Source organism: Ovis canadensis, chromosome 14, assembly GCF_042477335.2.
Source record: "Ovis canadensis isolate MfBH-ARS-UI-01 breed Bighorn chromosome 14, ARS-UI_OviCan_v2, whole genome shotgun sequence".
Lineage (NCBI taxonomy): Eukaryota > Metazoa > Chordata > Mammalia > Artiodactyla > Bovidae > Ovis > Ovis canadensis.
This window is the reverse complement of record NC_091258.1, coordinates 71083951-71156039: the sequence shown is the minus strand read 5'-3', so window position 1 is coordinate 71156039 and position 72089 is coordinate 71083951. Positions and strand designations below refer to the sequence as shown.

General features: G+C 42.4%; 2 protein-coding genes and 2 pseudogenes across 2 annotated transcripts in view; all 4 read right to left on the bottom strand.

The window, feature by feature from the left end:
- LOC138419600 (zinc finger protein 420-like) overlaps positions 1-1561 on the bottom strand; it is a 6254-nt gene extending 4693 nt beyond the window's left edge. Inside the window, exons 1-2 of the mRNA XM_070289312.1 lie at positions 1528-1561; positions 419-514 (exon numbers count right to left, since the gene is read on the bottom strand). Coding sequence (XP_070145413.1) covers positions 419-514; positions 1528-1561 — 130 coding nt within the window. The remainder of the gene's footprint in view (positions 1-418; positions 515-1527) is intronic.
- A 15786-nt stretch (positions 1562-17347) lies between these two features.
- On the bottom strand, positions 17348-47288 carry LOC138419599 (zinc finger protein 420-like; annotated as a pseudogene).
- Positions 21772-36287, bottom strand: LOC138418513 (chromo domain-containing protein cec-1-like; annotated as a pseudogene).
- A 6613-nt stretch (positions 47289-53901) lies between the features above and the next one.
- On the bottom strand, positions 53902-60073 carry LOC138419598 (zinc finger protein 420-like). Its single transcript, XM_070289311.1, has 3 exons — positions 60040-60073; positions 58931-59026; positions 53902-55421 (listed from the first exon to the last, which is right to left on the bottom strand). Exons 1-3 carry the CDS (start codon positions 60071-60073, stop codon positions 53902-53904), a joined length of 1650 nt encoding a protein of 549 aa, XP_070145412.1.
- Positions 60074-72089: the final 12016 nt, after the last annotated feature.

Below are 72089 nucleotides of genomic sequence, written 5' to 3'. Positions count from 1 at the left end.
AGTATTCCTAGAACTTTGGCAGTATGTCCTCAATTCCGCTCACACACTGTCATCTAGAGGTAGAAGCTTTAATAGGAGCGTCTTAGAGTTATTCAGAAATGTTCAGTTTTCTGAGGGGCCCCCTGCCCCCCACGAAATGGAATAGTAATCGATTCATGCAGGTTTTCACAGGCCAAGAGAAGGGTTTCAGTTCTCACTGTGATTGAAAAAAGTAATCACTGGAGATGAATTCAGGAATGATTTAAAGGGACAGAATGGGGCAGGTGATATCCGCCTATGACAGCAACAGAAAGAAACCCAGACTTCTCTAAAACCATTTCCACTGAAGCAGATCTTCCCAAACCACATGAAAAAGATGAATTCTTCACTAATCCTTGGACCTGTCGTGGAGTGGTCGGCTCCATCCATTGACCCCTACCTGTGTATACGGCTGGTGTCTCCAGTCTCCTTACATCCCAGGGATTCTTCATTTGCTCCAGAAAGGTGACCAGGTTTGGCTTAGAGACCACAAGACCTGATATCAGGAAAAGGAATATTCGTTTTACAAGAGATTCATCAGTTTCCAATCTAATATGTATTCAAGTGAGAAGAAAAGGCACATGTGCTAAGTCGTGCCAGTCACGTCTGACTCTTTGCCACCCTATAGACTGTAGCCGCCAGGGTCCTCTGTCCATGGGAGTGTCCAGGCAAAAGTACTGAGTGGGTTGCCATGTCCTCCTCCAGGAGTTCTTCCCAACCCAGGGATCAAACCCATTTCTTTTATGTCTCCTGAATTGGCAGGCAGGTTCTTTACCACTAGTGCCACCTGGGAAGCCCAGAGAAGGCATGGTAGAATGTTAATAGAGCCTAGAACTAAAGTACTTGGGGACATAATTTCCTAAGCTGTATTAACATTCCCTGGTAGCTCAGCTAGTAAAGAAGCCACCTGCACTGTGGGAGACCTGTGCTTGATGCCTGGGTTAGGAAGATCCTCTGGAAAGGGAACGGCTACCCACTCCAGTATTCTGCCCTGGAGAATTCCATGGACTATTCCATAGGCTCGCAAAGAGTCAGACATGACTGTTACCTTGCTCTTTACATTATTTCATTATTAACATTCTAGAGAAGGCATGGTTGAATGTTAATATAGCCTAGAAAGTTATATCCCCCAATACTTTATCGAAGCACTTTTCTAACTAACAAATACATAAAGAAAAGATCTTGAGATTCTAGTCAAGTACTACTAAGGCCAAAGTCAGTAAGTGGGAGAAATCTGATTTATAAAGGAGAGTGGCACCCTTTTATACCACAGAACCTACAGAATTAGCACTAACCTAGAAGAAGGAGGCAGATTCCATCAAGGAAAAGTGAGAATCATAATGAATCATCATGAAGTCTTCTTTCTCAACTCATAAATATCCATTTTCCCATAGAAAGCAGGGATCTGAAACTATTATAAGGAGCAGAAGATTCTAGGAGACATTCTTGAAATGCAGGAACCAAAACCCAGTGGGTAGAGAAGGGATTCTGGAAGGCAGTTATCCTCACCCAAGGAGGCCAGGTTCCTGTAGTTCTCTAACATCACGTCCCTGTACAATTCTCGCTGCCCGAGGTCCAGGCATTCCCACTCCTCTTCAGTGAAGTCTATGGCCACATCCTGGAATGTCAGCCGTCCCTGAAATGCAAAGTAAAGGTGCCATGTGCCCATGGGAAGACTTCCTAATGTGACCCAAGAGGAAACCAGCAAGAGAAATGGTTTTGATTTAGGAGAATGTCTGGTGTTACACAAGAATATAATTTTTACACAGTAATATTTTCTACCACATTTTTAACCCCAAGAAAAGAGGATGAGATACGATCCATGAACCACTACAGAAATTATTCTGATTTGAAAGAGAAATCATATGATCAGATCAACATTGGCATAGTTATTTCTGAGTGTTGTACTCAGTTGACAGACAATAAACTGTCTATCAAAAGAAACAGGAAATATTTTTACAAAGCACTTCCTGATCCAAATGTTCGGGAGTGGGCTCAGTGTGCCACATTTTTCACAAGCTTATTTGAACGAGTAACGTGGAAAATTCTGCTCCATGAGTGACAATGTGTGAACAGCAACGAGGTAGAATAGTAAGGAAAGAATTCACATTTAACTTTGAACTTTAAGTGCTTTACAGATTTTACAGGTCTGATAGGATAGTAATCTCGGCAGCAAGAATCATTTTAACAATCTGGTATATACTACTTTCTGACAGTTTTCAGAGACTTGAATGTATAACAGGAATACTTTAAAGTCAATAATGTTGCTGTATCATCTTTTGGCAAATGTTTTAACGAACATTCTTTAAATGACAACTTAAGGGACGGGGGAGCCTGGTGGGTTGCCGTCTATGGGGTCGCACAGAGTCGGACACAACTGGAGCGACTTAGCAGCAGCAGCAACTTTTACTTCAGTTTGTGACTCTAGACTTTAATCAAACACAGACAAATGCACAGAGCTAACTCTCATGAAAGTTTATAGAAATTTCTGTATTTGTAAATAATGCTAAAAAGAAGAAAAGTGTTAGTCACTCAGTCCTGTCCTACTCTTACCAACCCCAGGGACTGTAGCTTGCCACGCTTCTCTGCCCATGGGATCTCAAGGCACGAATACTGGAGTGGGTAGCTATTCCCTGCTTCACGGAATCTTCAAAAAAGAAAAACAAAAAATCAATCAAATGATGTTAACATGTTCATGCATACAGACATACACTAAAATGGGACTGTGTACTTATTAAGAGACAAATTCTCATGTCAATAAAATCAGGATAATTTTTAACTGACTGAAAATGTACATAAATATTTGAGGATGATATTGTTAGGTAGGTAGAATAGGGAAAAGGAGTCCAAAATGGCGGTGGCTAAAAGTCAAGGAAGGTCAAAGAGGGTCCAAGGACCAGGAATGGGATGCCACTGCCTTCTCCTGAAAAAACAGCACTCCGGGCTAAACCCAATTTGCATAGGGCAGGCCCAGGTCGAGGGAAAAACATATAAAAGCAGGAGCCAAAGTGCTTTCTCTCTTTCTCTCCCGCGTTCGTGCCCTCTTCCTCTCTTTCTCCCTCCCTCCTGCACTCCTCCAATCTCTTCTCTACAAGTCCTTGGGTTGGCATGCCCTCACGCTTCAAGGATGGATTCTCGTGCTATCTTCTAAATAAAATAGAGCTGTAACACTGATTTGCCTAAGCTAAAACACGGTTTGTCCAAGACCCAAGAGCTGTGATGCGCCAAGGGCTTTAATGTCTGTCACTCCAAATCTTTGTTGTGACGAGACAAAGTACCGAGGTACATACACTCATGTGACAATATTATTTTAATTTTTAAAAATAGACTAGGCTGCAGACATACACAGTGATTAAAAAAATAGACAGCTTTGGTTCTGAATTGTTTAATTACCTCAAAAAACTACCATTTGCATGGAACTATATTTTAAAAATTAGCACAGCTGAACATAGATAAGCATATGATAACATATGATTCTTGTAAACATTTTGGAAAATACCGAAATGTGATGAGACTCTATCTATCTGTGATATGAGAGTGGAGTGTACTGGAAATGATCAGACCTGGGCTTGAGTGATGAAAATCCCCACTCCCAAATCCCAGCATCTCTAGTAAACACACAGGAGTGTTGTCAACTACAAATCGGCACTTTCCAAAAGCATTGCCAGCGACTGAACAAGACCTTTTAGAACTAACACCCAAAAAAGATGTCCTCTTCATTATAGGGGACTGGAATGCAAAAGTAGGAAGTCAAGAAACACCTGCAGTAGCAGGCAAATTTGGCCTTGCAATGCGGAATGAAGCAGGGCAAAGACTAATAGAGTTTTGCCAAGAAAATGCACTGGTCATAGCAAACACCCTCTTCCAACAACACAAGAGAAGACTCTACACATGGACATCACCAGATGGTCAACACCAAAATCAGATTGATTATATTCTTTGCAGCCAAAGATGGAGAAGCTCTATACAGTCAATAAAAATGAGACCAGGAGCTGACTGTGGCTCAGATCATGAACTCCTTATTACCAAATTCAGACTGAAACTGAAGAAAGCAGGGAAAATGACTAGACCATTCAGGTATGACCTAAATCAAATCCCTTATGATTTTACAGTGGAAGTGAGAAATAGACTTAAGGGCCTAGTTCTGATAGAGTGCCTCATGATCTATGGAATGAGGTTCATGATATTGTACAAGAGACAAGGATCAAGACCATCCCCATGGAAAAGGAATGCAAAAAAGCGAAATGGCTGTCTCGGGAGCCTTACAAATAGCTGTGAAAGAAGGGAAGAGAAAAGCAAAGGAGAAAAGGAAAGATATAAGCATCTGAATGCAGAGTTCCAAAGAATAGCAAGAAGAGATTAAGAAAGCCTCCTTCAGAGATCATTGCAAAGAAATAGAGGAAAACAACAGAATGGGAAAGACTAGAGATCTCTTCAAGAAAATCAGAGATACCAAGGGAACATTTCATGCAAACATGGGCTTGATAAAGGACAGAAATGGTATGGACCTACAGAAGCAGAAAATATTAAGAAGAGGTGGCAAGAATCCACAGAAGAACTGTACAAAAAAGATCTTCACGACCTGGATAATCAAGATTGTGTGATCACTCATCTAGAGCCAGACATCCTGGAATGTGAAGTCAAGTGGGCCTTAGAAAGCATCCCTATGAACAAAACTAGTGGAGGTGATGGAATTCCAGTTGAGCTGTTTCAAATGAAAGATGATGCTGTGAAAGTGCTGCACTCAATATGCCAGCAAATTTGGCCACAGGACTGGAAAAGGTCCGTTTTCATTCATATCCCAAAGAAAGGCAATGCCAAAGAATGGTCAAACTACCGCACAATTGCACTCATCTCACATGCTAGTTAAGTAATGCTCAAAATTCTCCAAGCCAGGCTTCAGCAATACTCGAACCGTGAACTTCCTGATGTTCAAGCTGGTTTTGGAAAAGGCAAAGGAACCAGAGATCAAATTGTCAACATCCGATGGATCATGGAAGAAGCTAGAGAGTTCCAGAAAAAAACACCTATTTCTGCTTTATTGACTATGCCAAAGCCTTTGACTGTGTGGATCAAAATAAACCTTGGAAAATTCTGAAAGAGATGGGAATACCAGACCACCTGACCTGCCTCTTAAGGAAATCGGTATGCACGTCAGGAAGCAACACTTAGAACTGGACTTGGAACATCAGACTGGTTCCAAATAGGAAAAGGAGTGCGTCAAGACTGTATATGTCACCCTGCTTATTTAACCTCTATGCAGAGAACATCATGAGAAACGCTGGACTGAAGAAACACAAGCTGGAGTCAAGATTGCCAGGAGAAATATCAATAACGTCAGATATGCAGATGACACCACCCTTATGGCAGAAAGTGAAGAGGAACTAAAAAGCCTCTTGATGAAAGTGAAAGAGGAGAGCGAAAATGTTGGCTTAAAGCTCAACATTCAGAAAACAAAGATCATGGCATCCGGTCCCATCACTTCATGAGAAATAGATGGGGAAACAGGAGAAATAGTCTCAGACTGTATTCTTTGGGGCTCTAAAATCACTGCAGATGGTGACTGCAGCCATGAAATTAAAAGACTCTTACTCCTTGGAAGAAACGTTATGACCAACCTAGATAGCATATTTAAAAGCAGAGACATTACTTTTCTGACTGAGGTTCGTCTAGTCAAGGCTATGGATTTTCCTGTGGTCATGTATGGATGTGAGAGTTGGACTGCGAAGAAGGCTGAGTGCTGAAGAATTGATGCTTTTGAACTGCGGTGTTGGAGAAGACTCTTGAGAGTCCCTTGGACTGCAAGGAGATCCAACCAGTCCATTCTGAAGGAGATCAGCCCTGGGATTTCTTTGGAAGGAATGATGCTAAAGCTGAAACTCCAGTGCTTTGGCCACCTCATGTGAAGAGTTGACTTATTGGAAAAGACTCTGACGCTGGGAGGGATTGGGGGCAGGAGGAGAAGTGGACGACAGAGGATGAGATGCCTGGATGGCATCACTGACTCGATGGACGTGAGTCTAAGTGAACTCCGGGAGTTGTTGATGGATAGGGAGGCCTGGCAGGCTGTGATTCAAGCGGTTGCAAAAAGTCAGAGACGGCTGAGTTGACTGAACTGAACTGAGCAACAACAAGGGCGTTTGCCATCTGCCTCTGGGAAGAATGAACCCTATGGTGCTGCAACTGACTTCAGTCCCCTAGTCGTAGTTTAGGGTGGATTGGGGCACTCTGCTCCAGGGAATCTGGTGGAACAGGTCTTTGGAGAGTCAGATATTTTCAGGAACTGCTTTCATGATCCCAATCCTTGCATCTCTTCATAACTAGAAAAGCACTAAACCACTAAATGACGATTCAGTTCCTCACGACTGGCCGGAAAACTTTTGTAAAGTAAGTGCTTGATTGCACTGAACTCCCCCTTCACTAAAGTCACATACTGACCTTCCCCCACTGGCTCTTTGGAGCAGTTTCTCAGAGTTCTCTGAGATGCTGTCTCCTGGGCTGCTGTCCTCATTTTGCCCCAAATAAAACTTAATGCACATCTCTCAAAGTGTGCATCTGTTTTAGCTGACAGTGTTTATTTCTCAAAGCAGAGTAACTAAGAAGATACGGCATTTCCTCATTAACTGTGATAGGCATATCCATCATTTTTCTTTCCAAGACCCTTGTTCAAGACAAAAAATTAAAAAATGAATTTCATAGCGTGGAAATCTCCCAGAAGCACCTGAACCAGTGAACATCAGAGGTCACGGGGTAAGAGTACATGTAAAAACGCATATCACTGCCAGGCTTCTTGGCAATATTAGGAAAAGCATGATCTCAATCTACCATGAAAAATGTCAGCTTTCTGCAAGTTCCACCTCCTGTATACGTCCCATGATCTGTAGCTTATAGTCCACTTAATTAGTATATTTTCCTTATCAGTATAGAGGATTGTCTCTGCTACTTTAACTTCTGAAAAATTCTGGAATGCTGAGTTCATTCTATTAACAAGGGCACTTTCTTACTCCTGTTCCAGAGAGCTGAATTGCATCCACATGTAAATTCATCACGGCATTTCCCCGACTTCCCTAAGATCCTAACACCGAACCACATCCCAATGGGAATCTCAGATACCAGTGCCTCCCCGTATTGATCTCTCACAAAGGGAATGTATTCAACATTGAAAGTCACTATTTCATGTTGAGAATTCATCATGCTCTATAGAAAGCCGGGATACACACAATGGAGAAAATACTCTAGAATATGAGCAAGACGAAACCTGAAGAGCTGGTTTTCACTATTTAAAATTTAAAAAAAAAAAAAAGGGGGGGGGGGTGAATGAGAAGGTGATTGCAAGCACTCCAGGCAGAAAACTTAGAAGCAGAGAACTAAAGGTTTGCAGATTCTCAGTCCTGGCATGTCAGGAGGAAAAGCAGACACAGCCCCACACCCGGGACAGGACAATTACCTGAGAAGCTGCCATTTCCTCCTCTTCTTCCTCCTGCTCTGCGTCTTCTGTGGGGATATGACTTCTCAAACTCACATCTGCATGTTGAGAAAATACCTTCAAAAGCATCCATACAGCCGTTTAACCTGCAACTGCTGCAGTGAAAAAGAAGAAAACGTTTTCTTGTTTCTCTCACCCTTTTCGGAGCTCTTTGCTGACTTTCTCTGTTCCTGATCTGTACTGGGTAATCAAGACTAACCTGATATGCTAATCACATCCTGCTGCTCCACTCTATTGGCAGATCTTCCCAGCTAGTTCCTCTCCTTCCTTACAGAGAGCAGGCCTCAGAACAATTCACCAGAGACAATGGACCCTACTTCTGGGCTACCTGAACCAGCCTACCAGGGTTTTGAAAAAATGCAAGAGGAAGACCTGCATTCAGGAGCCCTGAGGGAAACCTCACATTTGGCACATCTGAGACCTCAGGAAGGGAGGATTTAGGGCGGGCACTTCTAGAAGCAAAGGTGAACCTGATTCCCTGGCGAGGGGCTCTTTCTAGGATGGGTGTGGTGGTCCTCACCTGTGCCTGCGCCCTTGGGGAAGGGGAGGGGAGAGGTGAGTGGTGGGAATCACCTGGGGGTCTTGGGTTCCTGCCAGACTTTCTTGCAGACTTCTTCCCAAAGATCTCCCATGTCCTTAGTTGTTTTCACCCCTCTCTGCAGCCTGGGGACACACGTTTTCACAAAATGATTTGCATTGTGACCACCTCTCTGCAGCTGTGGCACCTCCAACTTCAGAGACCAGGAGCCTGGAGGTGTTTCCAACACAGCTTTCTTTGGAAATAAACCAGAGGCAACAGGAGGCCTGGCGAGCTGCAGTCTATGGGGTCACAAAGAGTAGGACAGGACTGAGCAGCTAAACTGAACTGAACTGAGCAGGACACGCTAGGTTAACAAGTGTGTGTGGGCAGAGACAAATGCCTTTGGAAATGATGCCCTAAATGCTATCTGATGACCAACCAAGGAAATCATGATCGGTGTTGTCGTTTAAGTTACATTAACATGAATTAACACGTGAGAGCCTTGTTCTACTTGCTGTGTGTGTGTTTTTCTAGGTTTTATGAATCAACTGCTACAGTTTGTTGTCTGTGCCATTTAGAGAGCTCTATTTTCTCACATCTTTAAAGTATAATGACTAAGGAAAAATTAAAGATAGAAGCATGTCCATCTTTCTAATATTATATATTCTAAAAAATATTCAGTGTGCATGCACCAGTACCAACTTTGTAGAAGATTTCGTTTCACAGCAGAGTTGAGAACAAGGTACAACGTTTCCCATACCCATATGACTCTTGTTTGCACACGTGGACAATCTCCCTACTTACCTTTCCCCACCAGAGCGAGCATTTGTTACCACTGATGAAGCTACAAGGACAGTAAATAAACTCTTTAGTTTACCCTTGTTTCTCTTTTCGGGATGTGCAATCCATACCTCTGGATAAATGTATAATAACATGTGTCCATCACAACAGTTTAACACAAATTATTTCACGGTCCTGAAAGTTTTCTAGATTTAGGATATTCATAATGCTTCCTTTGAAACCCATGGCAACCACAGACCTTTTAAATCTCTGTTATATTTCCTACTAGATTCCCAGGTGACTGAGTGGGAAGAACTTTCTACCTGCCGATGCAGGACATCCAGGTGATGCAGGTTCCATCCTTGGGTCAGGAAGATCCCCTGGAGGAAGAAATGGAAACCCACTCTAGTATCCTTTCCTGGGAAATCTATGGACAGAGGAGCCTGGTGGGCTACAGCCCCTGGGCTCACAAAGATGCAGACACCACTGAGCACATATGAACATTTACCTACACCAAAGTGTCATATTGTAAAATTGCTACTTTCTGTAGCATTTTTGAATGGGCTTCTTTCACTTCATAAAATACATGCCACGATTGTCCGTGTATTTTATGCCTTGAAACCTCAACATCCAAAAGCTTAAGAACCACCGTTGTGCCTATATTCCTGCTCAGTAAATAAGTTCATCAACACCATTTTTTTAGATTCCATGTATATCTGTTACGACAATATTTGTCCAAATATAGAGAACAGATGTGTGGACACGGCAGGAGAAGAGGGGGACAAACTGAAGAGCCTTCCTGACACACATACACTACCATGGCTGAAATGCTGGAGAAGACTCTTGCGAGGCCCTTGGACTGCACGGAAATCCAGCCAGTCCATCCTAAGGGAGATCAGTCCTGGGTGTTCATTGGAAGGACTGATGCTGAAGCTGAAACTCCAGTACTTTGGCCACCTCATGTGAAAAGCTGACTCATTTGAAAAGCCCCTGATGCTGGGAATGATTGAAGTGGGGAGGAGAAGGGGACGACCGAGGATGAGATGGTTGGATGGCATCACCGACTCAGTGGACATGAGTTTGAGGAAACTCTGCGAGTTGGTGATGGACAGGGAGGCCTGGCGTGCTGCAGTCCATGGGGTCACAAACACTTGGACATGACTGAGCAAGTGAAATGAACTGAACTGATGGTTAAAACAGGTAGCTAGTGGGAATCTGCTGGATAGCACGGGGAGCTCAGCTTGGTGTTCTTGCTGACCAGAGGGGTGAAATGGAGATCACGGGAGGGAGGTTCAAGAGGGAGCAGATTCATGTATACTTATGGCTGATTGATGATGTCATACAGCAGAAACTAACACAACATTGTAAAGCAATTATATTCCAATACAAAATACACATGCATCTCAAAAGGAAAAAAAGCTAAACAGACGGGTCACCCAGCGGTGGAGTATCCATCTGACAGTTCGGGGGACGTGAGCTTGATCCCTGGTCCAGGAGTACTCCACATGCATTGGGGCAGCTAAGCCTGTGCGCCACAACTGCTGAGCCTGGGTGGGGCAACTTGCTCTTTTAGATGGGCAAGAGGCAAATGAAAGATGCTCACCAGCGCTAAACAATAAGAAATGCAAAACAAAGCTACAATGATGCGTCATCTCATGCCAGTCAGAATAACAATTAGCAAAGAGCCCACTATTAATATTGTAAACACTGACGAGGCTTGGAGATCAGGGAACCTCCTGCATGGCTGGAGAGAATGTGAACTGGGGCAGTCACAGGGGGAGCACAGTGTGGAAGTTCCTTAACAAGTGTAACCTCTTAACATTTAAGGAAATGAATTCCATGAAAAATAGACAAAACAGATTAATTGACAAATTGACAAGTTTTGCAGTATTTAGTCAATCATCTGCAAGTCTAAAATGACCCGTTTTGATCTAGCCTTTCTAAATTCTCTAAGTTAAATGTGTACAAATACACATACACTCACATATTCCTTCTTGGTTTTCTCACTGCTAACGTGTATACCTTCAGATATTTATATATTGTATCCAATGTGTGTTATATAAATTATATGATGTATATATCTTCAGATATTTATATATTGCATTCAAAGTATGCCAAGGCCATGAGAAAAGAGTTCCTTTAAGCCTAGACAAGAAATTTGTGCTAAGAATTATACAGGGCAAGATTTTATAAATCTTGGTTCAGAACTTTCCCATCATGGCTTTTAATTATGCTTTTTGTGACTTTGTTAAATTGACATTTGCTTAAATGAGCCCCTGAAAAGTTTTACCTAACAGAAGAACAATGGACAATTGAGGCAGGTGAGTTTATGACTCTAGGTCCTGAGAGAATTCACGGGAAGCCTTGAGGGCCCCTGAGGAAGGTCAAGGCTAGAACCAGGCAGAGAAAGCTCCAGTACTTGAGGTCCAGGCCTTTCTAACGGGCCCTGGGTGAAGGGCTGTGGGCTCCCCAGGCTGAGTGTGGATCAGTCCATTCAAACCAGAGGAGCAGGATTCTGGTGAGCTCTGAGGGTGTCACTGAAGGGAGGCCTGTGAAGTAAACCCTGGGGTTTGGCAAGACTGCTAGTCTCAAGGAAGGGGGTCATCTAGTGGAGGTGCTCACAGGACTGGCTGGTGTGAGTTGAAGGACCTGCAGGCTGCCTGTTGCCTAGACAGACGCTGAGGCAGCAACAGCACAGAGCTGTCAGGGAAGCTCTCAACAGTACTCTGTATGATCCTTCTTATTTGAACCATCACAATGTCCGAGTAATTTCAAAATGAGAGAGGAGATACAACATAGAAACGGTAGGAAATATATGAATTTATGAGAGTTTAACACCAGTAAGGACTAATTTCTACTGATGCCACCCCCTGTGCTACAAATAGTTTCTTATAACGTTATCTTTCCTGCAACCTTAAACAGGTGGGAGACGTTAATGCTGGTGGTGCGTTCACCCTTCCTTCATTCCACATCAACTGTAACACTAAAAAATCATCCACTTTTATTAATGAATGTACATTAATTTTACACAGAGGGAATAAAACTTTTTACAACTGTTGTTTGATCCTTGATTAAAATACAGATTACAAGCTTCTAAAAACTTTGCTGTTTCTCTGATGTAATGATCTGTGAATGTGATTCATGTGGTTTACAAAATGGAGGTTAATGTAGTAAATATGGATGGACATTAATTATATTAATATGACTTTTCCAGAAAGAGTTTTCTATACTTACATCAGGTAGAAGAGAAGGTGTCCTTACTTCAAGCCTGTCAGGTAATATGCATGATTTCTCGATGTTGATGTTATAAAAAGACTTTGGATTTTAATGAACAATCCTTGGTTTATGCTTAAAAAGCAATTGACATAATTATTGAAATCTGAGAGCAAACTTCCGTCTTACTTTGAATTATTTCCTGCACACTTACATCATGCTGACAACACAGATGTTTGACATCAGTGACAAATACCTCCATCTAGAGGTTTAGTGTGCATATAACTTACTGTGTTCTTAATCTTATAAATTGGAGAATAAATATAAATGATTCCCACCTAGTATAGAAGGGCTTCTCTTACAATTCAGGTAACAACCATCAAAAATAGAGGTTCGTATATACAGTGGAAACAAATCATAGCATTGTAACTTGAGAGTCGAATGACATTCATTTGGTAGCGGTACGAATGAAATGCTTTCTAGTATGAATTCTCTGGCATTGATTTACTTTTGATGTTTGATTAAACACTTGTCTACATTTTTGTATTTCATTCGTGTATCTTTCCAAAGTAAACACTCGTTGCTTCAAAATTGTATATTTAGGACCAACCTTTTTTTATCACTGACTCATTTCTAGGGTTTCTCTGCAGTATGTATTCTCTGACGGGGAGTGAGGTGATGGCTGTGGTGAAATCCTTTGCCACATTCCTTACATGTCTAACATTTCTCTGCAGTATGAATTCTCTGATGTCAAGAAAGATCTGAACTCTGGGGAAAGGCTTTGCCACAGTCTGTACATTTATCAAGTATCTCCCCAGTATGGATTCGTTGATGTCGAGTAAGATGTGAACAATGGATAAAGGCTTTGCCACATTTGTTACATTTGTATGGCTTCTCCCCAGGATGAGTTCGCTGATGTACAGTAAGACTCAGATGCCAGTTAAAGGCTTTGCCACATTCTGTACCTTTACAAGGTCTCTCCCCAGTATGGACTTGCTGATGTTCAGTTAAAGTTGAACTCTGCTTAAAAGCCTTGCCACATGCTGTACATTTATATTTTGGCCATCTGATGCAAAAAGCTGACTCATTCGAAAAGACCCTGGTGTTGGGAAAGATTAAAGGCAGGAGGGGAAGGGGACGACAGAAGATGATATGGTTGGATGGCATCACTGACTCAATGGACGTGAGTTTGGGTAAACTCCAGGAGTTGGTGATGGACAGGGAGACCTGGTGTGCTGTGGTTCACGGGGTCACAAAGAGTTGGACACGACTGAGCAACTGAACTGAACTGATTCATGTCAATAAAATCAAGATTATTTTTAATGGGTTAAAATATATACATCTACTTGTGAATGATATTCTTTGTATATTTTAAATACACGAGGGTACAAACATATACAATGGTATAAGATAAATTAGAGCTCCTGGTTCTGCAACTTTAATTTCTTGACAATCTGTATCATTTTGTTGAGCTGTATCTTAGAAATTCAACACAGGTGAAAACAGACTAGCACCAATATGATTATTGCAAATATTTTGAAAAAAAAATGTGAATAAGAAGACTATGTGTGATATGAGCATGGAGTGTACTGGAAACATCACACGTGGGCTTGAGTGATGAAAACGCCCACTCCCAAAACCCAGTGTCTATCATCAACACAGTGAGGGTTCATTTTCCAAAGCAAAGAGAAACCAAAAAGACGCGGAATTTCTCCATTAACTGTGAGGGTTTTCACACGTTCCCCATTCCATTTTTCCACAGCCTTGTTTAAAGACAGAGGGAAAAAAAATGAACTTCCTAGCCTGATAACCTCAGAGAAATCACCAGAGCCAGTGGACATCACCTGTCATGGTGTAAATGGATCACACGGAAGATGCACTATCAGAGCCTGGGCACTTAGGAGAAGCCACTGGCGCCCCATTCCAGTACTCTTGCCTGGAAAATCCAATGGACAGAGGAGCCTGGTGGCCTGCAGTCCATGGGGCCGCCAAGAGTCGGACACAACTGAGCGACTTCACTTTCACTTTTCACTTTCACGCATTGGAGAAGGAAATGGCAACCCACTCCAGTGTTCTTGCCTGGAGAATCCCAGGGACGGAGAAGCCTGGTGGGCTGCCGTCTATGGGGTCGCACAGAGTCGGACACGACTGAAGCGACTTAGCAGCAGCAGTAGCAGCAGCTAGGAAATGATAACTTGAACCTAACAAAAAGATATCAGTTTTATGCAAAATTCATTTTATATATACTTCCTCTGTTTTGTATCCTAACAGTGCGTTTAACTAGTAAGCCTTAGCATCACAGAGGACAGTGTCTCCTAGTTTTCTTTTTATTTCTGCACATTTCCTGAAAAATTCTGGATCACTGAGTTGATTCAATATATAAGGGCATTTTCTAACTCCTAAAGAGCTGAGTTGTGTCCACGTGTGAACTCATCATGGCATTTCCCCTACTTCCCGAAGATCCCAACACTGAACCACATCCCAGCGGGAATCTCGGATACCAGTGCGTCTCCGTGTTGATCTCTCACAAAGGGAATATGTTCACCAGCTGAAAGTCACTCATTCAGGTTGGGAATTCGTCATGTTCTATAGAAAGCCAGGATACAGACAATGGAGAACAGGATCTGGGACACAAGGGAGAGGTGGTCTAAAGAGCCAGTCTTCACTATGATAAGAAGAAAAGGGAAAAAAGAGTTGATAACAAACACCTCAGGCAGAAAAATTAGAAGCAGAGAACTAAAGGTTTGCCGATTCTCAGTCTAGGCATTTCAGGAGGAAAACCAGACACAGCCCCAGGCCCGGAACAGAACATGGACCTGAGAAGCTGCCATTTCCTCCTCTTCTTCCTCCTGCTCTGTCTTCTCTGGGGATGTTATGTAGCAAACACACCTCTGCATCTTGAGAAAATACCTTCAAAGGCATCCACAGAGCTCTTTATCCTGCAACTACTTCACCTACAGACAGAAGGACCTTGAAAAGCTGAAAAGGCCAACCTCTCCTGTCCTGTCTCAGGAGAGATTCGGGAACACTCACCTCCTACCTGGAGACCAGCCTTTGAACTTATTTCTTGATTGTTCTCTCCCCATAGGGAGCTCCTAACCCTCTGCTCACACAGATGATGTGAGCTGACTGCCTTCCCTGGTCCAAATCCAGCTAGACCAAACCTGTAGCCTCTCCTCAGACTGAAGCTGGTCCTCAGCTCTCACAGATGGACCAGGAGCCACGTCCTTAACTTGGGCCTTGCTTTAGAGTTCCCTGGAGCACTTCCTACACACCACACTGATGCCTCCACAGGACCAAGAGAGAACTCTGTGGGGCGTGCACCAGGGAGGTCCTTTCCTAACACTGGTCACGTGACCCTGATTTGAAACAGATGGAAATCACTTGGCCATTGGTTCAGATTCTTTCTTAACCATTTCAGTGAATATGAACCCCTCGAGGTCAGGTCCCCACTCTAAGAAGTTATGAATCTGCAGGTCTGAGATGGGGTCATTAAATACGTCTTTAGCAAGTTCTCTGTTCTGATGCTTCTTCCCCAAGACCCACACTCAGGAGCCCTGAGCTTGAGCCTTCTCACTCAGCACAGCTGAGACATCTCAGAGGGGAGGGTTTAGGGTGGGAATTACTGAGGGAGGTCAGGCTAGAACCAGGCAGAGAAAGGTCCAGTACTTGGGGTTCAGGCCTTTCTAAGGGACCCTGGGTGAAGTGCTGTGGGCTCCCCAGGCTGAGCGTGGATGGGTCCATTCAAACCAGAGGAGCAGGAATCTGGTGCGCTCTGAGGGTGTCATTGAAGGGGGGCCTGTGCAGTAGACCCAGGGGTTCGGCAAGACTGCTGATCTCAAGGAAGGGGGTCGTCTAGTGGAGGTGCTCACAGGATTGGCTGGTGTGAGTTCAAGGACCTGCAGGCTGCCTGCTCCCCAGACAGATGCTGAGGCAGCAACAGCACGGAGCAGTCAGGGAAGCTCTCAACAATACTCTGTCTGATCCTTCTTATTAGAACCATCACAATGTCCCTGCAGGTACAGAGAGGGGGGAAAAGTACAATGGATAAATGATGGGAAATACATGATCAAAATATATGAGGCTAAAGGGCAGTAACAGATGTCATCTCACTGTGCTACCTAATAGTTCACTGGTATGTATTCTTCCCTGCAAGCTTAAGTAAGGCTGGAGAGGTTAATGTCGGTGGTAGGTAAACACTTCATTCATTACACAGCAACTGTAACACCAGAAACCATCCAGTTTTATTGATTAACATGTATGAATATCACACATAGTCAGAATGAAACCTTTTACAATCCACTGTGTGACCCTTGATTAGAATACAGATTACAAGCATAGACAACGATATTCATTTTTCTGATACAATGGTCTCAGAGTTGCACTTTCTATGGTTACAAAAGGAAGGCTAATCATTTAATAAACAAGGCATAGATTAATTACATGATTTTTCTGGGAAGGGTTTCCCATACTTTTCCAGGGTATCAGAGAAGTCTTTATTTCAAACATGTCAATTAATATTCATGACTTCTGTTGCTATTATAAAAATACATCAAAATTTCAGTGAACTGTCATTGTATTATCCTTAAAAAGCCAGTGACATTGAAAATTTAGAACAAACCTCTGTCTGACTTTAATATGTGGCATTAGTCCCTGAACACTTACATCATGGTGACCTACAGGGTTGTTTGACACCAATGACAAACACCTCCATTAGATGTTCAGTGTACACGTAATATTACTACGTACTTAACGTCCTTAATGAAGAATAAATACCAATGGTTCCTACCTCAGATAGAAGGGATTCTCTTATCACTGAGTCAGCAACCATCAAAAACTTGAGTTCACATACACAGTAGAAAAAACCAAAACATGTAGTATTTTGAGATTGACTTACTTTCATTTGGTTTTCAAATAATCTCAAATATGTCAAAACAAGCAAGAATACATTGCTAATAATTGTACCACTCCACACACAACCCTTCATCCTGGGATCCATTCTAACATATCAATTTTCTCTGTGTTTTAACTGTGGATTGCTATCTACAGTAATTCTCCTCCAGAGGAAATTCAGGAAAGTGGAACTGATGAAATGCTTCCTAGTATGCCTTCTCTGATATTTATTTAGAGTTGATTTTTATTACAACTTTCCTACTTTGTTTGGTACATCATCACATATCTTTCCTGCAGAAATGCTCTCATGTTATCTAAAGTGTACATTTAGGACTAACCTCTTTCATCACTTATTACATTTCTAGAGTTTCTCTCCAATACATGCTCTCTGATGTCTAGTGAGGTGAGAGCTCTGATGAAAGCCTTTGCCACTTTCCTTACATATAAGTTTTTGTTTTCTCTGAAGGATGAGTTCTCTGATGTTGACAAAGACTTGAGCTCTGGGCAAAGGATTTGCCACATTCTTTGCATCAGAATGGTTTCCAGTACAAATTCGCCAATGTTGAATAAAGCTAGGAATTTGGTTAAAGGCTTTGCCACAACCCTTAGATTTATAAGGTTTCTCTACAGTATGAATTATCTGATGCCTATTAAGAGTTGAACTATGATTAAAGCTTTGCCACCCTCTGTGCATTTATAAGGCTTCTCCTCAGTATGAATTCTGTTATGTTGAATAAATTTTGAGCAATGCATAAAGGCTTTGCCATGTTCTGTACATTTAAGTCTTCTCTGCATTACCAACGTGAATTTTCAAATGTCTAGCAAGAATGGATATCAGATTAGTTTTTCCACATTACATATATTTATAAGGCTTCTCTCCAGTATGAATTTGCTGATGCTGAGTGAGATATGAGTACTGGTTAAAGGCTTTGCTCCATTCTGTACATATGAAAGGTTGCCTTCCTATATGAATTTTCTTATGTCTATTTAGATGTAATGGTTTAGCAAGACTTTACCACATTTATTACACTTGTTATGCTTCTGTGGATTTTGAATACTCTGCTGTTGAATAAGCTTTAAAGATTAATTTCTCTTATATAGAGAAAGATGTGATCATTGATAAAAGATATTCATACATTTATTACTTTTAAAATCATTGTCTGAAGACTGAGGTCCCTGATGTTTCATAAGACTTGAGTCTCGGTCAACATTATGCCCAGGTCATTGCATGAAAATCTTCTCCCTTCCCTATAGATATTCTTGTGATTGTTGGAGGTAGCGTTCTTGCTTAAAGCTTTCCCCATTTTATTACACGTGAAAAATTCTTTCACATTGAGTATACTGTGATATGTCTTCAACCATGATGGTTGGATTAGTCCCTTTCAAAATAAGCAACATTACAGACTTTGGAACAAAGAGAAAAGAGCTGTTGGTTGAAGAATATTGAACTCTGGCTAAAAGATCCCTCAAATGGATTATACTGGGAGTTGTTAACCTAAATTTTAAATACCTAGTTTTCAGACACATTTTATTGTGTGTTACCTGCATTCAGAAAAGTTTGAATGAATATTTGCAGTATAGATTAGGTGACTTTCCAGATTTTCCATATTTCCTTTCAGAGAACATGTATGTTTCAAAAAAGCATGGATCTTTGCTTACATATATACACTTCTCAGCAGATATTAATGACTGAAATGGGCATATTTCACAGTTTGGTTCATGTCCTCCTTTTCTTTTGGCATTAATATTTATATTATGAAAAGCTGTCCTCATTTGGTTATGTCCATCATAACATCCTCTCAGTATTTCCTATGCCCTTTCATTAAATGTGAATTTCCAATGTGAAATCTTTCATATATTGTTAACTTTTCTTGGGGAATAAATCTTCTAAGCCTGGCTTTTGGGGCATCAAACCCTGCATGTCATGAAAAGACACAGCTGAAAGCAAATAACAAGTTATTCCACCACTTACTATTCTCAGGGAATCTACTTTACAACTTACATAAAATTGATACTCGCTTAGCTAGGTTAGGGATAAAACAGACACAGGAGTCAAGACGGCAGAGGATTAGGAAGACGTGGAGTTCATCTCGCTCCACAGACGCATCGAGAATACATCTGTCATGGAACAATATTCACAGAGCCCCTGCTGAACACGAGCAGAGGACCTTGACACCAAAAAGGACAAAAAAGATTCCCTCATAGCCAGGTAGGACCAAAGAAACAAGAAGGAAACTGGTGAGGAGAGGAAGTGAGATGGGACCTGCAACCCTTGGGGGAGCTCAGTGGGACAGAAGGGAGCCTCATTCTCTTATGGGAAGAGGAGGCAGTACCAGCTAGAGGCAGGCAGGACAGAGTGAGACCTCTACAGATGGCGCTAACCACAGCCCTGCTCCACAAGTCTCAGAGGGGTGTCCACCACTGCACACAAAGGCTGGGTGCTTGGATGAGGGGTTTGGAGAGCAGATCCAGGCAGAGGACTGGGGTTGGCTGCGAGGAGACATCCTGAGGGGGCAGGAGGGAGGGAGGAGCTCTGCAAACGGGAATGCTTGTGGAGGAAGCCTGAACCACCAGAGAAGCAGAGCAGCGTTGTTGAGTGATGCCCCAAGGGCAGGGCTGCCATCCCATCCTCTGTCCGCGTGTTCCAGCCTTTGCCTCACTAGGCACTAGCAAGGGCTCCCAGCATGGTCAGTCCAGTTCAGTCGCTCAGTTGTGTCCGACTCTCTGCGACCCCATGGACTGCAGGGCGATCTCATGACTCCAGCTGCTGCCTCCTCCTCAGCAATCTTAAATTTACAAAGCAAACATTTTCACCAATGCAAGGTGCCTACAAATTCTGTAATGCAGTTCTTCACACACAAGTGTTTTTATTTTGGCGTGTTCTAGTAGATGTTTTGAATCTGAAACCTTAAATGATCTTGATATATAATTAATCAGAAACCGAGAACATAGGGGACACAGTCCTGGTAAGCTTCATAACAAACAAGACAAACTTAACAAAGTAACAGTTCTTACGAAAACAAACAAGAATTGAGATCTTATAATATGGTGGAATTTTTTTAAGTCTCAATTCTTGTTTAACACAGGGAACTCTACTCATTGCTCTGTGGTGACCTAAATGGTATGGAAACCTAAAATAGAGTGGATAAATATTATATATGTGCATGCTGCTAAGTCGCTTCAGTCACATCTGACTCTTTCCAACTCTATGGACTGTAGCCCGCCAGGCTGCTCTGCCCATGGGATTCTCCAGGCAAAAATACTGTAGTGGATGGCCATGCCCTCCTCCAGGGATTACACACACACACACACACACACACACATATACACACACATATAACTGATATACTCTGCAGTACAGCATAACCTGACATCAACATTGTAAAGCAACTATACTCAAATTATTTTTTAATTAAAAAAATTCTTTATATAATCTAAAAAGTTTAATAGTGAGAATTAACCACAAACATTTAGGTGGTAAATGTTCTAATTTCCTAAGTGAACAATTTAAACATTCCATGAGTTGAATAAATATAAAAGTATTTTAGGTTTGTGGAAATGGGGCAGATACACTTAACATTATTGACATTAGTTCATACAAAGTAAAACCAAACTTTGAAGATATCTTCAGGTTTGTATTTCTCACTGGAGAGAGGTCCCTTATGCAGTGAAGAAGTCAGCCGAGTGTGAAATTTATCAAGTCATATGTGTAGTTTGCAGGAGATTGGAAATTATAAAGTAGAAAACAAATACTATCTGTCCCCAGTATTCCTAGAAATTTGGCAGTTTGTCCATGACTCCACTCACACACTTCTGTCTAGAGACAGAACCAGAGCATTTAAAAGGGCAAATATATGAGGAAAATATGAAAAGGGTTATATTTCACTTTCTTGGGCTCCAAAATCTATGCAGAAATTGACTGCAGCCAGGTATTGGAAGGACTGATGCTGAGGCTGAAACTCTAATACTTTGACCATCTCATGTGAAGAGTTGGCTCATTGGAAAAGACCCTGATGCTGGGAGGGATTGGAGGCAGGAGGAGAAGGGGACGACAGTGGATGAAATGGTTGAAGGCATCACCAGCTCAATGGACATGGGTTTGGGTGGACTCTGGAAGTTGGTGATAGACAGGGAGGCCTGGCGTGCTGTAGTTCATGGGGTTGGAAAGAGTTGGACAAGACTGAGCGACTGAACTGAACTGAAACACCAACCTTTTGTCTGGTGATGCAGAGTAACATAGCACTTTTCTATCTGTCTTAACTATGGCTTACTATCTACACTAATTCTCCTCCAGGAACTTCAGAAAAGAGAAAGTGATGAAATGCTTTCCGATACATTCTTTTAAAAGAGAAAAAAAAAAAAACAGAAGAGCGACCGTTTCTTTATTAAATTATACAAAAAAAAGGGGAGGGGAGGGGGGCAGCTGTGGGGCTCGGCCCCAACCCTGGCCCCAACCTGTCCTGGCGCTGTCTGAGAAAGGGATCTGAGGGAGGAGACCCAGGGATCAGGCAGGGCAGGGATGGGCTGGGCAGGATCACGTGAGGCTGGGATGCAGAGGTTAGGAAGGAGAGGCTACTGAAGGAGGGAGAGGCTGGCTGTGGGAAGGGCGGGAAGAGAGGAGGGAGAGGGAGGGGGTGACTGGGGACCAGCTGGGGAGCTCAGATGGAGCAGGTAAGGAGGTGGAAGATGGCAGTGAGGATGCAGGTGCGGCATGAGAAGGCTGGGGGGGAGAGAGTGCGGCAACTCTGGCGCGGGGCCCAGAGCAGGGAGCCAGGTGAAGAGGGGTTGCCCGCGGCGCTCCCCACCCCCACCTCCGGGCCCCCAGCGGCCTCCCTCCACCCCCAGCCCACTGGCGGGGGGCTCATGCCGACGCCCCGTTTTCTGCCTTCTGCCGCGTGGGACCCGCTTCATCCTCCTCTTCAGCAGCGCTCTTCAGCGCGGGCCCTTCGTCCTCCTCTTCTTCTTCCTCATCTTCCTCGCCCCCTTCATCCTCCTCCTCGCCGTCCTCGGCAGTTTCTTCTCCTCCTCCTCTGCGCCGTCCTCCTCGTCCTCCTCCACTTCTTTCTTCCGCTCTTCCCGGCCTGCCTTCTCCTCCACCTTCTCTTTCTTCTCCTTCAGGTCCTTGGCGCTTAACTCGGCCGCTGCCTCCACGCTCTTCTCCGACTCGGGGCCGGGGCCGGGGCCGGGGCTGGCGGGGAGCCGGGGTCCCGGGGCCTGGACGGAAGGGCCCTGGGCGGCAGAGGCGGGCCGCGGCCGGAACCTGGCGCGGGGGCGGCGGCCGCTGGGCGAGCGGGGGCTCAGGAAGAGGCGGCAGAGGCGCGCGGGGCGGGGCGGGGCGGGGCGGCGCGGGGCGGGTCTGCAGCGGAGGCCGCGGGGCTGCGCGTCCGGAGGGCGGGCGGAAGGGCGGTGCGGGCGGTGCCGGCGCTCAGGCCGCGGTGGCTTGGTCCTCGGCTCGCCGCCCCCGCACCCGCAGAGCTGCCGCCGACCAGCCGCGCCTATACATTCTTTGATATTTATTTAGATGTGATTAAATTGTTAGGTAGGTAGAATAGGGGAAAGGAGTCCAAAATGGCGGTGGCTAAAAGACAAGAAATGGAAAAGGAAGGTCCCGGGACCAGAGTGAAGTCTTCACGTAGAACAAACAGCACTCCTGGTTAAGCCCAATTTGCACAGGGCAGGCCCAGGTGGAGGCAAAAACATAAAAGGAGGAGCCAAAGCGCGAGCTGTCTCTCTCTCTCTCTTCCTCTCCCTCGTGCCTGCGCTCTTTCTCTCTCTCTCCCTCTCTCTCTCTCTCTCCCCCTCTCCCCCGCCCTCCTCCACTGTCTTCCCTTCAAATCTTTGGGTTGTCATGCCCCCACGCTTTGAGGATGGATTCTCCTGCTATCTTCTAAATAAAATAGCGCTGTAACACTGACTTGCCTAAGAGCTATAACACGGTTTGTCCAAGACCCGAGAGCTGTGACGACCTGAGGGCTCTATTGTCCTTTGCTCCAAATCTTTGTTGTGACGAGACAAACAACCAAGGAACATACACTCGCGTGACATCTATGGTGCCGTGACTCGGAGATAACCTGGCTGAAACAATCTCCGCGTAGAAGAGGCTAAGCACAGCCGGAACCCAACTCAGCGAAGCTCCCCTGGTAGAGGCAGAATGCAAAGAAAATCTAGGTCAGGGGAAGGCCCATCGTGCTGGAAACTGGGACAGCGGAACGCCCACGCGGCCTATTCTCAGATCCTAGAAGACCTCCCAGTTAAGGTAAGAGGTCCTCGCTCCTCTGGCTGGAAGGACATGCCTAACGAAATCTTAATTCCTTTACAATCTCTCATTTCTTGTTTCCTCGAACCTCCCACGAACAGGCGGGCAGCAGGGGGCACAATTGAGGGACTCTGGAGAGGCTACTCCTCAACATGTCCCAAAGGCGCTATCTGCTGAGCCTTAGTAGCTGTTACACAAGCCAGTGGGGGGTTCTTCTGTCCTTTCTCTTCTCTGTGCCAAGGATCAGACCAATGAAATTGTGAGCACCAGTCAGATATTTAGCAAATTTTCTGGTGGGCTATGAAGGGGATTCCTTGGCACGTTGTTCCCACTGCTTTTTCCTCCTGTCCTTCAGCTTTCTCACTGTACTAAAGATCAGCCAAAACTAATGAAACTCAGGCTCTGATGTCTCACCGCAAAAATTTATTGAGAGACAAGGAGGTGGATTTGCTCTTCCAACAACACAAGAGAAGACCCTACACATGGATATCACCAGATGGTCAACACCAAAATCAGATTGATTATATTCTATGCAACCAAAGATGGAGAAGCTCTATACAGTCAGCAAAAACAAGGCCAGGATCTGACTGTGGCTCAGATCATGAACACCTTATTACCCAATTCAGACTTAAATTGAAGAAAGTAGGGAAAACTGCTAGACCATTCAGGTATGACCTAAATCGAATCCCTAATGATTCTACAGTGGAAGTGAGAAATAGATTTAAGGGCCTAGATCTGAGAGATAGAGTGCCTGAGGAACTATGGAATTAGGTTCGTGACATTGTACAGGAGACAAGGATCAAGACCATCCCCATGGAAAAGAAATGCAAAAAAGCAAAGTGGCTGTCTGGGGAGGTCTTACAAAGAGCTGTGAAAAGAAGAGAGGTGAAAAGCAAAGAAGAAAAGGAAAGATATAAGTATCTGAATGCAGAGTTCCAAAGAATAGCAAGAAGAGATAAGAAAGCCTTCTTCAGCGATCAGTGTAAAGAAATAGAGGGAAACAACAGAATGGGAAAGACTAGAGATCTTTTCAAGAAAATGAGAGATACCAAGGGAACATTTCATGCAAAGATGGGCTTGATAAAGCACAGAAATGGCATGGACCTAACAGAAGAAGATGATCTTAACAAGAGGTGGCAAGAATACACGGAAGAACTGTACAAAAAAGATCTTCACAACCCAGATAATCATGATGATGTGATCACTAATCTAGAGCCAGACATCTTGGAATGTGAAGTCAAGTGGGCCTTAGATAGGATCACTACGAACAAAGTTAGTGGAGGTGATGGAATTCCAGTTGAGCTGTTTCAATTCCTGAAAGATGATGCTGTGAACGTGCTGCACTCAATATGCCAGCACATTTGGAAAACTCAGCAGTGGCCACAGGACTGGAAAAGGTCAGTTTTCATTCCAATCCCAAAGAAAGGCAACACCAAAGAATGCTCAAACTACCGCACAATTGCACTCATCTCACATGCTAGTAAAGTAATGCTCAAAATTCTCCAAGCCAGGCTTCAGCAATACGTGAACTGTGAACTCCCTGACGTTCAAGCTGGTTTTAGAAAAGACAGAGGAACCAGAGGTCAAATTGCCAACATCTGCTGGATCACGGAAAGAGCTAGAGAGTTCCAGAAAAACATCTATTTCTGCTTTATTGACTATGCCAAAGCCTTTGACTCTGTGGATCACAATAAACTGTGGAAATTTCTAAAAGAGATGGGAATACCAGATCACCTAACCTGCCTCTTGAGAAATCTGTATGCAAGCCATGAAGCAACAGTTGTAACTGGACCTGGAACAACAGACTGGTTCCAAATAGGAAAAGGTGTACGTCAAGGCTGTATATTGTCACCCTGCTTGTTTAACTTCTATGCAGAGTACATCATGAGAAACGCTGGTCTGGAATAAACACAAGCTGGAATCAAGATTTCTGGGAGAAATATCAATAACCTCAGATATGCAGATGACACCACCCTTATGGCAGAAACTGAAGAGGAGCTAAACAGCCTCTTGATGAAAGTGAAAGAGGAGAGTGAAAAAGTTGGCTTAAGGCTCAACATTCAGAAAACGAAGATCATGGCATCCAGTCCAATCACTTCATGGGAAATAGATGGGGAAACAGTGGAAACAGTGTCAGACTTTATTTTTGGGGGCTCAAAAATCACCACAGATGGTGACTGCAGCCATGAAATTAAAAGACGCTTACTCCTTGGAAGAAAAGTTATGACCAACATAGATAGCATATTCAAAAGCAGAGACATTACTTTGCCGACTAAGGTCCGTCTAGTCAAGGCTATGGTTTTCCAGTGTTCATGTATGGATGTGAGGGTTGGACTGTGAAGAAGGCTGAGTGCCAAAAAATTGATGCTTTTGAACTGTGGTGTTGGAGAAGACTCTTGAGAGTCCCTTGGACTACAAGGAGATCCAACCAGTCCATTCTGAAGGAGATCAGCCCTGGGATTTCTTTGCAGGAGAAACTCCAGTACTTTGGCCACCTCATGCAAAGAGTTGACTCATTGGAAAAGACTCTGATGCTGGGAGGGATTAGGGGCAGTAGGAGAAAGGGACAACCGAGGATGAGAAGGCTGGATGGCATCATGGACTGGATGGACATGAGTCTGAGTGATCTCTAGGAGATGGTGATGGACAGGGAGGCCTGGTGTGCTGTGATTCATGTGGTCGCAAAGAGTCGGACACGACTGAGCGACCGAACTGAACTGAACTCAGGGGCTCTAGGGAAGAAACACCTGCCTGAAGAAATGTCCTAGGTTCGTCAGGGGAAAAGAATCAAATCAGGGCAAAAGATCACGATGCCGATCTCCAAAGCTCAGTTTTACTCACACTGTTCTTAAACATGTCACATGAAAAGCTTTCAACTTTGTGAAATGTTATAGAAATGTAAATCAAAACTGCAAATCAAAAATGTAACAGGAGAAAAGGAAAGATATACCTATTTGGATGCAGAGTTCCAAAGAATAACAAGGAGAGATAAGAAAGACTTCATGATCAGTGCAAAGAAATAGAGGAAAACAATAGAATGGGAAAGACTAGAAATCGCTTCAGGAAAATTAGAGATACCTGGAGAATATTTCATGCAGAAATGGGCAAAATAAAGGACAGAACTGGTAAGAACCAAACAGAAGCAGAAGATATTAAGAAGAGGTGGCAAGAAAACACAGAAGAACTATCCAAAAGAACTTTAATGACCAAGATAACCACCATGGTGTGATCGCTCACCTACAGCCAGACGTCCTGGAATGCGAAGTCAAGTGGGCCTTAGAAAGCATCCCTATGAACAAGCTAGTGGAGGTGATGGAATTCCAGCTGAGCTATTGCAAATCCTAAAAGGTAATACTGTTAAAGTCCTATACTCAATATGCAGGGAAATTTGGAAAACTCAGCAGTGGCCACAGGACTGAAAAAGGCCAGTTTTCATTCCAATCTGAAAGAAAGGCAATGTCAAAGGATGCTCAGACTACTGCACAATTGCAGTCATCTCACACACCAGTAAAGTAATGCTCAAAATTCTTCAAGCGAGGCTTTAACAGTATATGAATTGAGAACTTCCAGATGTTCAAGGTGGATTTAGAAGAGGCAGAGGAACCAGAGATCAAAAGGAGGGGAACCCTAAAGGAAAAACAAAATAACCCTCAGGATAAAAAAAATGTTACAACCAAGGTGAAAATGAGGAATTCATCCCCCAAATATGCAAACAACCCATGCTGTTCAATTAAAATAGTGATGGAGAGCAAAGATCTAAATGGATATTTCTCCCCAGAAGATATTTGGTGGCTATAAAGCCCATGAAATATGCTCACATTGCTAATTATTAAAGAAATTAAAATCAAAACTACAAGAATATCTCATCTCACCCAGCCCAGAGTGGCCTATGTCCTGAAGTATACTTACAAAATGGCAGAGAGGACGTGGAGACATGGGAAGTCTCATACACTGATGCTGGCAATGTAAGCTGTTAACAGTCAGGATGGACAGGGAGGAGCTTTCTTAAGCAAGGGGAAAGGGAAAGAATTTACATCTCTCCCTAACTGCTTACAGAAGAAAAAATCCAAATAGCTTGAAGAGTTAAATGGACGGAAGATTACTCTAATCCTCTTGAGGAAAATATAGGCAATCACACTTTGACATGAATCACAAGTTCGAATAATTAAAACTAAAACAAAACTTTAAAAAGGCATCTCATCATCTTATAAGCTTTTGCACTGCAAGGGCAACCTAAAGGAAAAAAAAAAGACAACCCTCAGAATGGGAAAACAAATGTTTGCAACAGATGTTTAAAATAATGAATTCATCTCCCAACATGCAAAATGCTCACGCAGCTCATGATAAAGCTGCAAAAATACCCTATCAATCCAATAGAAAAACCACAAACATCTAAATGGATGTGTCTCCAAGGAAGGCATCCAGATGGCCATAAAACACATAAAAAGATGCTCAGGATCACTTTTAGAGAAATCTAATCAAAACTGCAATGAGGTATCACCTCACACCTCACAGAATATCCATCTTCCAAAAGGTCCACAAAGGAATCATCTGCATCCTACAAAGGTTAATTGCTGCTGAGGGCGACGGTCACAGAGAATCCTCTTATACTGTGGGCTGGAATAATTGAGTGGGTGCAGCCACAAGGAAAAGAGTACGGAAACTCCTTAAAACACTAAATATAGACATACCACATGATCTGGCCAGCCCACTCCTTGCCTTAGACCCGGAGAAAATCATGATTTAAAATGATAGTTGCACCTCAATTTTCAGGGCAATGCTATTGACAATATCTTCCAACTATAGAGAAATGAAGAGTCACATGTCCATCTCAAAACTGGCATACACTCAGCCATCCAAAAGAATGAATGAATGAATGACATTTTCAGGAGCATGGGTGGACTGAGAAGTATCATATTCAGTGAAGTCAGAGATGAAAGAAGAAGTATCACTTAGAGGGGGAATCTATAAATTTATACAGATTAACTAACTATAAACAGAAACAGACTCACAGACTTAGAAACCCAACTTATGACTTAAAAAAAAAAAAGTAGTGGCAGGGAGACGTTGAGAGGTTGCAATGAACAAAATCACACTATTTATTACCATATCGATAATGCCAGTGGAGCACAGGGAAGTCGACTGGATACGCAGAATAGATATACATCTGTGTATGACTGAATCATGTTCTTGTAAACCTAAAACAAACACACCAGAAATAAACTCTACTCCAATAGAAAATAAAAATTAACCAAAAAAGAAAAAAGAGAAAGAGAGAGATACCATGGGAATATTTCATGCAAAGACGGGCACAATAAAAGACAGAAACAGTATGGACCTAACAATAGCAGAAGATAATAAAGAGAGGGGGTGAAAATACACAGACGAACTATACTGAGTTTCCCCTGTGGCTCAGCTGGTAAAGAATCTGCCTGCAATCAGGAGACCTAGGTTCAAATCCTGGGTTGGGAAGATCCCCTGGAGAAGGGCAAGGCTACCCACTCCAGTATTCTGGCCTCGAGAATTCGACAGACTGTATAGTCCATGGGGTCACAAAGAGCTAGACACGACTATTAAGGAAGGTGGTGAAAATACAGATGAACTATACTAAAAAGATCTTATCACACCAGATAATCCCGATGGTGTGACCACTCCCCTAGAGCCAGAAATCCTGGAGTGAGAAGTCAAGTGGGTCTTAGGAAGCATCACTATAAACAGAGCTAGTAGAGAGGATGGAATGCCAGCTGAGCTATTTTAAATTACAAAGGATGATGCTGTGAAAGTGCTTCATTCAATATGCCAGCAAATTTGGAAAACTCAGCAGTGGCTACAGGTTGGAAAAGGTCAGTTTTCATTCCAATCCCAAAGAAAATCAATGCCAAAGAATATTCAAACTTCTGCACAATTGCACTCATTTTACATGCCAGCAAGGTAATGCTCAAAATCCTTCAAGCTAGGCTTCAACAGTATGTGAATTGAGAACGTCCAGATGTACAAGCTGGATTTAGAAAAGGCAGATGAACGAGAGATCAAATTGCCAACATCCGCTGGATCACAGAAAAAGTAAGAGAATTCCAGAAAACATCTACTTCTGCTTCATTGACTATGCGAAAGGCTTTGTGTGGATCACAACAAACTGTGGGAAATTCTTCAAGAGATGGGACTACCAGACCACCTGACCTGCCTCCTGAGAAATCTGTATGCCGGTTAGGAAGCAAAAGTTAGAACTGGACATGGAACAATGAACTGGTTCCAAATTGGGAAAGGAGTACATCAAGCTGTATATTGTCCCCTGCTTATTTAACTTATATGCAGATAACATCATGCAAAATGCCAGATTGGATGAAGCTCCACCTGGAATCAAGATTGCCAGGAGAAATATCAATAATCTCAGATATGCAGATGACACCACCTTGATGGCAGAAAGCAAAGAGGAACTAAAGAGCCTCTTGGTGAAAGTGAAAGAGGAGAGTGAAAAGGCTTAATACTAAAATTTCAAAAGGCTAAGATCATGACATCCAGTCCCATGTCTTCATGGCAAATAAAAGGGGAACCGATGGTTACAGGGAGAGACTTTATTTCCTCGGACTCCAAAATCAATGCAGAGGGTTACTGCAGCCATGAAATTAAAAGATGCTTGCTCCTTGGAAGAAAAGCAATGACAAATGTAGACAGCTTGTTAAACAGCAGAGACATTACTTTGCCAACAAAGTTCCATGTAGTGAAAGCTATGGTTTTTCCGATAGTTATGTATCGATGTAAGAGTAGGACCATAAAGAAGGCTGAGTGCAAAGAATTGATGCTTTTGAACTGTGGTGCTGGAGAAAACTCTTGAGAGTCCCTTGGACAGCAAGGAGATCAATCCAGTCCACCCTGAAGGAAATCAGTCCTGAATATTCCCTGGGAGGACTAATGCCAAAGCTGAAACTCCAATACTTTGGCCACTTGATGGGAAGAGCCAACTCATTGGAAAAGACCCTGGGAAAGACTGAGGAAAGGAGGAGAAGGGGGTGACAGAGGATGAGATGCTTTGTTGGCATCATCAACTCAATGGACATGAGTTTGAGCAAGCTCTGGGAGTTGGTGACGGACAGGGAAGCCTGATATGCTGCAGTCCATGGGGTCACAAAGAGTCGGACATGACTGAGCGACTGAACAACATTGTAGTCTTGGGAGAGAGGAAGGCATTGTAGAATGTGAAAAGAGTCCAGGATGTGACTTCCCAAAAGGCTTTATAGAAAGCACATTTAATGTAGTAGGCAATAGTTGAAACCTAGATCCTGAGATCTCCATCAGAATAACACTCAGTCAAACATAAGGGTGGACCTCTGTCTTTATGAGGAAGGCAGCATGATTTTATAAGAGTAAGCTGAGAGAGTGACCTCTAGTCTAGAGCGAAGGAGGCAGAGAGCTCAAGAAAGAGGAAGGTTAGAATCATGTGAATCATCAGGAAGCTTTCTGTCTATATTCACCAACTCCCATTTTGTCCTCAAAAGCAGAGATCGTAACCTCTATTGTAGGACACAGACGATTCCAGGAGACATTCTACGAATGAAGGAATCAAAATCCCGAGGGTAGATAAGGGATTCTGGAAGGCAGCTGTCCTCACCCGAGAAGGCCAGGTTCCCATAGTTCTCTAACATCACATCCCTGTACAATTCCCGCTGACTGAGGTCCAGGTGCTCCCACTCCTCTTGAAAGGTTGTTGCTGAGCCACAGAAGACGCTGGGATTCTTGGCCTCTGAAGGAGAATTTGATTCATGGCCAGAGACGAGGCTTGATCAGTCAGAGCTTTTGTGTAATAGAGTTTTATTAAAGTATAAAAGAGATAGAGAAAGCTTCTGACATAGACATCAGAAGGGGGCAGAAAGAGTGCCCACTCACTAGTGTTAGCAAGGGAATTATATACCTTTTAATTAGTTATCCCAATGAAACAAGATTGTCTGGTGGTTGTAAAGATCTTCCTAGACCCACTCCCATGATTTACATTTTAAGATAACAGGATTAGCCAGAAGGTTTTCAGGAAGGAGAAACTGTCCTCAGGCAGGATATATTGTTGTTGTATAATCCCTAGTACAGAGTTTAAACTGAGTTGTGTAATTGACTAAGACTAAGGACTGTAGATAAAAAAGTTTGTCCTTTCCTTCTCCTTGAGAATTTCAGACCCCTCTCTCCTTGGGGACCTCCGGACTTCTTATCAACCTGCCTAGGAATTGACTCTCTCACTCTTGAGTGAACTCTATGGCCACATCCTGGAATGTCAGCCGTCCCTGAAATACAAAGGACAGATGCCATGTGACTGTGGGAAGACTTCCTAATGTGACAAGTTGAAAACAGCAAGTACAGAGAACTAGTTTTTCAATGAGAAGAGTGTCTGATTGTATACAATAATATACTTTTTTACAGAGTAATATGCTCTAGCGCATTTCTAACCTGAAGAAAACAGGATGAGAGATGATCCACAAAGCCACTTGGGCTTCCCTGGTGGCTCAGATGGTAAAGCATCTGTCTGCAATGCAGGCGACCTGGATTCAATCCCTAGGTTGGGAAGATCCCCTGGAGAAGGGAAGGCAACCCACTCCGGTATTCTTGCCTGGGGAATCTTATGGAGGGAGGAACCTAGCAGGCTATAGTGCATGGGGTTACGAAGAGTAGGACATGACTGAGTGACTGATTCATTCATTCATCTGGGAGAAAAATTATTAAATGTGCTCAACAGAGGCATATTTAGTTTTGAGGGTTTTCCTTGTATTGCACTGGATAAATATCAGTCAAAGCAGAGTTTTTTTTTTTTTTTTTTAAAAGCACATTATGATTCAAGAGTTCTAGGGTGGGCCCACAGTTTTTCACCTTGAACAAGCATAGTTTTAACTAAATGTCTGGTTGATCAATGGCCATTGTGAATAGCCTGGAGTTGGTGATGGACAGCGTGGCCTGGCGTGCTACGATTCATGAGGTCGCAAAGAGTCGGACACGACTGAGCAACTGAGCTGAACTGAACTGAACTGAAAAGAGCCATGGCAAACAGCCATGGCATCCAGTCCCATCACTTCAGGGGAAATAGATGGGGAAACTATGGAAACAGTGAGAAACTTGATTGTTTTGGGCTCCAAAATCACTGCAGATGCTGACTGCAGCCATGAAATTAAAAGATGCTTGCTCCTTGGAAGAAAAATTATGATGAACTTAGACAGCATATTAAAAAGCAGAGACATTACTTTGCCGACAGAGTTTCATCTAGTCAAAGCCATGGGTTTTCCACTAGTCATGTACGGATGTGAGAGCTGGACTATAAAGAAAACTGAGCGCCAAAGAATTGATGGTTTTGAACTGTGGTGTTGGAGAAGACTCTTGAGAGTCTTGATCCAACCAGTCCATCCTAAAGGAAATCAGTCCTGAATATTCATTGGAAGGACTGATGCTGAAGCTGAAACTCCAATACTTTGGCCACCTGATGCAAAGAACTGACTCACTGGAAAAGAGCCTGATGCTGGGAAAGACTGAAGGCAGGAGGAGAAGGGGACAACAAAGACTGAGATGGTTGGATGGTGTCACGGACTCAATGGATACATGGTTGAGTAAGCTCTGGGAGTTGGTGATTGTCAGATGTGCTGCAGTCCATGGGGTCGCAAAGAGTTGGACACAACTGAGCGACTGAACTGAACTGAAAAGAGCCAGGTACGAATTCATAGTTATTATTGAACTTTATGGGCTTTACAGATTTTACAGGTTTAATTGATTAGTAAGCAGAGAAAACAATCCTTTTGACCATTTGCGAACTATATAACTTTCTAACAGTTTTTTACTTTGTAATCTTGAATGAGCCACATAAATAATTTTAGATTAAAAAATATTGGTGTTCAAAATTGTTTGGAATATTTGATTAAATATTCAGAAAATGTAGAGCTTTGGATTTACTTCAATGGATCTGAGCTCGATTTTATGTAAAAAGAATTAAGTCAACACAAACACCTGACTGAGCGACTGAATTGAACTGTTTGCAGAGACCAGTCTAATGCATGTTTTACCAGTGGAGGTAACTGGCAAAAATATCAAAAAGAGATAAAATGTCATATACTGTTAACATTTTCATGCACACAAACATATACTAGTTAGGAGAAAAATGATACATGTTTATTAAATCAGGAATAGATTTCTGTGGTTAAATCTTATGATTTATTTGTGGCAATATTCTGTTTTTTTTTTTTTTAAATACACTAGGGTGCAAAAACACATAGACAAAAATTAGAGCTCTTGGTTCTGAATCTTTTATTCCTTTGAAAATCTCTATCATTTGTATTGCATTCTATTTTAGATATAATGGTTAAACATAAGTAATAACATTCTTGTAAATATTGTAGAAAATACAAAGATGTGATAAGAATTCTGTCTGGAAAATGAGTGTGGAGTATATTACTAATGGAAATGATCAGGCCTGGGCTTGAGTGATGAAAACCTCCATGCCCAAAATGCAAGAACCTTACTAAACACAGGTGAGTGTTCATTTTCCAAAGCAAAGGGAACTAAGAAGGGGCAGTTTGCTACATTAATTTAGGCAGCTTATACACATCCCTCACTAAATCTTTCAAAAATCCTTATGAAAGTCAAAAAGCAGGAACATCACAGTTCACAATATCACAGAAGCACCTGAACCAGGGAATGTGAGGTGTAGTGGGATAAATGTTAGCAGTGATCCGAATCCTGAAAAGTTTCAGTTTTATACAAAATTCACTTCTTATATAACTTCCATGTTCTGTATCCTAAGACTACACTTAAGAGTGAGTCCTTCCTACCAATATAGAGAAAAGTCTCTCATATTTTTCTCCTTCTATTTCCCAAACTTCCTGTGGAATTCTGGAGCACTGAGGTAATTCTACTCACGAGGACAATTTCTTAATCCTGTTCTAAATATCTCAAGTTGCAAATATCTGTAAATTCATTCCTAATTTCCCCTACTTCTCTAAGGTCCCAAGACTGAACTACATGCCAATGAGAATCTCAGAACCTATGCCTCCCCATGTTGATCTCTCATAAGGGGAATCTTTTCACCAGTTGAACGTCACTCATTCAGGTTCAGAATTCATCATGCTCTACAGAAAGCCAGGATACAGACAAGGGAGACAAGGTTCTGGGACACAAGGGAGAAGTGATCTAAAGAGCCGGTCCTCACTATGATAAGAAAAGGAAAAAATAAGAAGTTGATAACAATCTCCCCAGGCAGAAAAATTAGAAGCAGAGAACGAAAGGTTTGCAGGTTCCCTACGTTCAAGCATTTTAGGGGGAAAAGCAGACGCAGCCCCAGACCCAGGACAGAACTGTCATTTCCTCCTCTTCTTCCTCCTGCTCTGTCTTCTCTGAGGATGTGATGTAGCAAACACATCTCTGCATATTGAAAGAATACCTTCAAAGGCAACTGCACATCTCTTTAACCTGCAACTAATTCACCTTCAGACAGAAGGACCTTGAAAAACTGAGAAGACCCACCTCTCCTGTCCTGTCTCAGGAGAGATTCAGGAACAATTACTTCCTACCTGGAGACCAGTCTTTCAACTTATTTCTTGATTGTTCTCTCCTCAGAGAGAGCTCGTAATCCTCTGCTCACACAGATGATGTGAGCTGACTGATTTCCCTGGTCCAAATCCAGCTAGACCATCCCTGCAGCCTCACCTCAGACTGAAGCTAGGCCTCAGCTCTCACAGATGGACCAGGAGCCACGTCCTAAACCCGGGCCTCTCCTTAGAGTCCCCTGGAGCACTTCCTACACACCGCACTGATCCTCCCACAGGACCAAGACAGAACTCTGTGGGGAGGTTATCGCTTAACACTGGTCAGGTGATCTTGATAGGAAACCAGGTTGAAACCACTTACAAGGTTCTTTCTGAACCATTTCAGTGAATATGAACCCCTCGAGGTCAGGTCCCCACTCTAAGAAGTTATAAATCTGCAGGTCTGAAGAGGGGTCATGAATGTCTCTTCAGCAAGTTCCCTGTTTATTTTGATGCTTCTCCCCCAAGACCCACACTCAGGAGCCCTGAGCTTCAGCCCTCACACTCAGCACACCTAAGACCTCTCAGGAGAGGAGGTTCTAGGGCAGGAATTTCTTAGGTCAAGCTTAGGACCAAGCAGAGAAAGCTCCAGTACTCGGGGTTCAGGCCTTTCTAAGAGACCTTGGTTGAAATGCTGTGGACTCGCCAGGCTGAGTGTGGATCGGTCCATTCAATCCAAGAGGAGCAGGAATCTAGAGCTCTGAGGGTGTCACTGAAGGAGGGCCTGTGCAGTAGACCCTGGGGTTCAGCACGACTACTGGTCTCAAGGTGGGTGGCCATCTAGTGTAGGTGTTCACAGGACTGGCTGGTGTGAGTTCAAGGACCTGCAGGCTGCCTGCTCCCCAGACAGACGCTGAGGCAGCAACAGCATGGAGTAGTTCAGGTAAACTCTCAACAGTACTCTCTATGATCCTTCCTAGAACCATCACAATGTCCCAACAGTTACAGAGAAGTGGGCGGTGGGGGGTGGGGTGGGGGGGGTACAATGGAGAAATGATGGGAAATATCCAATTATTTGAAGCTTAAAGGCAGTATGGAAACTAATTGTTACAGATATCATCCCTCTGTGCTAACAAAGAGTTTATTGTTAGGTATTTTCCCTTCAACCTTAAATCGGTAGGTTGACACTTCATTACACACCAACTTCATCACAAGAAACCGTCCAGTTTTATTAACATGTTATATCACATAGTCAGAATAAAACCTTTTCCAACCCACTGTGTAACTGAATAAAATACAGACTACAAGCATAAACAATGACATTCATTCCTCTGATACAATGATCTGAGAACTGTGATTCCTATGGTTACAAAATGGAGGCTAATTGTTAATGAAACAAGACATACACTAATTATATGACTTTTCTGTGACTGATTTCCATACATTTCTAGGGGATCAGAGATGTCTTTATTTGAAACATGTCAACTAATATTCATGACTTCTGTTGATTTATAAAGATATATCAAGATTTCAGTGAACTGTCATTGTATTTTACTTAAAAAGCAAGTGACATAACTATTAAAAATGTACATCTTACTTTAATATGTGGAATTACTCCCTGAACACTTACCTCATGGTGACCTATAGGGATGTTTGACATGAATGACTAACACCTCCATTTAGATGTACATGTTACATTCCTGTGTCCTTAATCTTCTAATGGAGAATAAATATAAATGATTTCTCCCTAGGATTGAAGGCCTTGTCTCATCTTGGAGATAGCAACCATCAGAAACATAACTTTGCATACACACTAGAAATGAAGCATAGCAGCATGGAGTAATTTGAGAGTTGAATCACATTGATTTTGGTTTTCAAACAATCACAAATCATGTCAATATAAACAAAGATATATTGCTAATAATTGTACATTTCTAAATACCAACCTTCATCTTGTGATCCATACTAACATATCAATTTTCTATCTGTTTTAACTATGGATTACTATCTACAATACTTCTCCTGAAGAGGAACTTGAAAAAACAGGATTGATGAAATGCTTTCTATTGTGTGGGCTTCCCTGTTAGCTCAGTTGGTAAAGAATCCACCTCCCACCCCACTATTCTGGCCTGGAGAATTCCATGGACACAGTCCATGGGGTTGCAAAGAGTTGGAAACAACTGAGCGACTTTCACTTTTTCCAGTGTGCAATTTCTATTTATTTAGATTTAATTTTTATTAAAAACTTTTCTACATTTTATGTCATTCCTTTTCTTTCTTTCTTTCTTTTTTTATTCCTTATCTTTCTTAAATAAATGGGCTTGTATTTTCTCAAGTGTATGTTTAGGACAAACCTCTTCCATCACTTATTACTACGGTTTCTCTCCAGTACGTGCTCTATGATCTCTAATAAGGTGAGAGCTCAGATTAAAGACTTTGCCACTTCTCCAGTATGAATTCTGTGCTGTTGAGTAAGACGTGAGTGCTTGATGAAGGCTTTTCCACATTCTTTACATTTGTAGGGTTTCTCTCCAGTATGAATTCTCTGATGGCAAGTAAGAGCTGAGTGCTTGCTAAAGTCTTTGCCATTATCTTTACATTTATAAGGCCTCTCCCCAGTATGAATTCTCTGGTGTTGAGTAAGAGCTGAGTAGTGACTGAAGGCTTTTCCACATTCTATACATTTATAAGGCTTCTCTCCAGTATGAATTCTCTGGTGTTCAGTAAGATGTGACACCTGATTAAAGGCTTTGCCACACTTTTTACATTTATAATCCTTTTCCCCAGTGTGAATTTGCTGATGTCGACTAAGGTTTGAGTAACACATAAATGCTTTTGCCCATTGTTTACATTCATAAGATTTCTTACCAGTGTGGATTTGCTGATCTTGACTAAGCTCTGAATTCTGATTAGAGGTGTTGCCACACTCTGTACATTTGAAAGGTTTCCATCCTGAATGAATTTTCCTGTGTCTACTTAGACTGGATGAGTTAGTAAAGGCTTTCTCACATTGCTTACACTTATAACTTTAGTGCGGATTCTGAATACTCTGATGTTGAGTGAGATTTGAAGACTGATTAGAAACATCACCATATTCACAATTGTTAGTCTTCTCTCCAGTATGTGTACTCTCATTTAGTGGAAGACCTGATGTTTGATAAAAGATATTCCTCCATGTACTATTGTCAGAATCTCTGTCTGAAGATTGAGGTCCCTGATGTTTCATAGCGTTAGAGTCTTGTTCAGTTTTACACCCAGTTTCATTGCAAGAATGGCATCTCACGGCTTCGTAAATATTGTTATGATTCTTGGGGGGTAGATCTCTTACTTAAGGCCTGACTCGTGTTATTACACCTGAGAAGTTGGTCCGTATTAACAGTATCATGGTGTGTATTGAACATGATGTTGGGATTAACTCTCTTCCATTATTATCAACATTACACATTTTGGAACAGAGAAACTGTCTGTTGGTGGAAGAATAATGACCCCTTGCTTACAGATCCCTCAAACTAATTATATTGCGAGTTTTCCCCATCATTTTTAAATTTCTGGTTTTCAGACGTGCTTGAATGTATATGTAATCAAAGCCTGTGGTCAGAGTGGTTTGTATGAGTATTTGCAGTAGAGACTGGATGACTTTCCAGATTTTCCACATTTCCCTTCAAAGAACGTGCATGTTTCAAAAAATGATTTATGCCTTTGCTTGAAGAGATACATTGCTCTGCAGATGTTGATAACTGAAATGGGTGTTTTCTGCAGTTTGACTGACATTGCTCATTTCTTTGGGCAGTAATGTCCGTATTGTGTGAAAGTGTCTCGGTTCCTTTCTGTCCATATAAACATCTTCTAGATCTTTCACATACCCCTGTATATTCCTGGTCTTTCATTAAATGTTCATTTCCAAGGTGAGACCTTTCATATATTCCTAGGGTTGCTTTTTGGATTAAATTTTCTAATCTTGGATTCTTTGACATCAAACCACGGGTGTTGTGAGAAGACACAGCTGAGAGATACCAAATGAAAGTTTTCTTATCTATTGTTCCTATCTACTGGGGCTGGTGTGAGCTCAGCTGGGACAGAAGGGGAGCCTCATTCTCTGTGGGAGGAGAACGCGGCAACAGTCTGTGGCAGCAGGACAGAGTGAGACCTGTACACAGGGTACTGATCTCAACCCTGCCCGCCCAGCCTGAGAGGCTGTCCACTGCTGCAGACAAAGGCTGGGTGCTGCAATGTGGGGTCTGGAGAGCAGACCCAGGCAGAGGTCTCCTGTGGGCTGTGAGGAGGCATCTTGAGAGGTTTGGGGTGAGGGAGGAGCTCTATAAGCTAGAATACTTCTGGAGGAAGACTGAACCACCAGAGAGCAGAGTGCCATTGTTGAGTGATGCCCAAAGGGAAGACCCACCATTGCAGCCCCTGTCCCCCTGTGCTGGCCCCTCCTCCCCCAGCACTAGGAAAGGCCACCACCCGGGTGGGCTCTATTGAGCTCCAGCCACAGCCTCCCCCCATGCACCTCCTCCACAATCAGCAGACTCCGGTGCTCTGGGGCAGCCTCTGGAGCAGACACCTGTGGGTTGCCCACACACATAGAGGGAGCTGAAAGCTCAGCTGAGCCCCAGGGTTAATGAAGAAAACCTGAAGTCTGTCCTCACGGTTTCACAAACCATGGTTTTATACCTACCATTGGCTTTGTCCTCTCAGCCCCTACAGAGCATCTGAATGGACAACCAGGGCTCCTCCAGTCATGGGAGGTGTAGCTTTAGTAGCTGTTGACTTTTTGGGGATGTATACTATGGGGTGGGGCCAGGCCTGAGTCTGAGTTGCCCCCATAGCACCACAGCAGGTCCAGCTCCATGAATGCAATTCTGGGACCTGAGTTCACTGGAACTATGCTGGTGTTCCAGTGAAAACAACATCTGAGACACACCAGAGCAATGTGCCATCATGCCCATGGTTAAAGGGGGGCCAAGAGCAGTGCCAACATGGGGTCACATGAGACTCACACAGTGCATGAGCACACCCCAAGGTGAACATCCCCAGAGGAGCAATCCTTAGTGGCTTCTCTCCCAGTGGGTATCATCCAATCCTACCTGCCTTGACCACAGATCAGAATCACAGTGAAGAAGTGGATCTGGGGGCTCTTCTGCACCAACCAAGGAGCAGACCCCACCCCTGACAGGGCAGTGACAACCATAGAACCAAGGGGAAGCTCCCCTGAATGTCCAGGGGAGGCTCGGGTCACAATAACAGCATACATAGCCCAGATCAAGGGGATAAGGGTACAAGCCTGTGGACCAACCTCACCCACTAGGGGGAAGACAACAGAACAAGAGGAGCTAGGATCCTGCAGCCTGCAGAACAGACCACAAACCCAGAAAATATCTAATGATTACTCTTTGACTTAAGTCATCTTAAATGCAGGTGCCACTAGGTGGCCTCTAATTCTTTAACCGACTTCTTATTTTAACATGTTCTATATGATGTTTCAATATAAAAATCATAAATGATACTGGCATAGGTCTAATCAGAAACCGAGGGCATGTAGGACAAAGTCTGGGGAAGCTGATAACAAGATTAATTAAATAAAGAAGCAGTTCTTGAGAAATTAAGAAATGAGACTTTAAAAATGAGGTGTTAACAGTATCAATGCTCTGTGGAGATCTAATTGGGAAGGAAATCTTAAAAAGACTAGATATCTGTACGTAAAATGGCTTCTCTTTGCTGTACAACATTGTAAACCAGTTATACTCCAATAAGAACGTTTTAAAAAGATTCTATTATCTAAACATTGCAATACTGTGAAACCATTATAAATATGGTGGAAAATGTTTTACGCTCTTATGCCAGTTTATTTGAAAATTCTTTAAGTTAATTGAATATACTTAAGTCTTTTAGTATTGAGGAATTGGGGCCAATACACTTAACATTTCATATGAGTTCATTTGAAGAAAACAGAAACTTTGAAGTAACCCTGAGACTGGCATTCTTTCTCTTTAGGGAGGTTTTGGTTTATGCAGTGAAGAAATTACTTGAATTTAATATTTATAAGATCATATTTGTAGCTTCCAGTGTTTTAGAAATTATGTCAGAAAACAAACAAACAAACTTCTGTCCCCAATATTCTTAGAACTTTGGCAGTATGTCTACAATTCCACTCACTCACTGCCATCTCGAGGTAGAAACTTTAATAGGAGCATCTTAGAGTTTTTCAGAAATGTCCAGGTTTCCTAGGGCGCCAACACACACCACCACCCCCGACCCTCCGCCCACTGAAGAAATTGAATAGTAGTAGATTCATGCAGGTTGTCACAGGCCAAGAGAAGGATTTCAGTTCTCACTGTGATTGAGAAAAGTAATCACTGGAGATGAATTCAGGAATAATTTAAAGGGACAGAATGGGGCAGGTGATATCCGCCTATGACAGCAACAGAAAAAAAACTCAGACTTCTCTAAAATCATTTCCATTGAAGCAGATCTTCCCAAACCACATGACAAAGGATGAATTCCTCACTAATCTTTGGACCTGTCGTTGACTCATTGGCTCCATCCATTCATACATACCTGTGTATATGGCTGGTATCTCCAGTCTCCTTACATCCCAGGGATTTTTTATTTGCAGAAAGGTGACCAGGTCTGGCTTAGAGACCACAAGACCTGCTATCAGGAAAAGGAATATTCATTTTACTAGAGATTCATCAGTTTCCAATCTAATATATATTCAAGTGAGAAGAGAAGGCACATGTGCTAAGTCACTCCAGTCCTGTCTGACTCTTTGCCACCCTATGGACTGTAGCCCACCAGGCTCCTCTGTCCATGGGAGTGTCCAGGCAAAAGTACTGAGTGGGTTGCCATGTCCTCCTCCAGGAATTCCTCCCAACCCAGGGATCAAACACACTTCTTTTACGTCTCCTGCATTGGCAGGCAGGTTCTTTACCACTAGTGCCACCTGGGAAGCCCAGACAAGGCATGGTAGAATGTTAATACAGCCTAGAACTAAAGTATTTGGGGACATAATTTCCTAAGCTGTATTAAAATTCCCTGGTGGCTCAGCTGGTAAAGAAGCCACCTGCACTGTGGGAAACCTGTATTTGATTCCTGGGGTGGGAAGATCCTCTGGAAAGGGAACCGCTACCCACTCCAGTATTCTGCCCTGGAGAATTCCATGGACTGTTCCATAGGGTCACAAAGAGTCAGACATGACCATAGTTTTGCCCATTACATTATTACTACTAACATTCTAGAGAAGGCATGGTTGAATGTTAATATAGCCTAGAAAGTTATATCCCCAAATACTTTATCGAAGCACTTTTATAACTAGAAAGTTCATAAAGAAAAGATCTTGCGATTCTAGTCAAGTACTACTAAGTCTAAAGTAAGTAAGTAGGAGATATCTGATTTATAAAGGAGAGTGGCACCCTTTTATACCACAGAACCTACAGAATTACCACTAACCTAGAAGAAGGATGAAGATTCCATCAAGGAAAAGTTAGAATCATAATGAATCATCATGAGGTCTTCTTTCTCAACTCATAAATATTCATTACCCCATAGAAAGCAGGGATCTGAAACTATTATAAGGAGCAGAAGATTCTAGGAGACATTCTAGAAATGCAGAAACCAAAACCCGTGGGTAGAGAAGGGATTCTGGAAGGCAGTTATCCTCACCCAAGGAGGCCAGGTTCCTGTAGTTCTCTAACATCACGTCCCTGTACAATTCTCGCTGACTGAAGTCCAGGCATTCCCACTCCTCTTGAGTGAAGTCTATGGCCACATCTGGAATGTCAGCCATCCCTGAAATACAAAGTACAGGTGCCATGTGGTCATGGGAAGACTTCCTAATGTGACCCAAGAGGAAACCAGCAAGAGAAATGGCTTCGATTTAGAAGAATGTCTGGTGTTACAGAGGAATATAATTTTTACACTATAATATATTCTACCACATTTTTAACCCCAAGAAAAGAGGATGAGATACGATCCATCAACCACTACAGAAATTATTCTGATTTGGAAGAGAAATTACAATCAGATTAAAATTGCCATATTTATTTTTGAGTGTTGTACTCAGTTGACAGATGACAAACTGTCTATCAAAAGAAACAGGAAATATTTTTTAAAAGCACTTCCTGATCCAATGTCCTGGAGTGGGCTCAGTGTGCCACATTTTTCACAAGCTTATTTGAACTAATAATGTTGAAAATTCTGCTCTATGAGTGACAATGTTTGAACAGCAACAAAGAAGAAGAGTAAAGAAAGAATTCACAGTTAACTTTGAACTGTAAGTGCTTTACAGATTTTACAGGTCTGATAGGATAGTAACCTCGGTGACAGGAATCATTTTAACGATCTGGTATATACTATTTTCTGACAGTTTTCAGAGTCTTGAATGTATACCAGACATAATTTAAAATCAATACTGTTGCTGTATCATCTTTTGGCAAATATTTTAACAAACATCCTTTAAATGACAGCTTAAGGGACTGGGGAGCCTGGTGGGTTGCCGTCTATGGGGTCGCAGAGTCGGACACGTCTGGAGCGACTCGACTCTAGACTTTAATGAAACAAAGACAAACGCACAGAGCTAACTCTAATGAAAGTTTATAGAAATTTCTGTATTTGTAAATAATACTAAAAACAAGAAAAGTGTTAGTCACTCAGTCGTGTGCAACCCCAGGGACTGTAGCCTACTAGGCTTCTCTGTCCATGGGATTCTCAAGGCATAAATACTGCAGTGAGTAGCTATTCCCTGCTTCAAAGAATCTTCAAAGAAGAAAAGGAAAAAAAATCTATCAAATGATGTTAACATGTTCATGCATACAGACATACACTAAAATCAGGACTGTATACATATTAAGAGAAAAATGGTCTTGGCAATAAAATCAGGATAATTTTTAACTGATTGAAAATGTACATAAATATTTGAGGATGATATTGTTAGGTAGGTAGATTAGGGAAAAGGAGTCCAAAATAGTGGTGGCTAAAAGACAAGGAAGGTCTGAGGAAGGTCCGAGGACCAGAATGGAGACTTCAGGTAGAACAAACAACACTCCTGGCTAAATGAAATTTGCATAGGGCAGGCCCAGGTCGAGGAAAAAAACATATAAAAGGAGGAGCCAAAGCGCTTTCTCTCTCTCCCTCTTTCTCTCCCACGTGTATGCGTGAGCTCTTCTCTTTTTCTCCCTCCCCCACGCACTCCTCCACGCTCTTCTCTTCGAGTCTTTGGGTTGGTATGCCCTCACGCTTTGAGGATGGATTCTCCTGCTATCGTCTAAATAAAACAGAGCTCTAACACTGATTTGCCTAAGAGCTATAACACAGTTTGTCCAAGACCCGACAGCTGTGATGTGCCGAGGGCTTTAATATTCGTCGCTCCAAATCTTTGTTGTGAGGAAACAAAGAACCGAGGAACATACACTCGTGTGACAATATTATTCAAAATTTTTAAAATAGACTAGGGTGCAGACATACACAATGATTTTAAAAAATAGACACCTCTGGTTCTGAACTTTTTAATTTCCTAAAAAATCTACCATTTGCATGGAACTATATTTTAAAATTTAACACAGTTGAACATAGATTCACAGTAATATGATTCTTGTAAGCATTTTGGAAAATACAGAAATGTGATGAGACTCTATCTGTGATGTGAGCGTGGAGTGTACTGGAAATGATCAGACCTGGGCTTGAGTGGTGAAAATCCCTACTCCCAAATCCCAGCATCTCTACTAAACACACAGGAGTGTTGTCAACTACAAATCGGCACTTGCCAAGAGCATCGCCAGCGACTGAACAAGACCTTTTAGAACTAACACCCAAAAAAGATGTCCTCTTCATTATAGGGGACTGGAATGCAAAAGTAGGAAGTCAAGAAACACCTGGAGTAACAGGCAAATTTGGCCTTGGAAAGCAGAATGAAGCAGGGCAAAGACTAATAGAGTTTTGCCAAAAAAATGCACTGGTCATAGCAAACACCCTCTTCCAACAACACAAGAGAAGACTCTACATATGGACATCACCAGATGGTCAACACCGAAATCAGATTGATTATATTCATTGCAGCCAAAGATGGAGAAGCTCTATACAGTCAATAAAAACAAGACCAGCAGCTGACTGTGGCTCAGATCATGAACTCCTTATTACCAAATTCAGACTTAAATTGAAGAAAACAGGGAAAACCACTAGACCATTCAGGTATGATCTGAATCAAATCCCTTATGATTCTACAGCGGAAGTGAGAAATAGATTTAAGGGCTTAGATCTGATAGATAGTGTGCCTGATGAACTATGGAATAAGGTTCATGACATTGGACAGGAGACAGGGATCAAGACCATCACCATGGAAAAGAAATGCAAAAAACCAAAATGGCTGTCTGGGGAAGCCTTACAAATAGCTGTGAAAAGAAGAGAAGCGAGAAGCAAAGGAGAAAAGGAAAGATATAAGCATCTGAATGCAGAGTTCCAAGGAATAGCAAGAAGAGATAAGAAAGCCTTCTTCAGAGATCAATGCAAAGAAATAAAGGGAAACAACAGAATGGGAAAGACGAGAGATCTCTTCAAGAAAATAAGAGATACCAAGGGAACATTTCATGCAAAGATGGGCTTGATAAAGCACAGAAATGGTCGGGACCTAACAGAAGCAGAAGATTTGAAGAAGAGGTGGCAAGAATCAACAAAAGAACTGTACAAAAAATATCTTCACAACCCGGATAATCACGATGGTGTGATCACTCATCTAGAGCCAGACATCTTGGAATGTGAAGTCAAGTGGGCCTTAGAAAGCATCACTATGAACAAAGCTAGTGGAGATGATGGAATTCCAATTGAGCTGTTTCAAATCCTTAAAGATGATGCTGTGAAAGTGCTGCACTCAATATGCCAACAAATTTGGAAAACTCAACAGTGGCCACAGAACTGGAAAAGGTCAGTTTTCATTCCAATCCCAAAGAAAGGCAATGCCAAAGAATGCTCAAACTACCGCACAATTGCACTCATCTCACATGCTAGTAAAGTAATGCTCAAAATTCTCCAAGCCAGGCTTCAGCAATACGCGAACCGTGAATTTCCAGATGTTCAAGCTGGTTTTAGAAAAGGCAGAGGAGCCAGAAATCAAATTGCCAACATCCGCTGGATCATGGAAAAAGCTAGAGAGTTCCAGAAAACCAATTATTTCTGCTTTATTGACTGCTAAAGCCTTTGACTGTGTGGATCATAATACACTGTGGGAAATTCTGAAAGGGATGGGAATAGCAGACCACCTGACCTGCCTCTTGAGAAATCTATATGCAGGTCAGGAAGCAACAGTTAGAACTGGACATGGAACAACAGAGCAGTTCCAAATAGGAAAAGGAGTACGTCAAGGCTGTATATTGTCACGCTGCTTCTTTACCTTATATGCAGAGTACATCATGAGAAACGCTGGACTGAAGAAACACTAGCTAGAATGAAGATTGCCGGGAGGAATATCAACAACATCCAATATGCAGATGACACCACTCTTATGGCAGAAAGTGAAGAACTAAAAAGCCTCTTGATGAAAGTGAAAGAGGACAGTGAAAAAGTTTGCTTAAAGCTCAACATTCAGAAAACGAAGATCATGGCATATGGTCCCATGCCTTTATGGGAAACAGATAGGGAAACAGTGGAAATTGTGTCAGACTTTATTTTTGGGGGCTCCAAAATCCCTGCAGATGGAGACTGGATCCATGAAATTAAAAGACGCTTACTCCTTGGAAGAAAAGTTATGACCAACCTAGATAGCATATTCAAAAGCACAGATATTACTTTGCCAACTAAGGTCCATTTAGTCAAGGCTATGGTTTTTCCAGTAGTCATGTATGGATGTGAGAGTTGGACTGTGAAGAAGGCTGAGTGCCGAGAAATTGATGCGTTTGAACTGTGGTGTTGGAGAAGACTCTTGAGAGTCCCTTGGACTGCAAGGAGATCCAACCAGTCCATCCTGAAGAAGATCAGCCCTGAGATTTCTTTGGAAGGAATGGTGCTAAAGCTGAAACTCCAGTACTTTGGCCGCCTCATGCAAAGAGTTGACTCATTGGAAAAGACTCTGATGCTGGGAGGGATTGGTGGCAGGGGGAGAATGGGACGACAGAGGATGAGATGGCTGGATGGATGGCATCACTGACTCAATGGACGTGAGTCTAAGTGAACTCCTGGAGTTGGTGATGGACAGGGAGGTCTGGCGTGGTGTGATTCATGGGGTTGCAAAGAGTCAGACACGACTGAGCAACTGAACTGAACTGAATAACAAGGGGTTTGCGATCTGCCTCTGGGGAGAATGAACCCTATGGTGCTGCAACTGACTTAAATCCCCTTGATGGAGTTCAGGTTGGATTGCAGCACTCTGCTCCAGGGAATCTGGTGGAACAGGTCTTTGGAGAGTCAGATATTTTCAGGAACTGCTTTCATGATCCCAATCCTTGCATCTCTTCATATCTAGAAAAGCACTAAACCACTAAATGATGACTTCAGTTCCTCATGCCTGGCAGAAATCCTTTTGTAAAGTAAGTGCTTGATTGCATTGAATTCCTCCTTCACCAAACTCACATACTGACCTTCCGCCACTGGCTCTTTGGAGCAGTTTCTCAGAGTTCTCTGAGATGCTGTCTCCTGGGCTGCTGTCCTCATTTTGCCACAAATAAAACTTAATGCACATCTCTCAAACTGTGCATCTGTCTTAGCTGACAGTGCTTATTTTTCAAAGCAAAGAGTAACTAAGAAGATACGGCATTACCTCATTAACTGTGATAGGCATATCCATCACTTTTTCTTTCCAAGATCCTTGTTCAAGACAAAAAGAAAAAAATGAATTTCATTAGCGTGGAAATCTCAGAGAAGCACCTGAACCAGTGAACATCAGAGATCACGGGTAAGAGTACACAGAAAAATGCATTATCTCTGCCTGGCATTTTGGCAATATTAGGAAAACCATGATCTCAATCTATCATGAAAAATGTCAGCTTTCTGCAAATTCCACCTCCTATATACCTCCCATGATCTGTAGCTTAATACTCCATTTAATTAGTATATTTTTCTCATTGGTATAGAGGATTGGCTCTGCTATTTTAACTTCTGAAAAATTCTGGAATGCTGAGTTCATTCTATTAACAAGGGCATTTTCTTACTCCTGTTCTAGAGAGCTGAATTGCATCCACATGTAAATTCATCACGGCATTTCCCCGACTTCTCTAAGATCCTAACACTGAACCACATCCCAGTGGGAATCTCAGATACCAGTGCCTCCCTGTATTGATCTCTCACAAAGGGAATGTATTGAACATTGAAGTCACTATTTCATGTTGACAATTCATCATGCTCTATAGAAAGCCAGGATACACACAATGGAGAAAAGGCTCTGGAATATGAGGGAGACGAAACATGAAGAGCTGGTTTTCACTATTTAAAATTAAAAAAAAAAAAGGGGGGGGGTGAATGAGAAGGTGATAACAAGCACTCCAGGCAGAAAAAATAGAAGCAGAGAACTAAAGTTTTGCAGATTCTCAGTCTAGGCATTTCAGGAGGAAAAGCAAACACAGCCCCACACCTGGGACAGGACAATTACCTGAGAAGCTGCCATTTCCTCCTCTTCTTCCTCCTGCACTGCATCTTCTGGGGGATATGACGTCTCAAACTCACATCTGCATTTTGAGAAAATACCTTCAAAGACATCCATACAGCCGTTTAACCTGCAACTGCTGCAGTGAAAAACAAGAAAAGGTTTTCTTGTTTCTCTCACCCTTTTCGGAGCTCTTTGCTGACTTTCTGGGTTCCTGATCTGTAGTGGGTAATCAAAACTAAACTGATATGCTAATCACATCCTGCTGCTCCACTCTATTTGCAGATCTTCCTGGCTAGTTCCTCTCCTTCCTTTTTGCACTAGAGAGGAGGCAGCACAACAATTCACCAGACACAATGGACCCTACTTCTGGGCTACTTGACCCAGCCTAGGAGGGTTTTGAAAAAACGCAAGAGACCTGCATTCAGGAGCCCTGAGGGAAACCTCCCATTGGCACATGTGTGAGACCTCAGGAAGGGAGGTTTTAGGGCGGGAACTTCTAGAAGCAAAGGTCAACCTGATTCCCTGGGGAGGGGCTCTTTCTAGGATGTGTGTGGTGTCCTTGGCCTGTGTCTGCGCCCTGGGGGAGGGGAGGGGAGAGGTGACTGTTTGGTAGGAATCACCTGGGGGTCTTGGGTTCCTGCCAGGCTTTATTTGCAGACTTCTTCCCAAAGATCTCCCGTGTCCTTAGTTTTTTTCACCCCTCTCTGCAGCCTGGGGACACACGTTTTCACAAAATGATTTGCATGGTGACCACCTCTCTGCAGGTGTGGCACCTCCAACTTCAGAGACCAGGAGCCTGGAGGTGTTTCCATCACAGCTTTCTTTGACAATAAACCGTGGACAGCAGGCGGCCTGGCGAGCTGCAGTCCATGGTGTTGCAAAGAGTAGGAAAGGACTGAGCAGCTGAACTGAACTGACCTGAGCAGGACACGCTAGATTAACAAGTGTGTGTGGGCAGAGACAAATGCCTTTGAAAATGATGCCCTAAATGCTATCTGATGACCAACCAAGGAAATAATGATCGGTGTTGTCGTTTAAGTTACATTACACATGAATTAACACGTGAGACCTTGTTCTACTTCCTGTGTGTGCGTTTTTCTAGGTTTTATGAATCAATTGCTACAGTTTGTTGTCTGTGCCATTTAGAGAGCTCTATTTTCTCACACCTTTAAAGTATAATGACTAAGAAGAAATTAAAGTTAGAAGCATGTCCATCTTTGTAATATTATATATTCTAAAAAATATTCAGTGTGCATGCACCAGTACCAACTTTGTAGAAGATTTCGTTTCACAGCAGAGTTGAGAATAAGGTATAGACGTTTCCCGTATACCCCTTGTTCCCACACGTGGACAATCTCCCTACTTATCTTTGCCCACCAGAGCGAGCATTTGTTACCACTGATGAAGCTACAAGGACACTAAATACATAAACTCTTTAGTTTACCCTTGTATTTCTCTTTTAGGGATGTGCACTCAATACCTCTGGACAAATGTATAATAACATGTGTCCATCACAACAGTTTAACACAAATTACTTCACGGTCTCGAAAATTCTCTAGATTTAGGATATTCAGAGTCCCTCCTTTGAAACCCATGGCAACCACAGACCTTTTAAATCTCTTCTCTATTTCCTACTAGATTCCCAGGTGACTGAGTGGGAAGAAGTCTGCTGCCGATGAAGGACATCCAGGTGATATGGGTTTGATCCTTGGGTCAGGAAGATCGCCTGGAGGAAGAAATGGAAACCCAGTTCAGTATCCTTTCCTGGGAAATCTATGGACAGAGGAGCCTGGCAGGCTACAGCCCCTGGGCTCACAAAGACTCAGACACCACTGAGCACATATGAACATTTACCTACACCAAAGTGTCATATTGTAAAACTCCTACTTTCTGTACCATTTTTGAATGGGTTTCTTTCACTTCGTAAAATGCATGGAATGATTGTCCACGTATTTTATGCCTTGAAAGCTTAACGTCCAAAAGCTTAAGAACTACCTCTGTGCCTATATTCCTGCTTAGTAAATAAGTTCATCAACACCGTTTTTTTAGATTCCATATATATCTCTTAAGGCAATATTTGCCCAAATATAGAGAACAGATGTATGGACATGGCAGGAGAAGAGGAGGGGGACAAACTGAAGAGCCCCACTGACACACATATACCACCGTGGCTGAAATGCTGGAGAAGACTCTTGCAAGGCCCTTGGACTGCACAGAGATCCAGCCAGCCCATCCTAAGGGAGATCAGTCCTGGGTGTTCATTGGAAGGACTGATGCTGAAGCTGAAACTCCAGTACTTTGGCCACCTCATGTGAAAAGCTGACTCATTTGAAAAGCCCCTGATGCTGGGAATGATTGAAGTGGGGAGGAGAAGGGGACGACCGAGGATGAGATGGTTGGATGGCATCACCGACTCAATGGACATGAGTTTGAGGAAACTCTGCGAGTTGGTGATGGACAGGGAGGCCTGGCGTGCTGCAGTCCATGGGGTCGCAAAGACTTGGACATGACTGAGCAAGTGAACTGAACTGAACTGATGGTTAAAACAGGGAACTAGTGGGAAGCTGCTGGATAGCACAGGGAGCTCAGCTTGGTGCTCTGTGCTGACCAGAGGGGTGAAATGGAGATCACAGGAGGGAGGTTCAAGAGGGAGCAGACTCATGTATACTTATGGCTGATTGATGATGTCATACAGCAGAAACTAACACAACATTGTAAAGCAATTATATTCCAATACAAATTATACATGCATCTCAAAAGGAAAAAAAGCTAAACAGAAGGGTCACCCAGTGGTGGAGAATCCATCTGACAGTGCCGGGGACATGGACTTGATCTCTGGTCCAGGAATACTCCACATGCTTTGGGGCAACTAAGCCTGTGTGCCACAACTGCTGTGCCTGGGTGGGACAACTTGCCTTTTTAGATGGGCAAGAGGGAAATGAAAGATGCTCACCAGCGCTAAACAATAAAAAATACAAAACAAAGCTACAATGATGCGTCATCTCATGCCAGTCAGAATAACAATTAGCAAAGAGCCCACTAATAATATCATAAATGCTGAGGAGGCTTGGAGATCAGGGACCTCCTACAGGGCTAGAGGGAATGTAAACTGGGGCAGTCACGGGGGGGAGTACAGAGTGGAAGCTCCTTAAAAAATGCAACCTCCTGACATTTAAGGAAATGAATTCCATGAAGAATAGACAAAACAGATTAATTGACATATTGATAAGTTTTGCTGTTTTTAGTCAATCATCTGCAAGTCTAAAATGACCAGTTTTGATCTAGCCTTTCTAAATTCTCTAAGTTAAATGTGTATGAATACACATACACTCACATATTCCTTCTTGGTTTTCTCACTGCTAACATGTATACCTTCAGATATTTATATATTGTATTCAATGTGTGTTATATCAATTATATGATGCATATATCTTCAGATATTTATATATTGCATTCAAAGTATGCCAAGGCTATGAGAAAAATGCCTTTAAGCCTAGACAAGAAACTTGTGCTAAGACTTATACAGGGTAAGATTTTATAAATCTTGGTTCAGAACTTTACCATCATGGCTTCTAATTATGCTTTTTGTGACTTTGTTAAATTGACATTTGCTTAAATGAGCCCCTGGAAAGTTTTAGCTAACAGAAGAACAAAGGGCAATTGAAGCGGGTGAGTTCATGACTCTAGGTCCTGAGAGAATTCACAGGAAGCCTTGAGGGCCCCTTAGGAAGGTCAAGGCTAGAACCAGGCAAGGAAAGCTCCAGTATTTGGCATTCAGGTCTTTCTAAGGGGCCCTGGATGAAGTGCTGTGGGCTCCCCAGGCTGAGTGTGGATCGGCCCATTCAAACCAAGGGGAGCAGGAATCTAGAGCTCTGAGGGTGTCACTGAAGGGGGGCCTGTGCAGTAGACCCTGGGGTTCAGCAAGACTGCTGGTCTCAAGGTGGGTGGTCATCTAGTGTAGGTGTTCACAGGACTGGCTGGTGTGAGTTCAAGGACCTGCAGGCTGCCTGCTCCCCAGACAGACGCTGAGGCAGCAACAGCATGCAGTAGTTCAGGTAAACTCTCAACAGTACTCTCTATGATCCTTCCTAGAACCATCACAATGTCCCAGCAGTTACAGAGAAGTTGGGGGTGGGGGGAGTACAATGGAGAAATGATGGGAAATATCCAATTATTCAATTATTTGAGGCTTTAAGGCAGGATGGAAACTAATTGTTACAGATATCATCCCTCTGTGCTAACAAAGAGTTTATTGTTAGGTATTTTCCCTTCAACCTTAAATCGGTAGGTTGACAATTCATTACACACCAACTTCATCACAAGAAACCGTCCAGTTTTATTAACATGTTATATCACACAGTCAGAATAAAACCTTTTCCAACCCACTATTTAACAGAATAAAATACAGATTACAAGCATAAACTATGATATTCATTCCTCTGATACAATGATCTGAGCACTGTGATTCCTATGGTTACAAAATGGAGGTGAATTGTTTATGAAATAAAACATACACTAATTACATGACTTTTCTGTGACTGATTTCCATACATTTCTAGGGGATCAGAGATGTCTTTATTTGAAACATGTCAACTAATATTCATGACTTCTATTGATATTATAAAGATACATCAAGATTTCAGTGAACTGTCATTGTATTTTACTTAAAAAGCAAGTGACATAACTATTGAAAATGTGCATCTTACTTTAATATGTGGAATTACTCCCTGAACACTTACCTCATGGTGACCTATAGGGATGTTTGACATGAATGACTAACACCTTCATTTAGATATACATGTTACATTCCTGGGTCCTTAATCTTCTAATGCAGAATAAATACAAATGATTTCTCCCTAGGATTGAAGGCCTTGTCTCACCTTTGAGATATTAACCACCAAAAACATAACTTAGCCTACACACTAGAAATGAAGAATAGCAGCATGGAGTAATTTGAGAGTTGAATCACTTTGATTTTGGTTTTCAAACAACCACAAATCATGTCAATATAAACAAAGATATATTGCTACTATTTGTACATTTCTAAATACCAACTTTCATCTTGTGATCCATACTAACATATCAATTTTCGATTTGTTTTAACTATGGATTACTATCTACAATACTTCTCCTGAAGAGGAACTTCAAAAAACAGAATTGATGAAATGGTTTCTATCTGCGGGCTTCCCTGATAGCTCAGTTGGTAAAAATCCGCCTCCCACTCCACTATTCTGGCCTGGAAAATTCCATGGACACAGTCCATGGAGTTGCAAAGAGTTGGAAGCAACGGAGCGACTTTCACTTTTTCTAGTGTGGAATTTCTGATATTTATTTAGATTTAATTTTTATTAAATACTTTTCTACATTTTCTTTATGTCAGTCCTCATCTTTCTTAAATAAAAGGTCTTGTATTTTCTGAAGTGTATGTTTAGGACAAACTTCTTCCATCACTTATTAGTAGGGTTTCTCTCCAGTATGTGCTCTCTGTCTAATAAGGTGAGAGCTCAGATTAAAGCCTTTACCACTTCTCCAGTAGGAATTCTCTGATGTTGAGTAAGACGTGAGTGCTTGATGAAGGTTTTTCCACATTCTTTACATTTCTAAGGTTTCTCTACAGTATGAATTCTCTGATTTTGAGTAAGACGTGAGTGCTTTGAAGGCTTTTCCACATTCTTTACATTTCTAAGGTTTCTCTCCAGTATGAATTCTCCGATGGTAAGTTAGACCTGAGTAACTGCTAAAGTCTTTGCCACAATCCTTACATTTATAAGGCCTCTCCCCAGTATGAATTCTCTGGTGTTGAGTAAGATGTGAGTACTGACTGAAGGCTTTTCCGCATTCTATACATTTATAAGGCTTCTCTCCGGTGTGAATTCGGTGGTGTTGCGTAAGAGTTGAGTACTGACTGAAGGCTTTTCCACATTCTTTACATTTATAAGGCTTCTCTCCAGTATGAATTCTCTGGTGTTGAGTAAGAGATGAGTGGTAACTGAAGGCTTTTCCACACTCTTTACATTTATAAGATTTCTCTCCAGTATGGATTACTTGATGTTTATTAAGACCTGAGTGGTATCTAAACGCTTTGCCACAGTCCTCACATTTATAAGGCCTCTCTCCAGTATGAATTCTCTGATGGCTAGTAAGATGTGAGTGCATCCTAAAGTCTTTGCCACAAAACTTACATTTATAAGGCCTCTCCCCAGTATGAATACTCTGGTGTTCAATAAGAGTTGAGTAGTGACGGAAGGCTTTTCTGCATTCTTTACATTTATAAGGCTTCTCTCCAGTATGAATTCGCTGGTGTTCAGTAAGAGTTGAGTTCTGACTAAAGGATTTCCCACATTCTTTGCATTTATAAGGCTTCTCTCCAGTATGAATTCGCTGGTGTTGAGTAAGGTTTGAGTAGTGACTAAAGGCTTTTCCGCATTCTATACATTTATAAGGCTTCTCTCCAGTATGAATTCGCTGGTGTTCAGTAAGAGTTGAGTTCTGACTAAAGGATTTTCCACATTCTTTGCATTTAAAAGGCTTCTCTCCAGTATGAATTCGCTGGTGTTGAGTAAGGTTTGAGTAATGACTAAAGGCTTTTCCGCATTCTATACATTTATAAGGCTTCTCTCCAGTATGAATTCGCTGGTGTTCAGTAAGAGTTGAGTTCTGACTAAAGGATTTCCCACATTCTTTGCATTTATAAGGTTTCTCTCCAGTATGAATTCTCTGGTGATCAGTAAGACATGACTTCTGTTTAAAGGCTTTGCCACACTCTGTACATTTATAAGGCCTCTCCCCAGTGTGAATGCGCTGATGTCGACTAAGGTTTGAGTAACACATAAATGCTTTTTCACATTCTTTACATTCATAAGGTTTCTTGCCCGTGTGGATTTGCTGATCTTGACTAAGCTCTGAATTCTGATTAGAGGTGTTGCCACACTCTGTATATTTGGAAGGTTTCCATCCTGAATGCATTTTCCTGTGTCTACTTAGACTGGATGAGTTAGTAAAGGCTTTCTCACATTTCGTACACTTGTAACTTTTCTGCGGATTCTGAATACTCTGCTGTTGAGTGAGATTTGAAGCCTGATTAGAGACATCACCATATTCACAATTGTAAGTCTTCTCTTCAGTATGTGTACTCTCATTTAGTGTAGGACTTGATGCTTGGTAAAAGATATTCCTCCATGTACTATTGTTAGAATCTTTGTCTGAAGATTGAGGTCCCTGATGTTTCATAGGGTGAGAGTCTTGTTCAGTTGTACACCCAGTTTCATTGCATGAATGGCTTCTCACTCCATCATAAATATTCTTGTAATTATTAGGGGTAGAGCTCTTACTTAAGGCCTGTTTCGTGTTATTACATGTGAGAAGTTGTTCCGTATTAACCGTATCATGATGTGTAGTGATCAATGATGGTGGGATTAACTCTCTTCCATTAATATCAACATTACATATTTTGGAATGGAGAGAAACTGTCTGTTGGTGGAAGAATAATGACCCCTTGTTCACAGATCCCTCAAGCTGGTTATATTGTGAGTTTTCCCCATCGTTTTTCAATTTCTGGTTTTCAGACGTGCTTGAATGTATGTGTAATTGAAACCTGTGTTCAGAGTGGTTTGCATGAGTATTTGCAGTAGAGACTGGATGACTTTCCAGATTTTCCACATTTCCCTTCAGAGAATGTGTATGTTTCAAAAACTGCTTTAAGCCTTTGGTTGAAGAGATACACTTCTCTGCAGCTGTTGATAACTGAAATGGGTGTTTTCCACAGTTTGACTCATATTGCTCATTTCTTATGGCAGTAATGTCCGCATTGTGTGAAACTGTCTTGGTTTCTTTCTGTCCATATAAACATCTTCTCGGTCTTTCACATACCCCCATATATTCCCGGACTTTCATTAAGTGTTCGTTTCCAAGGTAAGCTCTTTCATATATTCCTAGGTTTGCTTTTTGGATTAAGTTTTCTAATCTTGGATTCTTTGACATCAAACCACGGGTGTTGTGAGAGGACACAGCTGAAAGATATCAAATGAAAGTTTTCTTATCTACTATTCCTATCTATTGGGGCTGATGTGAGCTCAGCTGGGACAGAAGGGGAGCCTCATTCTCTGTGGGAAGAGAACACGGCAACAGTCTGTGGAAGCAGGACAGAGTGAGACCTGTACACAGGGTACTGATGCCAGCCCTGCCCACCCAGCCTGAGAGGGTTATCTGTTGCTGCAGACAAAGGCTGGGTGCTGAAATGTGGGGTCTGGAGAGCATAGCCAGGCAGAGGACTGCTGTGGGCTGTGTGGAGACATCCTGAGGGGCCGGGGGTGATGGAGGAGCTCTATAACTAGAATGCTTATGGAGGAAGCCTGACCACCAGAGAGCAGAGCGCCTTTGTTGACTGATGCCCAAAGGGAAGACCCACCATTGCAGCCCCTCTCCCCCTGTGCTGGCCCCTCCTCTCCCAGCACTACGAAGGGCCACCACCCAGGTGGGCTCTATTGAGCTCCAGCCACAGCCTCCCCCCATGCACCTCCTCCACAATCAGCAGACTCCTGTGCTCTGGGGCAGCTTCTGCAGCAGACACCTGTGGGTGGCCCACACACATAGAAGGAGCTGAAAGCTCAGCTAGCCCCAGGGTTAAGGAAGGAAAACTGAAGTCTCTCCTCACGGTTACACAAACCATGCTTTTATACCTGCAACTGGCTTTGTCAACTCAGCCCCTACAGAGCATCTGAATGGATAACCAGGGCTCCCACAGACATGTGAGGTGTAGCTTTAGCAGCTGTAGACTTTGTGGGGATGTATACTAGGGGGAAGGGCCAGGCTAGAGTCTGAGCTGCCCCCAGAGCACCACAGCATGTCCAGCTCCATGAATGCAATTCTGGGACCTGAGTTCACTGGATCTCTGCTGGTGTTCCAGTGAAAACAACATCTGAGGAGGCACATCTCTCTGCCTTCATAAACAGTTTATGTAAATCCCTAAAAGTAAAAGCTGCTGGCACCAGAGCAAAGTGCCAGCATGCCCATGGTTGAAGGGGGGCCAATGCAGTGCCAACATGCGGTCACATGAGACTCACACAGTGCATGAGCACACGCCAAGGTGAACAATCCCAGAGGAGCAATGCTTAGTGGCTTCTCTCCCAGTAGGTGTTCTCCAATCCTACCTGCCTTGACTACAGATCAGAATCAGAGGGAAGAAACACATCTGGGGCTCTTCTCCAAAAACCAAGAAGCAGACCCCACCCCGAGAGACCAGTGAAAACCACAGAGCCAAGGGGAAGCTCCCCTCAATATTTTGGGGAGGCACGGGTCACAATAACAGCAATCAAAGCCCAGATCAAGGGGATAAGGGTACAAGCCTGTGGACCAACCTCACCCCCTAGGGGGAAGACAACAGAGCAAGAGGAGCTAGGATCCTGCAGCCTGCAGAACAGACCACAAACACAGAAAATTTGACAAAATGGGACGACAAAGAAGTATGGTGTAGAGGAAGGAGCAAGACAAAAAGCTCCAAGAACCACTAAATGAAGAAGAGACAGGCAGTCTAATGATTACTCTTCCACTTCAGTCATCTTAAATGCTGATGCCACTAGATGCCTCTAATTCTTTAATCCACTTTTTATTTTAGCACGTTCTATATGATGTTTCAATATAAAAATCATAAATGATACTGACATAGGTCTAATCAGAAAGCGAGGACACGTAGGACAAAGTCTGTGGAAGTTGATAACAAGATTCATTAAATAAAGAAGCAGTTCTTGAGAAATTCAGAAATGAGACTTTCAAAGTACGGTGTGAACACTATCAATGCTCTGTGGAGATGGAATTGGGAAGGAAATCTTAAAAAGCGTAGATATCTATATGTAAAATGAATTCTTTTTGCAGTACAACATTGTAAATTAGTTATACTCCAATAAGAATGTTTTAAAAAGATTCTATTATCTAAACATTATAATAGTTTGAAACCATTAAAACTATGGTAGAAAACGTTTTAAGCTCTTATGCCAATTTATTTGAAAATTTTTTGAGTTAATTGAATATATTTAAGTCTTTTCAGTTCAGTTCAGTTCAGTTAAGCCTTTTAGCATTGAGGAATTGGGGCAGATACACTTAACATTTCATATGAGTTCATATGAAGAAAACAGAAACTTTGAAGTAATCCTGAGATTGGCATTCTTTCTCTTTAGGGAGGTTTTGGTTTATACAGTGAAGAAATTACTTGAATTTAAAATTTATAAGATCATATTTGTAGCTTCCAGTGTTTTAGAAATTATATCAGAAACAAACAAACAAACAAACTCTGTCCCCAGTATTCCTAGAACTTTGGCAGTATGTCCTCAATTCCGCTCACACACTGTCATCTAGAGGTAGAAGCTTTAATAGGAGCGTCTTAGAGTTTTTCAGAAATGTTCAGTTTTCTGAGGGGCCCCCTGCCCCGCACGAAATGGAATAGTAATCGATTCATGCAGGTTTTCACAGGCCAAGAGAAGGGTTTCAGTTCTCACTGTGATTGAGAAAAGTAATCACTGGAGATGAATTCAGGAATGATTTAAAGGGACAGAATGGGGCAGGTGATATCCGCCTATGACAGCAACAGAAAGAAACCCAGACTTCTCTAAAACCATTTCCACTGAAGCAGATCTTCCCAAACCACATGACAAAGATGAATTCTTCACTAATCCTTGGACCTGTCGTGGAGTGGTCGGCTCCATCCATTGACCCCTACCTGTGTATACGGCTGGTGTCTCCAGTCTCCTTACATCCCAGGGATTCTTCATTTGCTCCAGAAAGGTGACCAGGTTTGGCTTAGAGACCACAAGACCTGATATCAGGAAAAGGAATATTCGTTTTACAAGAGATTCATCAGTTTCCAATCTAATATGTATTCAAGTGAGAAGAAAAGGCACATGTGCTAAGTCGTGCCAGTCACGTCTGACTCTTTGCCACCCTATAGACTGTAGCCTGCCAGGGTCCTCTGTCCATGGGAGTGTCCAGGCAAAAGTACTGAGTGGGTTGCCATGTCCTCCTCCAGGAATTCCTCCCAACCCAGGGATCAAACACACTTCTTTTACGTCTCCTGCATTGGCAGGCAGGTTCTTTACCACTAGTGCCACCTGGGAAGCCCAGAGAAGGCATGGTAGAATGTTAATAGAGCCTAGAACTAAAGTATTTGGGGACATAATTTCCTAAGCTGTATTAACATTCCCTGGTAGCTCAGCTGGTAAAGAAGCCACCTGCACTGTGGGAGACCTGTGTTTGATGCCTGGGTTAGGAAGATCCTCTGGAAAGGGAACGGCTACCCACTCCAGTATTCTGCCCTGGAGAATTCCATGGACTATTCCATAGGCTCGCAAAGAGTCAGACATGACTGTTACCTTGCTCTTTACATTATTACATTATTAACATTCTAGAGAAGGCATGGTTGAATGTTAATATAGCCTACAAAATTATACCCCAAATACTTTATCGAAGCACTTTTCTAACTAACAAATACATAAAGAAAATATCTTGAGATTCTAGTCAAGTACTACTAAGGCCAAAGTCAGTAAGTGGGAGAAATCTGATTTATAAAGGAGAGTGGCACCCTTTTATACCACAGAACCTACAGAATTAGCACTAACCTAGAAGAAGGAGGCAGATTCCATCAAGGAAGAGTGAGAATCATAATGAATCATCATGAAGTCTTCTTTCTCAACTCATAAATATCCATTTTCCCATAGAAAGCAGGGATCTGAAACTATTATAAGGAGCAGAAGATTCTAGGAGACATTCTAGAAATGCAGGAACCAAAACCCAGTGGGTAGAGAAGGGATTCTGGAAGGCAGTTATCCTCACCCAAGGAGGCCAGGTTCCTGTAGTTCTCTAACATCACGTCCCTGTACAATTCTCGCTGCCCGAGGTCCAGGCATTCCCACTCCTCTTCAGTGAAGTCTATGGCCACATCCTGGAATGTCAGCCGTCCCTGAAATGCAAAGTAAAGGTGCCATGTGCCCATGGGAAGACTTCCTAATGTGACCCAAGAGGAAACCAGCAAGAGAAATGGTTTTGATTTAGGAGAATGTCTGGTGTTACACAAGAATATAATTTTTACACAGTAATATTTTCTACCACATTTTTAACCCCAAGAAAAGAGGATGAGATACGATCCATGAACCACTACAGAAATTATTCTGATTTGAAAGAGTAATCATATGATCAGATCAACATTGGCATAGTTATTTCTGAGTGTTGTACTCAGTTGACAGACGATGAACTGTCTATCAAAAGAAACAGGAAATATTTTTACAAAGCACTTCCTGACCCAAATGTTCTGGAGTGGGCTCAGTGTGCCACATTTTTCACAAGCTTATTTGAACGAGTAACGTGGAAAATTCTGCTCCATGAGTGACAATGTGTGAACAGCAACGAGGTAGAATAATAAGGGAAGAATTCACATTTAACTTTGAAGTTTAAGTCCTTTACAGATTTTACAGGTCTGATAGGATAGTAATCTCGGCAGCAAGAATCAGTTTAACAATCTGGTATAGACTACTTTCTGACAGTTTTCAGAGACTTGAATGTATAACAGGAACAATTTAAAATCAATAATGTTGCTGTATCATCTTTTGGCAAATATTTTAACGAACATTCTTTAAATGACAACTTAAGGGACGGGGGAGCCTGGTGGGTTGCCGTCTATGGGGTCGCACAGAGTCGGACACGACTGGAGTGACTTAGCAGCAGCAGCAACTTTTACTTCAGTTTGTGACTCTAGACTTTAATCAAACACAGACAAATGCACAGAGCTAACTCTCATGAAAGTTTATAGAAATTTCTGTATTTGTAAATAATGCTAAAAAGAAGAAAAGTGTTAGTCACTCAGTCCTGTCCTACTCTTACCAACCCCAGGGACTGTAGCTTGCCACGCTTCTCTGCCCATGGGATCTCAAGGCACGAATACTGGAGTGGGTAGCTATTCCCTGCTTCACGGAATCTTCAAAAAAGAAAAACAAAAAATCAATCAAATGATGTTAACATGTTCATGCATACAGACATACACTAAAATGGGACTGTGTACTTATTAAGAGACAAATTCTCATGTCAATAAAATCAGGATAATTTTTAACTGACTGAAAATGTACATAAATATTTGAGGATGATATTGTTAGGTAGGTAGAATAGGGAAAAGGAGTCCAAAATGGCGGTGGCTAAAAGTCAAGGAAGGTCAAAGAGGGTCCAAGGACCAGGAATGGGATGCCACTGCCTTCTCCTGAAAAAACAGCACTCCGGGCTAAACCCAATTTGCATAGGGCAGGCCCAGGTCGAGGGAAAAACATATAAAAGCAGGAGCCAAAGTGCTTTCTCTCTTTCTCTCCCGCGTTCGTGCCCTCTTCCTCTCTTTCTCCCTCCCTCCTGCACTCCTCCAATCTCTTCTCTACAAGTCCTTGGGTTGGCATGCCCTCACGCTTCAAGGATGGATTCTCGTGCTATCTTCTAAATAAAATAGAGCTGTAACACTGATTTGCCTAAGCTAAAACACGGTTTGTCCAAGACCCAAGAGCTGTGATGCGCCAAGGGCTTTAATGTCTGTCACTCCAAATCTTTGTTGTGACGAGACAAAGTACCGAGGTACATACACTCATGTGACAATATTATTTTAATTTTTAAAAATAGACTAGGCTGCAGACATACACAGTGATTAAAAAAATAGACAGCTTTGGTTCTGAATTGTTTAATTACCTCAAAAAACTACCATTTGCATGGAACTATATTTTAAAAATTAGCACAGCTGAACATAGATAAGCATATGATAACATATGATTCTTGTAAACATTTTGGAAAATACCGAAATGTGATGAGACTCTATCTATCTGTGATATGAGAGTGGAGTGTACTGGAAATGATCAGACCTGGGCTTGAGTGATGAAAATCCCCACTCCCAAATCCCAGCATCTCTAGTAAACACACAGGAGTGTTGTCAACTACAAATCGGCACTTTCCAAAAACATTGCCAGCGACTGAACAAGACCTTTTAGAACTAACACCCAAAAAAGATGTCCTCTTCATTATAGGGGACTGGAATGCAAAAGTAGGAAGTCAAGAAACACCTGCAGTAGCAGGCAAATTTGGCCTTGCAATGCGGAATGAAGCAGGGCAAAGACTAATAGAGTTTTGCCAAGAAAATGCACTGGTCATAGCAAACACCCTCTTCCAACAACACAAGAGAAGACTCTACACATGGACATCACCAGATGGTCAACACCAAAATCAGATTGATTATATTCTTTGCAGCCAAAGATGGAGAAGCTCTATACAGTCAATAAAAATGAGACCAGGAGCTGACTGTGGCTCAGATCATGAACTCCTTATTACCAAATTCAGACTGAAACTGAAGAAAGCAGGGAAAATGACTAGACCATTCAGGTATGACCTAAATCAAATCCCTTATGATTTTACAGTGGAAGTGAGAAATAGACTTAAGGGCCTAGTTCTGATAGAGTGCCTCATGATCTATGGAATGAGGTTCATGATATTGTACAAGAGACAAGGATCAAGACCATCCCCATGGAAAAGGAATGCAAAAAAGCGAAATGGCTGTCTCGGGAGCCTTACAAATAGCTGTGAAAGAAGGGAAGAGAAAAGCAAAGGAGAAAAGGAAAGATATAAGCATCTGAATGCAGAGTTCCAAAGAATAGCAAGAAGAGATTAAGAAAGCCTCCTTCAGAGATCATTGCAAAGAAATAGAGGAAAACAACAGAATGGGAAAGACTAGAGATCTCTTCAAGAAAATCAGAGATACCAAGGGAACATTTCATGCAAACATGGGCTTGATAAAGGACAGAAATGGTATGGACCTACAGAAGCAGAAAATATTAAGAAGAGGTGGCAAGAATCCACAGAAGAACTGTACAAAAAAGATCTTCACGACCTGGATAATCAAGATTGTGTGATCACTCATCTAGAGCCAGACATCCTGGAATGTGAAGTCAAGTGGGCCTTAGAAAGCATCCCTATGAACAAAACTAGTGGAGGTGATGGAATTCCAGTTGAGCTGTTTCAAATGAAAGATGATGCTGTGAAAGTGCTGCACTCAATATGCCAGCAAATTTGGCCACAGGACTGGAAAAGGTCCGTTTTCATTCATATCCCAAAGAAAGGCAATGCCAAAGAATGGTCAAACTACCGCACAATTGCACTCATCTCACATGCTAGTTAAGTAATGCTCAAAATTCTCCAAGCCAGGCTTCAGCAATACTCGAACCGTGAACTTCCTGATGTTCAAGCTGGTTTTGGAAAAGGCAAAGGAACCAGAGATCAAATTGTCAACATCCGATGGATCATGGAAGAAGCTAGAGAGTTCCAGAAAAAAACACCTATTTCTGCTTTATTGACTATGCCAAAGCCTTTGACTGTGTGGATCAAAATAAACCTTGGAAAATTCTGAAAGAGATGGGAATACCAGACCACCTGACCTGCCTCTTAAGGAAATCGGTATGCACGTCAGGAAGCAACACTTAGAACTGGACTTGGAACATCAGACTGGTTCCAAATAGGAAAAGGAGTGCGTCAAGACTGTATATGTCACCCTGCTTATTTAACCTCTATGCAGAGAACATCATGAGAAACGCTGGACTGAAGAAACACAAGCTGGAGTCAAGATTGCCAGGAGAAATATCAATAACGTCAGATATGCAGATGACACCACCCTTATGGCAGAAAGTGAAGAGGAACTAAAAAGCCTCTTGATGAAAGTGAAAGAGGAGAGCGAAAATGTTGGCTTAAAGCTCAACATTCAGAAAACAAAGATCATGGCATCCGGTCCCATCACTTCATGAGAAATAGATGGGGAAACAGGAGAAATAGTCTCAGACTGTATTCTTTGGGGCTCTAAAATCACTGCAGATGGTGACTGCAGCCATGAAATTAAAAGACTCTTACTCCTTGGAAGAAACGTTATGACCAACCTAGATAGCATATTTAAAAGCAGAGACATTACTTTTCTGACTGAGGTTCGTCTAGTCAAGGCTATGGATTTTCCTGTGGTCATGTATGGATGTGAGAGTTGGACTGCGAAGAAGGCTGAGTGCTGAAGAATTGATGCTTTTGAACTGCGGTGTTGGAGAAGACTCTTGAGAGTCCCTTGGACTGCAAGGAGATCCAACCAGTCCATTCTGAAGGAGATCAGCCCTGGGATTTCTTTGGAAGGAATGATGCTAAAGCTGAAACTCCAGTGCTTTGGCCACCTCATGTGAAGAGTTGACTTATTGGAAAAGACTCTGACGCTGGGAGGGATTGGGGGCAGGAGGAGAAGTGGACGACAGAGGATGAGATGCCTGGATGGCATCACTGACTCGATGGACGTGAGTCTAAGTGAACTCCGGGAGTTGTTGATGGATAGGGAGGCCTGGCAGGCTGTGATTCAAGCGGTTGCAAAAAGTCAGAGACGGCTGAGTTGACTGAACTGAACTGAGCAACAACAAGGGCGTTTGCCATCTGCCTCTGGGAAGAATGAACCCTATGGTGCTGCAACTGACTTCAGTCCCCTAGTCGTAGTTTAGGGTGGATTGGGGCACTCTGCTCCAGGGAATCTGGTGGAACAGGTCTTTGGAGAGTCAGATATTTTCAGGAACTGCTTTCATGATCCCAATCCTTGCATCTCTTCATAACTAGAAAAGCACTAAACCACTAAATGACGATTCAGTTCCTCACGACTGGCCGGAAAACTTTTGTAAAGTAAGTGCTTGATTGCACTGAACTCCCCCTTCACTAAAGTCACATACTGACCTTCCCCCACTGGCTCTTTGGAGCAGTTTCTCAGAGTTCTCTGAGATGCTGTCTCCTGGGCTGCTGTCCTCATTTTGCCCCAAATAAAACTTAATGCACATCTCTCAAAGTGTGCATCTGTTTTAGCTGACAGTGTTTATTTCTCAAAGCAGAGTAACTAAGAAGATACGGCATTTCCTCATTAACTGTGATAGGCATATCCATCATTTTTCTTTCCAAGACCCTTGTTCAAGACAAAAAATTAAAAAATGAATTTCATAGCGTGGAAATCTCCCAGAAGCACCTGAACCAGTGAACATCAGAGGTCACGGGGTAAGAGTACATGTAAAAACGCATATCACTGCCAGGCTTCTTGGCAATATTAGGAAAAGCATGATCTCAATCTACCATGAAAAATGTCAGCTTTCTGCAAGTTCCACCTCCTGTATACGTCCCATGATCTGTAGCTTATAGTCCACTTAATTAGTATATTTTCCTTATCGGTATAGAGGCTTGTCTCTGCTACTTTAACTTCTGAAAAATTCTGGAATGCTGAGTTCATTCTATTAACAAGGGCACTTTCTTACTCCTGTTCCAGAGAGCTGAATTGCATCCACATGTAAATTCATCACGGCATTTCCCCGACTTCCCTAAGATCCTAACACCGAACCACATCCCAATGGGAATCTCAGATACCAGTGCCTCCCCGGATTGATCTCTCACAAAGGGAATGTATTCAACATTGAAAGTCACTATTTCATGTTGAGAATTCATCATGCTCTATAGAAAGCCGGGATACACACAATGGAGAAAATACTCTAGAATATGAGCGAGACGAAACCTGAAGAGCTGGTTTTCACTATTTAAAATTTAAAAAAAAAAAAAGGGGGGGGGGGTGAATGAGAAGGTGATTGCAAGCACTCCAGGCAGAAAACTTAGAAGCAGAGAACTAAAGGTTTGCAGATTCTCAGTCCTGGCATGTCAGGAGGAAAAGCAGACACAGCCCCACACCCGGGACAGGACAATTACCTGAGAAGCTGCCATTTCCTCCTCTTCTTCCTCCTGCTCTGCGTCTTCTGTGGGGATATGACTTCTCAAACTCACATCTGCATGTTGAGAAAATACCTTCAAAAGCATCCATACAGCCGTTTAACCTGCAACTGCTGCAGTGAAAAAGAAGAAAACGTTTTCTTGTTTCTCTCACCCTTTTCGGAGCTCTTTGCTGACTTTCTCTGTTCCTGATCTGTACTGGGTAATCAAGACTAACCTGATATGCTAATCACATCCTGCTGCTCCACTCTATTGGCAGATCTTCCCAGCTAGTTCCTCTCCTTCCTTACAGAGAGCAGGCCTCAGAACAATTCACCAGAGACAATGGACCCTACTTCTGGGCTACCTGAACCAGCCTACCAGGGTTTTGAAAAAATGCAAGAGGAAGACCTGCATTCAGGAGCCCTGAGGGAAACCTCACATTTGGCACATCTGAGACCTCAGGAAGGGAGGATTTAGGGCGGGCACTTCTAGAAGCAAAGGTGAACCTGATTCCCTGGCGAGGGGCTCTTTCTAGGATGGGTGTGGTGGTCCTCACCTGTGCCTGCGCCCTTGGGGAAGGGGAGGGGAGAGGTGAGTGGTGGGAATCACCTGGGGGTCTTGGGTTCCTGCCAGACTTTCTTGCAGACTTCTTCCCAAAGATCTCCCATGTCCTTAGTTGTTTTCACCCCTCTCTGCAGCCTGGGGACACACGTTTTCACAAAATGATTTGCATTGTGACCACCTCTCTGCAGCTGTGGCACCTCCAACTTCAGAGACCAGGAGCCTGGAGGTGTTTCCAACACAGCTTTCTTTGGAAATAAACCAGAGGCAACAGGAGGCCTGGCGAGCTGCAGTCTATGGGGTCACAAAGAGTAGGACAGGACTGAGCAGCTAAACTGAACTGAACTGAGCAGGACACGCTAGGTTAACAAGTGTGTGTGGGCAGAGACAAATGCCTTTGGAAATGATGCCCTAAATGCTATCTGATGACCAACCAAGGAAATCATGATCGGTGTTGTCGTTTAAGTTACATTAACATGAATTAACACGTGAGAGCCTTGTTCTACTTGCTGTGTGTGTGTTTTTCTAGGTTTTATGAATCAACTGCTACAGTTTGTTGTCTGTGCCATTTAGAGAGCTCTATTTTCTCACATCTTTAAAGTATAATGACTAAGGAAAAATTAAAGATAGAAGCATGTCCATCTTTCTAATATTATATATTCTAAAAAATATTCAGTGTGCATGCACCAGTACCAACTTTGTAGAAGATTTCGTTTCACAGCAGAGTTGAGAACAAGGTACAACGTTTCCCATACCCATATGACTCTTGTTTGCACACGTGGACAATCTCCCTACTTACCTTTCCCCACCAGAGCGAGCATTTGTTACCACTGATGAAGCTACAAGGACAGTAAATAAACTCTTTACCCTTGTTTCTCTTTTCGGGATGTGCAATCCATACCTCTGGATAAATGTATAATAACATGTGTCCATCACAACAGTTTAACACAAATTATTTCACGGTCCTGAAAGTTTTCTAGATTTAGGATATTCATAATGCTTCCTTTGAAACCCATGGCAACCACAGACCTTTTAAATCTCTGTTATATTTCCTACTAGATTCCCAGGTGACTGAGTGGGAAGAACTTTCTACCTGCCAATGCAGGACATCCAGGTGATGCAGGTTCCATCCTTGGGTCAGGAAGATCCCCTGGAGGAAGAAATGGAAACCCACTCTAGTATCCTTTCCTGGGAAATCTATGGACAGAGGAGCCTGGTGGGCTACAGCCCCTGGGCTCACAAAGACTCAGACACTACTGAGCACATATGAACATTTACCTACACCAAAGTGTCATATTGTAAAATTGCTACTTTCTGTAGCATTTTTGAATGGGCTTCTTTCACTTCATAAAATGCATGCCACGATTGTCTGTGTATTTTATGCCTTGAAACTTCAACATCCAAAAGCTTAAGAACCACCGTTGTGCCTATATTCCTGCTCAGTAAATAAGTTCATCAACGACATTTTTTTAGATTCCATGTATATCTGTTATGACAATATTTGTCCAAATATAGAGAACAGATGTGCGGACACGGCAGGAGAAGAGGGGGACAAACTGAAGAGCCTTCCTGACACACATACACTACCATGGCTGAAATGCTGGAGAAGACTCTTGCGAGGCCCTTGGACTGCACGGAAATCCAGCCAGCCCATCCTAAGGGAGATCAGTCCTGGGTGTTCATTGGAAGGACTGATGCTGAAGCTGAAACTCCAGTACTTTGGCCACCTCATGTGAAAAGCTGACTCATTTGAAAAGCCCCTGATGCTGGGAATGATTGAAGTGGGGAGGAGAAGGGGACGACCGAGGATGAGATGGTTGGATGGCATCACCGACTCAGTGGACATGAGTTTGAGGAAACTCTGCGAGTTGGTGATGGACAGGGAGGCCTGGCGTGCTGCAGTCCATGGGGTCACAAACACTTGGACATGACTGAGCAAGTGAAATGAACTGAACTGATGGTTAAAACAGGTAGCTAGTGGGAATCTGCTGGATAGCACGGGGAGCTCAGCTTGGTGTTCTTGCTGACCAGAGGGGTGAAATGGAGATCACGGGAGGGAGGTTCAAGAGGGAGCAGATTCATGTATACTTATGGCTGATTGATGATGTCATACAGCAGAAACTAACACAACATTGTAAAGCAATTATATTCCAATACAAAATACACATGCATCTCAAAAGGAAAAAAGCTAAACAGACGTGTCACCCAGCGGTGGAGTATCCATCTGACAGTTCGGGGGACGTGAGCTTGATCCCTGGTCCAGGAGTACTCCACATGCATTGGGGCAGCTAAGCCTGTGCGCCACAACTGCTGAGCCTGGGTGGGGCAACTTGCTCTTTTAGATGGGCAAGAGGCAAATGAAAGATGCTCACCAGCGCTAAACAATAAGAAATGCAAAACAAAGCTACAATGATGCGTCATCTCATGCCAGTCAGAATAACAATTAGCAAAGAGCCCACTATTAATATTGTAAACGCTGACGAGGCTTGGAGATCAGGGAACCTCCTACACGGCTGGAGAGAATTTAAACTGGGGCAGTCACAGGGGGAGCACAGTGTGGAAGTTCCTTAACAAGTGTAACCTCCTGACATTTAAGGAAATGAATTCCATGAAAAATAGACAAAACAGATTGATTGACAAATTGACAAGTTTTGCAGTATTTAGTCAATCATCTGCAAGTCTAAAATGACCCGTTTTGATGTAGCCTTTCTAAATTCTCTAAGTTAAATGTGTACAAATACACATACACTCACATATTCCTTCTTGGTTTTCTCACTGCTAACATGTATACCTTCAGATATTTATATATTGTATCCAATGTGTGTTATATAAATTATATGATGTATATATCTTCAGATATTTATATATTGCATTCAAAGTATGCCAAGGCCATGAGAAAAGAGTTCCTTTAAGCCTAGACAAGAAACTTGTGCTAAGAATTATACAGGGCAAGATTTTATAAATCTTGGTTCAGAACTTTCCCATCATGGCTTTTAATTATGCTTTTTGTGACTTTGTTAAATTGACATTTGCTTAAATGAGCCCCTGAAAAGTTTTACCTAACAGAAGAACAATGGACAATTGAGGCAGGTGAGTTTATGACTCTAGGTCCTGAGAGAATTCACAGGAAGCCTTGAGGGCCCCTGAGGAAGGTCAAGGCTAGAACCAGGCAGAGAAAGCTCCAGTACTTGAGGTCCAGGCCTTTCTAACGGGCCCTGGGTGAAGGGCTGTGGGCTCCCCAGGCTGAGTGTGGATCGGTCCATTCAAACCAGAGGAGCAGGATTCTGGTGAGCTCTGAGGGTGTCACTGAAGGGAGGCCTGTGAAGTAAACCCTGGGGTTTGGCAAGACTGCTAGTCTCAAGGAAGGGGGTCATCTAGTGGAGGTGCTCACAGGACTGGCTGGTGTGAGTTGAAGGACCTGCAGGCTGCCTGTTGCCTAGACAGACGCTGAGGCAGCAACAGCACGGAGCCGTCAGGGAAGCTCTCAACAGTACTCTGTATGATCCTTCTTATTTGAACCATCACAATGTCCGAGTAATTTCAAAATGAGAGAGGAGATACAACATAGAAACGGTGGGAAATATATGAATTTGTGAGAGTTTAACACCAGTAAGGAACTAATTTCTACCGATGCCACCCCTGTGCCACAAATAGTTTCTTATAACGTTATCTTTCCTGCAACCTTAAACAGGTGGGAGACGTTAATGCTGGTGGTGCGTTCACCCTTCCTTCATTCCACATCAACCGTAACACTAAAAAATCATCCACTTTTATTAATGAATGTACATTAATTTTACACAGAGGGAATAAAACTTTTTACAACTGTTGTTTGATCCTTGATTTAAATACAGATTACAAGCTTCTAAAAACTTTCCTGTTTCTCTGATGTAATGATCTGTGAATGTGATTCATGTGGTTTACAAAATGGAGGTTAATGTAGTAAACATGGATGGACATTAATTATATTAATATGACTTTTCCAGAAAGAGTTTTCTATACTTACATCAGGTAGAAGAGAAGGTGTCCTTACTTCAAGCCTGCCAGGTAATATGCATGATTTCTCGATGTTGATGTTATAAAAAGACTTTCGATTTTAATGAACAATCCTTGGTTTATGCTTAAAAAGCAATTGACATAATTATTGAAAACTGAGAGCAAACTTCCGTCTTACTTTGAATTATTTCCTGAACACTTACATCATGGTGACAACACAGATGTTTGACATCAGTGACAAATACCTCCATCTAGAGGTTTAGTGTGCATATAACATGACTGTGTTCTTAATCTTATAAATTGGAGAATAAATATAAATGATTCCCACCTAGTATAGAAGGGCTTCTCTTACAATTCAGGTAACAACCATCAAAAATAGAGGTTCGTATATACAGTGGAAACAAATCATAGCATTGTAACTTGAGAGTCGAATGACATTCATTTGGTAGTGGTACGAATGAAATGCTTTCTAGTATGAATTCTCTGGCATTGATTTACTTTTGATGTTTGATGAAACACTTGTCTACATTTTTGTATTTCATTCGTGTATCTTTCCAAAGTAAACACTCGTTGCTTCAAAATTGTATATTTAGGACCAACCTTTTTTTATCACTGACTCATTTCTAGGGTTTCTCTGCAGTATGTATTCTCTGACAGGGAGTGAGGTGATGGCTGTGGTGAAATCCTTTGCCACATTCCTTACATGTCTAACATTTCTCTGCAGGATGAATTCTCTGATGTCAAGAAAGATCTGAACTCTGGGGAAAGGCTTTGCCACAGTCTGTACATTTATCAAGTATCTCCCCAGTATGGATTCGTTGATGTCGAGTAAGATGTGAACAATGGATAAAGGCTTTGCCACATTTGTTACATTTGTATGGCTTCTCCCCAGGATGAGTTCGCTGATGTACAGTAAGACTCAGATGCCAGTTAAAGGCTTTGCCACATTCTGTACCTTTACAAGGTCTCTCCCCAGTGTGGATTCGTTGATGTTGAGTAAGGAGTGAATAATGGGTAAAGGATTTGCCACATTCTGTACATTTATAAGGTCTGTCCCCAGTATGGACTTGCTGATGTTCAGTTAAAGTTGAACTCTGCTTAAAAGCCTTGCCACATGCTGTACATTTATATTTTGGCCATCTGATGCGAAAAGCTGACTCATTTGAAAAGACCCTGGTGTTGGGAAAGATTGAAGGCAGGAGGAGAAGGGGACGACAGAGGATGAGATGGTTGGATGGCATCACTGACTCAATGGACATGAGTTTGGGTAAACTCCAGGAGTTGGTGATGGACAGGGAGACCTGGCGTGCTGTGGTTCATGGGGTCACAAAGAGTTGGACACGACTGAGCAACTGAACTGAACTGATTCATGGCAATAAAATCAAGATTATTTTTAATGGGTTAAAATATATACATCTGCTTATGAATGATATTCTTTGTATATTTTAAATACACTAGGGTGCAAACATATACAACGGTATAAGATAAATTAGAGCTCCTGGTTCTGCAACTTTAATTTCTTGACAAACTGCATCATTTTGTTGAGCTGTATCTTA

What these genes read in the sequence shown, in the direction of transcription:
- LOC138419598 (XM_070289311.1), bottom strand. Translation starts at nt 60,073, where the DNA reads ATGTTAGAGAACTACAGGAACCTGGCCTCCTTGG. An exon ending in CAGGAACCTGGCCTCCTTGG is followed by an intron (nt 59,027 to 60,039) that starts GTGAGGATAACT and finishes TCCTGATATCAG; the next exon opens with GTCTTGTGGTCTCTAAGCCA. An exon ending in GACACCAGCCGTATACACAG is followed by an intron (nt 55,422 to 58,930) that starts GTAGGGGTCAAT and finishes CTCAATCTTCAG; the next exon opens with ACAAAGATTCTAACAATAGT.